At 49.0% G+C, this 71,316-nt stretch overlaps 1 protein-coding gene across 1 annotated transcript; it reads right to left on the reverse strand.

Moving 5' to 3' along the window:
• Window positions 1-13,066: 13,066 nt before the first annotated feature.
• Window positions 13,067-35,452, reverse strand: Ifnlr1 (interferon lambda receptor 1). Its single transcript, XM_032896226.1, has 7 exons — window positions 35,071-35,452; window positions 31,120-31,243; window positions 22,599-22,777; window positions 20,173-20,318; window positions 17,323-17,482; window positions 16,902-17,032; window positions 13,067-16,171 (listed from the first exon to the last, which is right to left on the reverse strand). The coding sequence occupies exons 1-7, from the start codon at window positions 35,126-35,128 to the stop codon at window positions 15,377-15,379; spliced, it is 1,593 nt and encodes a 530-aa protein (XP_032752117.1). The 5' UTR covers window positions 35,129-35,452; the 3' UTR covers window positions 13,067-15,376.
• Window positions 35,453-71,316: the final 35,864 nt, after the last annotated feature.

Genomic DNA, 71,316 nt, shown 5'->3' on the forward strand with positions numbered 1-71,316 from the left:
ATCTTCCCCCAGCATCACCGTGTGAGCCGCCATATGCAATAAATGCTGTTTCCTGAGCCTGGAGAGCACTCCACTAGTTCTGTTCCCTTAGTGCTGACTTGAGCCTGAAACGTGCTGTCCCACACACCTTTGTGTGGGGGCTGACACAGAGCAGATAGATACTCAGTAATATTTGTTGATTGACTGAGTGAGCTGGTCCATGGTTAGTCCTTTACGAAGCAGTAACCCTCGGCTATAGAAAAAAGCTTATCTTAGCTGGATACCAGGTACTCATGGGATTTTGAGTTTGAGACCAGTCTGGCCTATCATTCCAGGGCTATATATTAAAAGACCCTGTCTTGGGGTTGGGGATTTAGCTCAGTGGTAGAGCATTTGCCTAGCAAGCGCAAGGCCCTGGGTTCGGTCCCCAGCTCCGGAAAAAAAAAAAAGACCCTGTCTTAAAAACAAAACACATGGGGTTGGGGATTTAGCTCGGTGGTAGAGCGCTTGCCTAGGAAGCGCAAGGCCCTGGGTTCGGTCCCCAGCTCCAAAAAAAAAACCAAAAAAAAAAAAAAAAAAAAAACCACATAAAAATACATCCTAAAATTACAAATATGAAATCAGAAATATAGTGTGTTCCTATCTCTTTCCTCGGCTCCCAGAGACCTCAGAACCTCCTCTTCTGAATCGAGACATCAGAAAGAGCAGCGCCTTTGTGGGTACAAAGGAGGTACCGCCGAGCCTGAGGTATTCTTAGAAATGAGGTGCAGGCGCAAGCCTTTGGTACCCTTTGTACTTTTACCTGGGGTATCAGATGCCATTGATCAGACTCATAGCAATCTGAGTACAAGTCTGGGCTCCATCAGCCAAGAGCATCTGAATAGACACCCCAGCTTTGAAGCCTGGGGCTAGTTCCTGCACCAGCCTCGAGGTGACGATGTGCTGGCCTCAGTGGCTACATTTGTGAGGAAGGTTTGGAAGGCGTGGAATGGCCCCTTGAGGCTTGAACACCATTGTTTCAGTGTTGCTGTGGATGGTAATATGCATGTGAGTGGGGATGGCGGTGCAGACAGACTGGGTTCAGGCCCTGGCTCTCCCTCTTCTTTTTGTGTGTAGATTGCTTACTCTCTCCCCCTCAGCTTTCTCATTTACAACGTGGAAACGAAGCTCACTACTCCTCGATGGCTACGCTGTTGCCTTGGGGCAGTTTTTGAGGGGGGTGGACTCGGGGAGTGCATATCTCTTCCCCCTGGCTAGCTTTATGCCAACTTGGCACAAGGTAGGATCACCTGGAAGGAAGGAACTTCGGTGGAGGAAATGCTTCCGTAAGATTCAGCTCTAGGGCACTTTCTTAATTAGTGATTGATGGGGGTGGGCCAAGCCCCTTGTGTGTGGAGCCGTCCCTGGACTGGTGATCCTGGATGCTAAAGAAAGCAAGCTGAGCAAGCCTTGAGGAGCAAGTCAGTAAGCAGCACCCTTCCATGGTTTCTGCATCCGCTCCTGCCTTCAGGTGCCTGCTTTGTTTGGGTTCCTGTCCTGACTTCCCTTAGTGATGAACCTGGAAGTGTAAGTGAAATAAACCCTTTCTCCTCAAGTCGCTTTGGTCACGCTGTGTCCTAGTTTGGGTTTTACTGCTGTGAAGAGACACCATGACCTGGGGCTGACTTACAGTTTCAGAGGTTCAGTCCATTATCATCGTGATGGGAAGCATGGCAGCACACAGGCTGATATGGTGCTGAAGAAGGAGCTCAGAGTTCTAGATCTTCATCCAAAGGCAGCCAGAAGGCAGGTCCCTCTTCTGCAATGAGTGGAGCTTGTGCATAGAACCACAAAGCCCACCCACACTTCCTCCAAGAAGGCCACACGTCCTAACAGTGCCACGTCCTGTGGGCCAAGCATATTCAAACCACCACGTAGTGTTTCATCCCAGCAATAGTAACCCTAATGAGGACACCCTTGTTCCAGATGTGGAAGTAGGAGGGACTTTTGTAAAAGCTCTGGTGAAGGGCATAGTGAGGCCGTTCAGCCGGGAGGTCAGGTGGGCAGGTTTGGTTTCTGAGGCTAAGTCCAGGGGTGGGGCATTCTTACTTAGTCCTGTTGTTCAGGTCTCCAGTGGGATCGTTACTTAGAACAGGCCTTCTTAAAACTTCCCATCTGGGGGGTTGGGGATTTAGCTCGGTGGTAGAGCGCTTGCCTAGGAAGCGCAAGGCCCTGGGTTCGGTCCCCAGCTCCGAAAAAAAAAAAAAAAAAAAAAAAAAAAAAAAAACAAAAAAAACCTTCCCATCTATGACCTCAGTCCTCCTGAGAAAATTTTACACAAGGCATGAGTGTGTGTGTGTGTGTGTGTGTGTGTGTGTGTGTGTGTGTGTGTGTAGGAATATAAATATTGAAAGTTTACTGATAGAAAAACCATAGGGACGTTTTTAAAAGCAATTTTCTGTGTATATACCTTTAACATTCATTAATATACAAAGGAAAATTTGCATATTAATGAGACGGACATGCTTGCTTATTTTCATAGACGTAATTAAACCTTGGTCAAGTGTTTGTTACCACAGGGTCCAGAGCACCTTCTGTGTTTGCAAGAATTGATTTGCAATCTTATCATTGTCAACGCTGAGAATGTCACCTTTTATAAGCACCTAGAAGAAAACTAATTCTTTTTTTTTTTTTTTTTTTTTTTTTAGGGCATTTCAGAAAGTCTTGGAAACAGAGTCCCAAAGACAAAATTTCTTTAACATTTTTTTACGAACATTTTTTAAGATGTTCCAATCAGCAACTCAGACATCAGTTTTTAAAACCAAGCAGTGGTGAAGAGCGCTGCCCTCACAGAGGTCCTGAGTTCAGTTCCCAGCCCTCAGGTTGGGTAGCTCTCAACTGCCGGGAACTCTAACTTCAGAGATCCAGTGTGCTCCTCTGCCCCCGTGGACACCTCCACACACAAGCACATACCCACCGCCACAGACTGCATATAAATAAAACCAAGTCAAAGCAAACAAATCTTAATATCAAGTATTCTAACATGGTACAGTCCAAAGATGTGAGAGCTTCATACCTTCTGAGAGACGATGATTGAAAAATACTGTCTGTTTGAAAAAACGTTTTATTCTTTGTGAGTTTCACATCATGCACCCCAATCCCACTCTTCTCCCGGTCCCTTTGTATCCACCCATTGTCCTTGCAACTTCCCCCTAAAATAAAATAAAAAACAAAAATAAAACATTAAACAAAACATAAAAACTATCTCGTCAGGGTTAGGAAGCTGCAGTGAATCACAGAGTGTCCTACAGTACATCCTTTTGTCCACATTTCTTACAAATGTTCATTGCAAGGAGTCATTGGTCAGGTTTGAGGCCTCTGGCTTCTGCTGTCAATACTTGATCCTCACTGGGACTCTTCCCAAATATCCAATTGTTGCCCTGTGTCATGGAGATCCTACAACTTTGGACCTAGAAGACCGGTCCTTTTATACACTCCAGCAGTTCACAGACGAGGCAGCTGTTGGTGTGGGCCAACTCTAAGCTCTAGATCGGGACCTGGGTGGTAGTTGAGTTGGTCAGCCTGCCAGATTTCCTGAGCCCATACTACCAGGGCCAACTCACCAACACAGCCCAGGCTACCTCACCCGGTGCTGCAGCTGGTGAGGGGCAGGGCCAGCTCTCCTGCTCTCAGGCCCTTGGGGCTGCCTCCCCTGGGCCTTCCCCATCAGGACCAGCTCTACGGTGCTGCCCAGGTGAGGTATAGGACCCACTCTCCCGAGGGCTGCAGCAGTGAGAGGTTGCCCCGGCCAGTGGGGTTCAGAGTGGACCTGGGAGGGGGCGAAAGAATGGGGGACAGGAGGCACAAAGAAGGAGAGCAAGCCTGTGTTCTGATCAAACTCTCAAAGTTTATTTTTAAAAAAAAAGCAGCTTATAAAGACAAGCAGGCAGGAAGGTTACCCAAAACAATCCATCACTGCCACCACCCTCCCTATAGCCCTAAACCATAAATTACAGGTATACACTGATAAGAACAGACTACTGGCTAGGTGTCCCAAGGCTGGAGGCTGTAACTGGCTTAATTTTCCTGGAGATAGGGGCCATACAGTGAGCAGAGCATTCCTGAGAAGACAGGGGCCATATAATGAACAGAACATTCCTGAGAATTCCTGAGACTGAGCGTGCTTGGCTCCCGGCAAGAGGTGGGGCCAGCTCTTCATATCCTTTGGACATGAGCATGGTCCCGGGAGGCAGCCTAGTGCAGGGCATTCACATGGTGTTTGGTGGCAATATGAGTCATGGACATCAACACAGACCCTTGGGGCCGCATGGCCACAGATCCACATGTGGCCCTCAGTGGCAGCACAGGCTGGGACTTCACCATGGCCTCAGGTGGCAGGGTAGGCTACTCATATCAGGCTGTTCCTCTCTCCCTTCTTGGCTCCAGTTCTGCCTCTCTTCACAGTGCCCAAGCTGCTCCACTTCTCTTCCTCGTCGACCTCTCTGTCACTTATGTACTGTGGTGGCTCCTGCTGCAGGCAAGCCATGTAGCACATGGGCCTCTGGGTGTCCCTGTAAGTCTTCTTCCTCATAATTAGGCCATTATGTTTCTCTAAGAGTAGAACACTTCGGGACTGGAGAGATGGCTCAGTGGTTAAGAGCAGTGACTGCTCTTCCAGAGGTCCTGAGTTCAATTCCCAGCAACCACATGGTGGCTCACAGCTGTCTGTAATGGGATCTGACGCCCTCTTCTGGTGTGTCTGAGGACAGCTACAGTGTACTCATACATAAAATAAGAGTAGAACATTTCTACTGTATAGAAAAAAAAACCTGTATTATGTGACCAGCGAGATGTCTTAATGGGTAAGGGAACTTGCACTAAGGACGCTTGACAACCTAAGTTTGACTCCTGGGACCCACATGGTGGAAGGCGAGAAGTGACCCCCTTAAATTGTTCTCTGACCCCTACACTTCTGTCGTATGTGGTGGTTTGAATAGGCGTGGCTCCCATAGGTTCATGTATTTGAATGCTTGGCACCATTAGGAGGTGTGGCCTTATTGGAGTAGGTGTGGAAGTGTGTCACTGTGTAGGTGGGCTTTGAGATCTCCTCTGACTAAGATCTGCCCAGTGTGGAATTCCGGTCTCCTTCTGGCTGCCCGAAGAAGACAGTCTGCTCTTGGCTGTCTTTGGAGCAAGATGCAGAACTCTCGGTTCCTCTGACGTCATGTCTGCCTGCGTGCTGTCATAGTTCCCGAAATGATAAGAATGGACTAAACCTCTGAAGCTGTAAGCCAGCCTCAATGAAACGTTTTCCTTTATAAGAGTCGCCTTGGTCACGGTGTCTCTTCACAGCAAGAAAACTCAAACTCAGATGCACAGCTATACAAGTAAATAAATATAATTACGAAATAAGTCCCACAACTAATAACCTGTATCTGACCTGATGTGTTTTAAGCGGCGATTACTGGCATCGTGTGGCACGATGATATACACGGCGCCAGGTGCCAAGGCAGCAGCACACGCAACATCGATCCGATACACGTCGCATGTCAGAGAGTCTACCGTTGCCAATATTTTTACAATTCTCTTCATTCGATTATGCAACCCCTCCATGTGGGATCATAACCACAGTTTAAGATGCTGAAATTTAGAAAAGGGGATACTTTGTTCAAGGTTCAGAGTTGGGAATGTGGGGCTGCAGAGCTCTGTGGGAATCTGGCTTCCCAGAGACACTGGGGCTGGAATATTATCAGATACTCTCTAGGAGGCTGCCCGCGTCTGCTGATGGTTTTGTTTTGTTTTGTTTTGGTTTTGGTTTTGGTTTTTGTTTATTGGTTTTTTTTTTTTTTTTTTCTTGGTTCTTTTTTTTTCGGAGCTGGGGACCGAACCCAGGGCCTTATGCTTCCCTAGGCAAGCGCTCTACCACTGAGCTAAATCCCCAGCCCCAAAACGTGTAGCCCAGGCTGGCCTCGAACTCGTGATCCTCCTGCCTCTGCCTCCTTCAGCAAACCCTCCCGGCGTGCGCCACCACAACCGGCTGCTGATGGTTTTATGCACCAGGACAGGGGCTGGCCCATGCTGCGCTCCTCCTCTCATTCACATAAACAGCAGAGGGTGAAACAAACAACAAACAAACCCACACCTTACTCTGCAAGCTTTGCAAACACGTCCTCTTATACCGAGGAGTCTGCTTCCTGGGCTGGGCTGGGTCCCAGGCTGTCTGAGCAATGACTCATAGGGTTTGACTCATTCAGTTATAGAGAGACGTAGGGTTCGTGTTCTTTAAAGGGAAATGAGATCACGCTGCACACTCGGGAATACAAGCTCCGGGAAGGTGGCAGGCAGCGTGCTGACGTGACGAAGCTGTGGGTCCTACAGGCAATGCTGTTACAGGTCACAGTCTGAGATCTTGAATTGTCTCCTGCTACCCTCACCTGTGCTGTGATTACTGAGCAGCTGATCCCCGGAGCATGTGACAGAGGACACTCACCTATGTGAGACTCGACTTGGGGACCTCAGCCTGTCTGATATGCAAATCAGCCCCAGACAACTGCCCCTCACCCCCAGTGTTCATTGATTCACTTACTTTGGCATGTATATAGGGTGTGTGTGTGTGTGTGTGTGTGTGTGTGTGTGTGTGTGTGTGTGAGAGAGAGAGAGAGAGAGAGAGAGAGAGAGAGAGAGAGAGAGCATGTGCACTTGTATATGTTTACATGCGGAGGCCTGACGTTCACATCAGCTGCCTTCCTCAGTCTCTCTTTATTGAAGTAGAGCCTCTCCTTCATCCTGGAGATAGTGTAGCTGGCCAGCTTGCTCAGAGAATCCTGTCTCTGCCTCCTGAGCGCTGAGATTACAAAGGGCCACCATGTCTGCCTGGCTTTTAATGTGGGTCTTTTGCTGTTTTGTGGGTTCTTCTTTCTTCCACCCTTCTCCACCCCTTTCCTTCCACCCTTTCAACCCCGTAACACTAGATGAGAGAGGAAAGAGGATAGAGAGAAAAGGAGAGGTCCATGAAAAAAGTCAGGGGTCAGAAAGAGGGCGATGTTAGCATTAGAGGGCTTCCTGGTGACATGGGGTGTTGACTTCCTTGGGTCAGGTGTGATCTTTGCTGTCAGGATATCTAATTTCTTGTTTCTTCTTTGCTCACGACAACTTAACAAACCATGGCCAACAACAGCAACGCCCCACCCCTCAGGGGCCCTAGCATTTATATACTCTCTGAAATTCCAAACGTCACACAGTCGCAGAATCTATCTGCAGCTGTCAAAGCCACACCCCTGCTAGAGCATGAGCTGCTGCGGACACTCTGAAGCCACCCCATACCCCATACCTGGGATTAAAGTGAAGACATAGTCTTATAATCTCTCTCTTTTTCAAAGAAACAGACCCTCCAAAATTGTCAATACACTCTGGTCCTCATACTTTTGTGGCATTCTCCATTGAGCCCTCTCTTCAGCTCCTCAGTTTGGAAGAATGTCTGTAGCTCCCGACTTCTTGAGACACCAGTTCTAGGGGATCTGATACTTCTTCTGACCTTGGGCGTGCACACACACACAAACACACACACACACACACACACACACACAGACACACACACAGAGACATCCCCTCAATACACAGATATGCATTCAGATACACACACACACATATATATGCGATAAAATAAATTATTTATGTTCACTAGTCTTGAAGTTGGTCTGCCATTGTGTTTCTTTCTTGTCAACAAAAATGAGTGAGCAAGTGAGCAACATGGAAGAAAAAGTCAGTGAGAAAATTGAGATTTGGGAGAAAAAAATAGGAAATTCGGAAATGAAAAATTTAGTGAAGCAAACAATAATAGACCAGTGGCATGTGTCACCCATACACTGAGTGAAGCAGAAGGGAACCTATCAGGGATGGAGGAGGTGTTGTTGACTTTCCTCTCCGGGCCTGGGAAGGACGCATCTGCTTGGGTTATACCCTTTCAGGTCATTCACAGTTTTTTGCCAGGAAACTTGTGAATCACTCACCTGACATCTGACCTAGTTCAGGGTGTCTGAGTTCAACTGCTGTGGAGCTAGGAGCTCCTGGGTGAGCCGAGCTGTCTGGCTTTTCTGCATTCTTACATTTCTGTGTTGCGCTTTTTGTATCAGGTGCTTTGGATGGACTTGGTTTTGGGGAGGAGCTCATTGAGCAGCCTCCTCTGGGAGGCTCAATCCCCAGTACCACAGGGCAAGAAGAAAACAAACCATTGTAATAGCAGCAATGAGGAATGGAAATACGCTTAAAGTAGGTGACAGCCCACCGATACATTGACAGTGCCCATGGGAAATTGTAGAGTAGTCTTGAGAGGCCAGACCTACTCCATCTTCAGACCGGCCTCCATCTTAAAAGAAAAAAAACCCTGAGACTTGACCTGCAACTGAACCCAAGCTGCACCCACGTACCAGGAAGGACCCCATGGCTTGTCCTTGGTCCATATCCCAGAGATACTCCCTAGCTACTTCCTAGCAACAGTTAATCAAATATTAGTCAGATTGTTTCAGATGTGCTTTCAGACCCTTTGTGATTGTATCCAGTCTTGTTTCAGAGCGCTCACCTGCTGGCTTATAATAGACATTCAATTAGATGCTTGCCAGGCTGGGCACCCCTCACTTGCTCACCATTTCCTATAAAACCTTGTCCCGCTGAAGACTTGGGGCTTCACCCACCCGTCCTGCGACATCAGAGTCACTAGTGAGTGAGTCTGAGCTTGACTTGATTAAAAGAGACCCTAGTGTGATTGCGCTGGAGTCGGCTCCTTGGTGGTCTTTTGGGGCTCGTGAACTAAGCAGGACATTGTGTAGTTAGAGGTTGGTGAGGGCTAGCACAGATGAGATTCACGGAGGAGGCAGGGAAATGGGAGAAAAGGTCAGATAAATGCAAGAAGGGGAAGGTCAAATAAAGACTAAAATTTTAACAAAAGCAGTGAGGTCTGGAAGGATGGCGTTGGGGTGGTCTTTTTGTGTACTGTGTAAAGGTTGTTTTTGTACATTCAAATGTTGATTCCTGTGCCAGCAGAGAGCTGAGTATTCTCACAGCTCATCCCTGGTATCATATCTTGTAAACACTCTTCCTCCCTCACCTTTTGATGACTAATAAAGAGCCAACAACCAATGTCTGAAGGAAGGAGGGGAGGCGGAACTTCTGGGCAGAGATAGAGGCTCAGTCAAGCGAGAAGGGAAGATAGAACTTCCGGGCAGAGACAGGCTCTAGGAGGAAGGTTCGCCAGTGTGCCGCCAGAGGGTCGGCTGAGCTTTTGAACCCTTTCTTTTTATGTTGTTATTCTTTGGCAATTTCATACGTGTAGACAATGTGTCTTGGTCACATGCGTTCCCAAGCCTCTTCTTGTCCCCAGGGCACTTCCAACCACCCCTCTACCTATTTCATGGCACCTCCTTTTCCTGCTAATTACCCACTTAGTGATGCTTGCTGGGGTGGTGACTGGCCTCGCTGGATTCATCTGGTGCAGGGAACCAAAGCTGCCATGAGTTCAAGTCCCATGAAGGCATTACACAGCCGTCCTCCTCCAACTCTCACACTCTTTCTACCTATCTCTGCGGGTCTTCCCGGAGCCTCGGGTGCAGGGTCGGACATGCGTGTCCCATTTAGGGCTGAGTGTTCAATAGACACTGATTCTCAGCAGTTTGACCAGTTGAGTGGACTCTTAGTTTTCTTATGGTTGATGCTGTCGACGAGTGTGACCTGGACAAGAGTCTGATGTCCCTTGGAGCTGTCCTCACTGTTGGGGTAGAAATCTCGACTGGCCTCCGGACAAACCACACCAAGCCAACACAGTTCCACGTGGAGAGGTTTTAATGAGAGAATGAGACAAGGGAGAGGAGAGAGAGAGAGGAGAGGAGAAGAGAGAGAGAGAGAGAGAGAGAAGAGAAGGAGGAGGGAGGGGAGGGAGAGGAGAAGAGAAGAGAAGAGAAGAGAAGAGAAGAGGAGGGAGGGGAGGGGAGGGGAAGGGAGGGGAGGGGAAGGAAGGGGAGGGAAAGGGAGAAGAGGAGAGAAAGAGAAGGGGCAGGAAATGCCTGCCTTTTATTTGGAATATGATGTAACTGCTCCCAGGTGAAGGTGGGAACTAAGCCAAAGGTACGCTGGGAATGTATGGCCGTTGCCATGGCAACAGTGACCAGGTGGCTAGGTGGTGTCGCTGCTGAAGGCGAAAGCAATTTCTGATACCAACACTCACATCAATGTATTTCCTTCTTTGCATCCATGGGGCATGTTCTAGCTGGGTGTGTCTCCTGAGAGAGTTGGGAGTGTGAGACGCTGAGGCTGGCATGGCCAAAGGACCCGTCTTTGTATTTCCAAAGCTTCCTTTTAAAACCATCCAATGCTGCATTGGATATCATGTACACCCCTGAGCTGCAACTTCAGAGTTCTGCCTAGGGGAGGAGCAGACAAACTAACATACCCAGGGTCCAGAATCTGACGCTTCCCCCTGGCCTTCAGATCAGAGCCATCAAACTCTAGGGCAGTGGTTTTAACCTGTGGGTCTCATCCTCTTTCTGGGTCACCTAAGACCGTTGAAAAACGCAGATATTTACATTACGATTCATAAGAGCAGCACAATTATAGCTGTGAAGTAGCAACGAGATATTTTATAGTTGGGACTCACAGCACGAGGAAAGGATCGCAGTGTTAGGAAGGTTGAGAACCAGGGCTCTAGGGTGCTTCTCAGTAGAGAAGATGTGTCCCCAGCTGCAGGGTGAGGCTATCTCTCCTCCCATGTTTCCTAGCCTGAGCCCAGCCTCCTGCTGTTTGAGCCTTGGGGCTTCTCACCAGCTTTCCATAGCTATCTCTTTCTCCCATAGCTCTGGGACCTGTGGATTATCTTACATAGTAAAGACTCCTTTCGGAGTTGGTAGAGAAAAGAGTTGAGATGGATTTCAAGTGAAATACCTCTTAGTAATGCTTTGGGGGGTAACCTGGGAGATTCAACAGTAACCAGAGTGCAGGGCATCCCATAATCTTATAGGCATGGGAGGGGTGTCTCTGAGTTTAGCAGTTTGGTTGATGGTACCAGATAGGAATAAGGTAAAAACACAGGAATGAATCCTGCAGTTCTACCCCACCTTGGCGTTGCTACAGGCTAGGACTTGAGCATCTTAGGGAAGGTACCTGGTAGGACTGACCCCTCTCTGGAGACGCCTTTGTCATCTAACATGGTTAATCCCGGATCTCAGGTCGCTGGAGTAGGCCTGGTGGGTTTGTTTGTTTGTTTTCCTTTTGACACCACAGGTTCTCTCTCAGGATGGTGTGGCGACATAGGATTTCTTTGCAGCTGATTCGTAGGCCATTGGAAATCACCGTCTCCCTGGGCACTGCTAAACTGCCAATCCAGCAGCTGGATTTGGGGCTCGGGAGAGCTGCGAGCTTGTCCTAAGGCAGGGCTGCCCAGCTCTCAGGCAGCATGCTTTAGAAGTGTCTGTTTCCCCGTCTCCCCAATTGGGGGTGGTTCCGCTCACTTCTTCCGGCCACTCTTCTTTTTGGCCCTCCCTTTGTGTCTTTCTGAAGCTCTTCTTCTATTTCTGTTTGGAATAAAATCTGTTTTTTTTCTTATTCTGACTCTCTGTTCCCTTCTAGTCAGCATTTTACCTAGGGGTTTTATTATTTCCTTCATTTATTTATTCAGTGTCAAATGTTCACACTGGGCCAAGTGCCGGAGCCTGGATGTAGCGTCCATTTATCCTTTCTTGTCAGAGCAGTGGTTGAGGCTTCTCTGGCAGTCCCGCCATCCCACCACCGTCCAGCAGGTGGCAGCACACAGCATCTGTCCTGCCTTCACACGGTCTCATTACATGACAGTCAAGTGCGACACAGACTCCTGAGCCTGCCCACAGACTGCGCTGCCCCCTGCCTGTGCCTGTCATTTGGAAAGACATTGGATAAACTAGCACGCAGGGAGACGGCTCAGAGGTGAAGAGCACTGGCTGCTCTTGCAGAAGACCTAGGTTCAGCTTCCTGCATCCACACCACATGGCAGCTCCAGTTTAAGGGAATCTGACGCCCTCTTCTGCCCTCTGTGGTACCAGGCGCATTATGGCCTCTCCCTCCAAGAACTGCATCCCTGCCCTAGGCTGAGAGGTCCCACCTCTCAGAGTAGGAAGCACACACTCGAGGGAAGACATTGTGGCACCTGTCACCAGCCTCACTGAATTGCAGAGACTTGGATCTGCTCAACCTGTGTCTGGGGTCTGGCCGGCAGCAGTCTACATGTGACAACTGTAGGCGCAGTACCACATAATCACGACATGTCCCCAGGAGTGTCACCGGAGGCTGGACACCCTCCCTAGTGGAGAGCTGCTGCTGCTGTTGCAAGGCTGGCCACGCCAAGACATCTGAACCGCTGTCTCCATCGAGTGAGCTCCCAGGGTGAGCAAATTCCAGCCTCACCGCAGCAGGTGGCACCAAAGACCCGGACCCACGGACCCACGGACCCATGGACCCACGGCGCTCACTCTTCTCACACTGCCTATGTGGATCCCAACAGCATGTGTATAAGAGACAGCCTGGTGGTCCAGGCTTGTCACTTCAACAACTCGGGAAGTGAGGCAGGAAAGTACAAGTTCAAGATTGGCCCCAGGCAGTACCGTGAGTTCAAAGCCAGCACAGCCAACTTAATGAGACCCTGTCTCAAAAATAAGAAGTGGAGGCCAAAGGCAAACCCACGGGCCTGAGTTCAGTCCCTGAAGGCCACATGGCAGCTCCCCACCCCAAGCTGGGGATACAGCTCAGTGGTACAGAACTTACATAGCACAGGTAAGACCCCAGGTTCAAAACCAAACCAAAGGCAACGTTCACATAGCATGAGTCACCCCAGCTCCTGTCCTTGCAGAGGATCAAATCTGACGGGCCAGACACGGACATCAGAAGACTCCCCAGGGATGTGGAGGCCCCATCTCCAGGATCAGGGACCTGATCGTTATGTTGAATGGCTGGCCTCCTTCCCCCTGCCCTGATCTTCCCACTTCCTTATGGTGTCCTCTGGAAACTGTATGCCCCAGACCCCTTTCTCCGTGTCTCCTTTTGGGGGCACAATTTTAGATCCCTGTATTCCAAACAAATGAGTGGACATTAGTTTTCTCTAAAAATAGATCTCTTTATTTAAGGTTTTGGGTATTATATACCAGCTGATATTATTGTTTAAATAGGGTATAAAATACAGTGCAAAATTCAACAAAAATACAAATATGCAAGAAAGGTAATATAAACAAGTAAGAAAGATGTATAGCCTCAGTGTGCCGATGCTGCCCACCACTGCGAATCCAGTCAGTCACTTTGACCTTGTTATCCTTGAGGTGCCCAGAGACTGTCGCCCAGGGCTGCTTACATATAAGTTAAGTGCTGAGCACACATTAGGAACTTCTGGGTTGTTCCTGCTGCCCTTTCCATGGGCTTCCCACAGTCTTTTGTCAATGACCTAATGGCTGAAAGGAGCTGGGATTTAGAATGACAAGAAGGCTCCATCAGAAAGTAAACTTTGGGAAACATTGTAAACAGTAAGGTGGACTATCGGAGAGTAAGCTCGGAAGGCGAGGCCAAGGCTGTCACAGTTGGAAGGATTTCTGACAGAGCCTCTGTGGCGCAGCTCAGCTGGGTCTCAGGAAGGCCACTGGCTGGGCTGGGACATTTCCAGGAGCTGCTCCAGTGCTATGACTGTCCTCAAGCATGCGCGTTTGGTCTGCTTCTGGGCTCAGGGATGTGGTCAAGCATCGTTGCAGGGAAACCCCAGTGAGGTAGGAGGTAGGTGTGTGTGTGTGTGTGTGTGTGTGTGTGTGTGTGTGTGTGTGTGTGTCACAAAGATCTCCTGTCAGTTTGATGACTCTGGGAACTCTTGGGGACACACATATTAAGTCACTAGGGCTGCCTTGCCAGGTGACTTAAAGGTTTGTTTGAAATGATACAGGTATGTATTGAGGACAGTGCTTTAGGGTTTTGTTACCTGTGAACCCCACTCAAGACACCATCTGTGCAAAGCCATTGTCTGTGTATTAACTCAGTGAGGCCACTCCCACTGAAGGGGGAAGATCCTGGAGCCCCAAAGGCCTTTGAGAATGAGCTAGAGAACCCTCGAATCAGATGCCCTTAAGATGGTGTTTCTCAACCTCCGTGTGGGTCATGACCCCTTTAGGGGTCCAATGATCTTTTCACAGTGGTCACCTAAGACCACTGGAAAACACAGATATTTACATTGTGATTCATAACAGTAGCAAAACTACAGGTATGAAGTAGTAATGAAATAATTTTATGACTGGGGGGGGGGTCACCATACCATGAAGAACTGTTTATGGCTGGCAGTGTTAGGAAGGTTGAAAACGTCTGCCTTATGGGGTACCCTCACACGAGTTCTGTAAGGTTGTGCCTCAGAGCCGCACAGCTCCGTGAGTAAAGCGGTTGTGAGCTCTCTTCTGCATCATGGACTGTTGAGGTCCTCAGCCACAAACACATTGGTTCTGAGTGACACCTGCAGACCGAGGACACACATCGCACCCCCAAAAGGACAGTCGTCTGTTTCTAAAAGACACTAGCTTCTCAGATACTAGGACCTCATCATGACCAAAACAGATAAAAACAAATAAATAAACAAACAATCAAACACCCAAAAAACTTAAACCCTGTTACAATGGCATTCGAAAAGGACACCGGGCCAGGAGTGCAATTTCTGCCCTGACCAATGTCGACCCTGGAAGGTGAACTATGTTTGAGAAAGAAGCAAAGTTGGTCAGGCTGTGGTTTCAGGGAGCCCCTGACTAGAAGGTGACAAGGAAGAAATGGGGTGACCTAGAGGGTAGACAGGTTGGAGGGTAGGTATTTTGTTACTCCTGGCTTAGGGGTTGCTGGTGAGAGGTGCCTGGGGTCTCTCAGGAGTCTGGACTGATGAGTTTTAGTGCATAGTCAGTACATGTGACATTGGTGGTCCCTTGTCACCCATTACCTGAAAACTCCTCGAACCCTCACCATATCCACGTGACAGCTGCAGAAGGGGAAACTGAGGCGCAGAGGTTAAGAGTCACTTGCTCAGTGACTGCCAGAAACGGCAGAGCAGTGATTTGGACCAAGGCCTGTTTTGTGCAATGCTGTGTGTGACTTATGGACTAGGGCGTGTCAGTCCTTGGTGTCCACAGCCACCCGGCTTCACCTGCTTCATTTGGTCCGAGGGTGATTTTCCATTAGACCTGTCATCCCAGGGACAGTGGGCAGACTGGAACTCAACTAGTCTCTGACCACAGCTCCATCCCGCTCACAGGTCACCTACAGCAGGTGGCATCTTACAAAATGACAAGGTGCCATAAAGATCCATAAAGAAGGGCCAGGACCTTGGCTACCATTCAAAGGGACACGGCTTTTGGAGGTGCCTCTGGTCCATGGATGGACTACTGGGGCCATCTCACCTGACCATGTAATCTCCCAGCATCCCACCCCTGACCTCTGTCCTCTGCGGGCTTGAAGCATCCCAACAGCTGGTGTTGCTGTCCTTAAGGTCTGATTCCCAGTCTTCTTCCTCCTCCTCTTCCTCCTCCTCTTCCTCCTCCTTTTCTTCCTCCTGTTCCTCTGGATTGCTGTCCCAGCAGAAAGTCAGTGTCTGAAGAGAAACTGGGGGCTCCACAGGAGCCAGATCTCTCTTTGGGGATAAGGTACCCCATATTCTCCAACCAGAGAGGTCGTCTTTCAGAAGCTCTTCCACAGTGCCCAAGTCCTCAGAAAATTCCAGGCATGGGAGAGGCCCCTGGTGCCCATCCCCATGAGGCTCCTGGTCTGGCTTCTTCTGGTCCAAACAGCTGGAAGACCCAGCTTCATCTTTATAAGAGGAGTCCCCTGAGGAGACCCCTGTGCTGGACCAGCTCCCACCTGAAGAGTCCCATGCAGACGAGCCTTCGCTCCCAACTGAATCCACCCCAGATTCATCTGCCTCTGAATGCTCCGTAACCTGGAGCTTCTCCCTCACGAAGAGGGGCCGTTCCAGGTAGGGCTGGATGCTGTCACCGTCGTCGTCTGTGTCCTCGTCTTCATCCTCAGTACTGTCTTTTTCTGATCCTGCCTGCAGTGTGGCTGGGCCTGTGACCCGAGGGACTGGTCTGGTCCTTATGGTCAGTTCCTTCTGGGGACAGAGGATCAAGTCACCTGAGAACTCAGGTCCACTGGGCTGAAAGGTCGCCACTGGGTGTCTGTTTTCAGAAAAGTCCTGATGTAAGAAAGAGAGGGGAGAGAAAGGTGAGTCCGGCTTCTTGAAGCATGACTGGTTGAAAATCTGGGGTACCCCCTAGCAATAATAGTCCACATGGGTTCAAGTGGAAGTTGGTTCTTTGGGAGGTGTTTCCAGGAAACACCAGGGCCAAGCGCAGCAGGGGTAGGGGTGGGGGCTGGGAGGTAGGGGGCTGTACAGCCTTTGAAACTACTCCCTGCTGTGGTGCTGTGGTCCAGGGACAGCCCCCTGTAGTCCAGCCTCTCTCTGACTTCTCTAGGCCTCTCCCCTCCCCCAGCTAGCTCATGGATCTGAAAGAGGATTTAGCCTGGAGACGCTCCGCTTTGATCAAGTTGTAAACCAAGCATTCGCAGCCTTAAATGATGCTCCTGTCTGTACCACCTCCCAGCCCACACGCTCTGGTCCTCTCTGCTGGGACTCAGGGCCCTGTGTTCCTCTTTCCACCTGACAAAGCCTTAGCAGAAGGTGAAGTGATTCCACGGAAGGGGACTTAGGTACTTCTCCTTGGGAGGCAGGTTTGCCTGTTGGATTTGGCTAAAGGCATCCACCCCCAGAGGTGGGGATCGAGACACCAAGGCAAGATGGCCGATGATGCTACAGTCTGGGCCAGTTCGTTATTCTGTCTGAAGCACTGGAAACTCAGCCCTACTTCCTGCTATTCAACACCTCACTTCTATATACCACGTCATGCTCTCCGGATATGCCATACCAGTGCCTGGGGCATCGTCACCCACTGAAACCAGGGGTTCCCATCCATTTTCTTCCATGCCGTACCCGCTGCAGCCGCTGCTATCAGTAGAAGCAAGAGTAAGGGCACCGCCAGGACAGCCCTGTTGGCCCCTAGAGAGGAGAGAACACAGAAACTGCAGACGGAACAATGGCCCGGTCCCTCAGTGTACCAAGAGCTTCCGGTGACCGTCCTGTTCACTCTTAGGAGAATAAGATCATTCTAGTGGAAGCCAAGGCGCAAAGAGGTTATATAAACTACCCCAAAACATACAGTGGTAGGGCTGGGATTTCCATCTGTAAACCTGTCTCTCAGTTTATCCTTTCAACCATTCGATCATGAAACTTCTGATGTCCCTGGATGGCGGGGGTCAGTCCTCACCCTAGTGCTACTTTGCACCCACCTGGGGCCGCTAGGAAGATGCAGCTGGGCTCAGAGAACAGGCTGTACTTCGTGTGGGTTAAGGTATAGACGGTTCTGGCGCTGAAGCAGTGGCGTCCACGAGCATCTTGCTGGAGAGGAATCTTGACTGGCTGGCCATATGGAGTGTCTGGAAACACGGTCTGTTTGGAGAAGCAAGAGGCAGTGAGCATGCGCAGAGCTGATGGCTGAGCATGCGCAGAGCTAATAGATACCCACGGCGGGTTGGCCGGGCGAGGTAGGGGCGAGGTAGGGTAGGGACCACGCAGCTTTCATTTCTTTTACATTGTAGTGCAAGCTCTAAGGGCATTTGCTACAACCTGGTTTCTTCTCAGCTGAATCTCCTTGTGCAGACCGTTTGGGGTTCAAAAGTAGCCTGCTACTTTGGGTCACTCCAGTGAAGCTCATCAAGACCTCGGGGCGGGGGGAGGGATCCCCACTTCAGAGGGGGCTTCTACAGGTTTCTAGCCCTCTGGCCTCCCAGTCCACTGGGAATGAGGGTCATTCAATCACTTAAGGCTCAGCGCTGCCCCAGCTAGCCAGTGCAGTACAAGGCATGGGTAGATGGCTAGTGCGAATGGAGCTATGTCCCAAGTACAAAATGCTTGTCAGTTTCCAAAGATGGTGGAGGAGAAGGCAAAACAGCTCAGAGGTTGTATTATTTCCGGGGTTGACACGACAGCGTGCTATGGGATAAAAGGCAGAAGGATCTCTAGTTCCAGACAAAATACTAAAGTCGAGCTATGTGTTTCATGCCTATAATAGCAACACTTAGGAGGTGGAGGCAGGAGGATGAGGGGTTCAAGGTCATTCTTGGCTACATAACAAGTTCGAGGCCAGCTTGGGCTTTAGGAAATCCTATCTCAACTTGACCTCTCTTCCCCGCAAACAGCCAGCCTGAACTTAGTGGGGAACATTTAAAATGACTTAGGGGTGGATTAGTCCCCAGAGAGATGACTTAGTGAAGTCATGAGGCCAAGCCGGATGACCTAAGTCAACCCCTAAGACCAGGAAGTGGAGGAGAGAACCAATTTCACAAAGTTGTCCTCTGACCTCCAGAGGCGGGCATGTATGTCACAGCTTCCACAGTCACACATTAAAATAAATTTAAAAGAAACGAAACGGCACAGCTGGCCCTTGTTTCTGCTGGACAGTGCTAGTTAGGGTATTGACTTGTGACTGACTTACAAAGATTATGTGTATTTAGTCCGAGGATGATAGCATATTGCCTGTAATCCCAACATTCGTTAGGAGGCTGAGGCATGGAGATTGAGCCTGGGCTAACCTGGACTACATAATGAGTCCCAGACCTGAACAAATTGTTTGTGTTGATGGGGCACGGTGTGATGTTTTAATATTCTCAAGATTCTGGAAGGCAGAAAGCACTTTGCGTTCCCATCCCTAGGGTCAGAGTTGAGAATGTAAATGAGTAACAGCTACTGCTAGGCCAATTCTACCCCACGGCCTGATTTCATAACGGGAAGAACCCTGCAAGACGCGCTTTCGTCCAGATCGTCCACGAGTGGCTACTTTTGAGTTACAGCCTCAGACCCTGGAGCCACAGTGGTAAACACACCGATGGTGCTCTAATCTGCCATGAGTGAGTATTCAGGCCTGTTCCTGCTGGACGCCTGACGCGGGCGAAGCTGGGTGTGCAGAGAGAAAAGCTGGGTGCTTTTTCTTTGCTTGGAGCTCATTTGGGTTTTCAGGGCTTTCCGTAATGAATCTGGTGACTCAACTTCCTGCAGTCCAAAATATTCCAGTCAAACTTTTACTGGAAGTGTGGGGGAGGATGAGCCGGGGAGAGGGTCAGTGAAGCAGTGAAGTGCTTCTTTCTTTTCTTTTCTTTTCTTTTTTTTTAGTGAAGTGCTTTCTGTGCAAGCATGAGGACCTGAATTTGATCCCTGGCACCCACATAAAAAAAGATGGGCATACCTGTCATCTCATCACTAAGGAGGTAGGGGTAGGATCATAATCTCTGGGCTTGCTGGACAGCTAGACTGGCTTGATCTAGAGCGCCTGGTTCACTAAGAGACCCTGTCTCAAAAAGTAAGGTGGAGCATCAATCCTAGCACAGATCTCTTTCGAGTTTGAAGCCAACCTGGTCTACATAACAAGTTCTGGGCCAGCCAGGACTACCTGGTGAGACTCTGTCAAAAGAAGAAGTGGAAGCATCTGATAAAGGAACCTTGCAGCTGCCATATAAAGACACACACACAGACACACATACACACACACATACACACACATACATATTATACACACACATACACATATACACACACACATACACACACATACACACATACACACATACACATACACACATACACACACACACACACACACATACACACACAATACACACACACATACATATACACACACATACACATACACACATACATACACATACACACATACATACACATACACACATACATACACACATACATATACACACATACACACACACACACACACACACACACACACACACACACACACACACACACACACACACACACACACGTATATTCACTGGCACACTCCCATGCGCACATCCTCCAGCTTGTGTCTTGCCCTGGGAGGTAAGGCTCATAATTTTCAAAATGAGGTTGAAAACAATGTTGCAGTCCAGGCCTGTTCCTTGGAGGGCAAAGCCTGATGCTTCCTCTCTGCCTGCATGGGATGTTGTGGGGCCGTGGGTGTTGCACACCATCAAGGGCTGACTGGAGTCAGAAAACTGTGGAAGGCCTCTGGGAGGAAAGTCCAGGAGGCAGTGTCTGAAGCGGGGAGGAGACCCAGCGCGGGACCGCACAGGCGTTCCTACCTTGCTTCTCAGGTCCTCCTTCCAGAACTCCACCTGGTACTTCAGTTCCAGTGACCGCGGCATGCAGGGTGGCAGCTGGTAGGTAGCGTTGACACTTAGGATCTTCTCCATCTGGGTGAGCACCAGGGTGGGTGGGGCTAGCTCCACTGCCAGAAACAGAATCAAACCAGTCAGACTGCCCTGAGGGCCCAGTCCCTATTCTTCTGCCTCTGTCCGGTTCAGAGAGCACCCCATTAGCATTTTTTAAATATCGTCTGTGCTGAAGGTCCTCATAGCCCTTTTATCTGCCTTTCACTAACCCCGGGAGGGAAGCATCACAGTCCCACTAAGTGTGTGCATGTGTATGTGTGGGTGAGCATGCCTGTGAGTCCCTGTGCAGAGGTCAAAGGTGAGAGGTCAGCGTATGCTTGTCATCTTCCATTGAACTCCGCCATATGTTTTGAGTCAGGGTCTCTCACTGAGCCTGGGGCTCACTGAAGCATTTGATTTCTGAGCTCTCTCTCAAGCCTTCACCAACTCCATTTTTAAAAAATAAAACAAGACCCTAGACCAGTGATTCTCAGCCTTCCTAATGCTGTGACCCTCATGACCTTCCTAATACAGTTCCTCATGCTGTGGTGACCCATGTAAAATTATTTTTGTTGCCACTGTCATGAATAGTAATATAAATATCTGATATATAGGATATCTGATACGCGACCCCGTAGGGGGTCATGGTTCACCGGTTGAGAACTACTAGAGGCCTAGTCTGTTGCCAGGATATATTGTTAGTAGTGGGTGGATGTTGGAGGGGAGTCTGGGTTCTTCTGACTGTGTCAAGTGTAGGTGGGGAAGGGTGGTCATAAGGGACTGTGAATACCAAACGGTAACCTCTCAAAACTTCGTTCTGTCTCTTGCTGTCCCAGAGAGATGAAAGATGGGGGTGGGGAGATGGGTTAGTCAAAGATGCCCAGGGAAATCCACCCAGCACAATGTACGTAGATATAACACCACGTGTCTGTCCCCCAGGGGTGGCTCTCCAAGCAGTCACAGGAGAGCCATCACTTTTGAGGGCTCGTAGATCTACAGAAACATTGACATCTGGTCGTTTGTGTGTGAAATCAAAGAGAGCTGTCGACTTCATTCCTGCTGACAGGGGAGAGGCTGGCAAAACTCCTTGGCGGCAGGTGCTTGTGGCCCATGGTGGAGAAGGAAGCCTGCCTTGGAAGTGGGAACTCCTAGAAGCGGGATCTCAAAGGTCTTTGCTGGGAGTCAAGGAGAACTGTCCTAGAAAGTCAGCGTGAGTGGCATTTGTTTGTTCGGCTGGATTTACAGCCGCTTTGGACCAAAACCCTGGTCTTCTCTTAGTGTTACCTTCCACTCCCGCATCTTATACAGGGAACAGAGATGGCTTCCCTCAGCCTCACCAGCTCATAGGTGGGGAGGAACTGTACCCAGAAGCCAGACTGAGTGTACTACACCAAAGCTACCTGACACTCTGTTTCAGATACTGCCAGGGAGATTTTGGAACTTGAGTTGATGTTGCAATAACAGGCAACTTTGGGGGACCTTGACATGGGGTCCTTTAATTAATTCTGTGCTTGCAAAAGCTGTGAATTTGGGGCTGAGAAGAAAGCCCACGGTAGACTTCTGTCCCTATCCCTGGATGGGGCCAGCCTGCTGTTGTCATGGTTGAATGGATAAAGAATTTTTGGTTAAGGTTTAGAGCCATAAAATGGTGCATTTACCCTTGGACATGTGGATGGGCCAGAGCCTTTGAGAGCAGAGGACAGGGTGATGAGATGCTAGATGTGACCAGGATTCATTTGTGTCACTTCCAGTTTGAGGAAGGGTGGTGGGGTCATGAGGAGAAACAGATATTCTCAGCAGCTTGGAGAGGCTCCTAGCTGATAAGAAATGAGGGATCAGGGTCCTCAGCCTGGCACTCTGACTGAGCTCATAAATCCATTCTGCCCTGGACGTCTATGGTGAGACCCGGGCGGAGGGGCAGTTGGACTCCCTGGATCTCTTGTCTGGAAAAGCCAGTCTGGCCTATCTGGCAAGTTCCAGGTCAGTGAGAGATCCTATCTGGGAAAAAAAAGTGGGACGTGCCTGAGGAATGACCCCTGAAAGCTCACAGGCATGCATGTGCACACACACTAACACGTATTCGCACATATTAACACACACATGGTTGTTTTGCTGTCCAATGTTCTCACTCAGCCTCTTTATAAAAAAGGACCTGCTTTCAATATTTATTTTGTGTGTATATATATATATATATATATATAATGTATGTATATGTGTGTGTGTATATATAGTGCCAGTAGCAAAGGAGGCCAGAAGAAGGTGTCAAATCCCCTAGAACTGGAGTAATAGTCAACCGCCTGACATGGGTACCGGGAACCAAGGGTTTGTCTTCTGCAAGAGTAACAAGTACTCCTTACCGTCAAAAATGTATTCCAGGTACCTGGACTCCACCCATGGGGACTTTACATGGGCAGAAGCTGCCTGTACTCGTCCTTTGAACTTGATGTACAGGTCCTGTTTCTTCAGGCACATCATGGGACACACCAGAGTACTGATGCCCGCGCAATGCTCCACTCTTCGCCAATGGTTGTTATAGCTGAGGTGGGGAGACAGAGAGAATGGGTCATGGTTAGAGGACCTCCCAAATATATACCCTAACCTTCAGTCAGATGCCACTGGTCCATCTGCTCAGCCACGCAGCCATTGGCAGACAAGTGTGGAGGGGAATCCTGCCTCTCCCCTCGCTATCTCTGGATCCTTCCGTGGGGTACTTCCCCTCAAACCCAGTTTCCTATCTGCAGTTCTCCTCACAAGGCTTTCATGGAACCACTGTCACTAATCTAAGTGGATATTTTCTGTTGATTTCCTCAGGCATTGGTAGACCGCCTGTTGTATGCTAGAGGCCATGCTGGGTACTGAATGGGATATCAGAGGGGAACCTATAGGGCTTCATTGGACTGCAACACCTACAGAACACGGAGGTCAAAGAAGTGATCTATATCCAGGCATCTGTCCCAGACTGACAAATGAGTTCTTGCCTCCTCAAGTTACTCATAGCTGATGGGAGGGAACAAGGGACAGTCATCACGCCCAACAAGACAAACTCAGCAGCTAGTAGATGCAGTGATAAAATGATAAAAAAAAAATGGAGTCACTGCTTCTAAAGGGAGGCTCAAAAAAGGCCAGAGAAATGGAACTCCCCAGTAATGAAGAAGAGGAAACTGGGTGATGGAGATGGAGTGGGAGAGCAAGAGAATGAAGGTCTGGGATGGCGTGCTGGGTAGTTTTTGTCTACTTTGTACAAGCCAGGATCACCTAGGAAGAGGGAACTTCAATGGAGAAAATGCCTTCATCAGATTGGCCCATAGAGAAGGGCATTTTCTTGACCAATGATTGATATGGGAGAGAAAAGCCCACTGTGGGTGGCGCCACTCCTCAGCAAGTGGCCCTGGGTTGTATAAGAAAGCAGGCTGAGCAAGCAATGAAGTGTGATCCAGTAAGCAGCACCCGTCCATGGTCTCAGCTTCTGTTCCTGCTTCCAGGTTTCTGTCCTGCTTTGATTTCCTGTCCCAACTTCCCTTAATGACCAACTGTGATTGGGATACATAAGCCAAAAATATCCTTTCCTTCTCAAGTTGCTTTTGGTCATGATGTTTATCACAGCAGTGGAAAGAAAGCACACTGGGACAGATGGGAAGGAGTTGGGCATATCCAGAGAAATGCGAGAAGGCCAGAGAGCCAAAACCCAGTAGGTAAGGGAGGAGGAGGACCAAGTGGATAGGGGATGAGGGGGACTGGGAAGTGCTGTTGTGTCAGGTCTTGGCTAGGATGTGAATTTATCCAAAGTGTGATGGGAAGTCACTGGACACTTGATGGAAACCACTACGGTTTGAAAGCATGTGTTCCTCCAAACAAATGTTGGCACCGAAACCCAACTTCCTGGTAATTAAGTCATGAGGACAACATAGTTCATAAGGATGGCTTTGTAAATATGGCTTCAGAGAGCTGCTCGATGTTCAGTCTCTTTCTCACGTGAGGTCATAGGTTGGCCTCTCTGCCATGTGGGGACACAGTGAGAAGGCATAATCTTAGGAGTCTTTCTCCCTAGCCCCCAGAAATATGAGAAATAAATAATTATCACCTCTCAATCACCCAGGCTAAGGCACTCTGTTAGAGCATCAGGAACAGGCTGAGGTCCACTGATGTGATTTAACTTGTGGTTTTAAGAGGTCATCCTTGGAGTTGTCAAGTTGGTTCCACAGGTAAAGGTACTTATCATACAACCCTGGCCACCTACGTGCGATCCCTAGAACTCATGTAAATTTGGAAGTAGAGGCTGGGTATGGGCTACATGACTTTAATTGCAGCGCACACGCGGGCTGATGACCTCTGTGACTTGGAGGCCAACCTGGTCTACAGAGAAAGTCTCAGGCCAGCCAAGGCTAAAACAGTAAGACTCTATCTCTAAGACAAAAACCAAAACGGGCAGTTGGGAGGCAATAGTGCACTCCTTTAATCTTAAGGAAGGAGCCCTGTGTCAACAGATAAAATTAATGTAGGCCTTTGACCTCAAAAAAAAAAAAGGGAGGGGGGAGGGGAAGGCAGGAGACGGGGAAGGAGCCCAGTCTCAATGGGTAATAATAAATGTTTAAGAGTACTTTAATTGTTTTCAGTTGTGCTAATCATCAAAATACAGGTGATATGGGGTTGGGGATTTAGCTCAGTGGTAGAGCGCTTGCCTAGCAAGCGCAAGGCCCTGGGTTCGGTCCCCAGCTCCGAAAAAAAGAAAAAAGAAAAAAAAATACAGGTGATATTGCAAATCACCTGTGCGAGAGGTCAAAATAAACCAGGTCTAAAGAAAGAGGAGGCTGTCGAGTTGAATCAATCTATATTTTTGGCGATTTGGGGTTGCCGGACCCAGGACATGCTATTTTGGGAGAGAGGCTCTGTATTTGTGGTAACAGGCAAGAAGAAAAGGCTTTGGATCCCTTCCAGAGTAATGTGGATGAGATACGATAGGGGAAGACCCACTAAGGGTCTTGATTACAGACAGGAAAGAAAAACTCAAGAAGACCAAACGGGACAGGTGACATGCTATGCTGATCCCACCACAGGGGACCAGCCCTGAAACTGGCTCAGACATAAAGTAGCCAAAACTTCAGCTAAAATCAGCCAAGAGATCTGGTTGGTCATGGAATCCTTAAGATTCATCATATTGGGGCTGGGGATTTAGCTCAGTGGTAGAGCGCTTACCTAGGAAGCACAAGGCCCTGGGTTCGGTCCCCAGCTCCGAAAAAAAGAACCAAAAAAAAAAAAAAAGATTCATCATATTACACGGCATGCATGAAGATTTATTACAATCGGTCATTGACCAAATGAACTCATAAAAAAGACAGCTGCTCAAACAAGGAGTGAAAATGTATCTTTAAGTGATCTATGCACCTTGTGCAATTCATACAAATATTCTCTATGATACTAAAAATTTGGTGACAGGATTCATATGTTGCAGAATGAAACACCAAGACTCAGCTCTGACAAGATTCGTCCTTGGGGATGCTGACATGACCCGCTCGCCCAGCTCCCTTATCCCTGCAGCCATTTCCAGAGACTTGCTTCCAGAACAGCTCCAGGATCAGCTACTGGTTCCCAATGACCTCGGTTCATCCAGCCTTTCAGACGGATCCAGTCAGAACTTCAATCAAGCCCTGAACTTTCTAAGAATGCAAAGACTAGATAACAAATGCTAAAGCTAGCTTTCTTAAGTCTAACCAACTTGTCCAATTTTTCTAACCCTTCCTACACCTTAAAAAGTTTATATATATATACACATACATACATACACACACACACACACACACACACACATATATATATATATATATATATATATATGAAAACACACACACATACATACACATTATCCCTATTTAGCAGGAAGAAGCCATGGAGAGTCATCACCCCTATTCTTTAGTTTTGGGTGTCTTATAAATTTATGGTTTATGTTTATGCTTATTTTATAAATTATAGATAGATTGTCATTTTAAGGGATAATCTGGAAATGGTTATAATTTTGGAGAGGGAGGAAACTCAATAGAGAGCTTAGATGTCGAGATTTCTGTCCTCTCCTCTTCTCTATCCTTTCTTTCTTAGGTAAAGGGAAGGAGGTTGAAAAGGGAAAGGGGGATAGAGTAATAGTATAAGAAATTAAATATATGGGATGGATTACTAAATTTACTCTTTCACAAAACATTTTATAGCTATAATCTTACATTGGTAGAAATCTCTAAATTTTGATGCAGAATTGAGGTTATATTTTCTTACATTGGTACGGAATTTATATATTGATACAGGTTTAAAGTTTTCATTGATATAAATCGTTGAGTGTTGATACACATTTAAAATTAATTGTGACTCTTAGATAGGCATTATGCCTATGCAACTCATTCAAGAATAAAAGACTCAGACCCAGTCCTTCTATAGCTGCCATCACAAACTGTTTAGGGGGATTAAGTAACGCAAGGTAAGAGCCAGATAGCAAACTCACGGTCATATTAGACTCTGACTTAATTATGATAGATAATTAAGATAATTAGATAGCTAAGAGTAGTCAGGGTTTAACAGTTCAGATATACTATATATAGCTAGATAGTCTTCAAAAGCATCAGAGAGCCATAGAATAGGACATTTAAAATCGTTTCATTTATTAACAGATCTTTTGATTAGGAAACATGTCTGCTCCTGACAGTACCCCCTTCACAGCTCAAAGAAGACATTGAGCATCATAACCTCCACCTGTTGTTGCTCCAGTTGTCACAAGGTAGCCACTGGGCAAGAACATCCCTGATTCATCTACAGACAAAACATACTGTTCAGGAAAGGACACAAGAGGCATCCCGCAACAGCTCAGCTCTGCCAAGACAGGGTCACTGGTCCTTCATAGTTCCTGCTTCACTTAAGGTCTGTCAGAGGAGTCTGGGCCAGAAGGCTGAAGAAACATGCTACAATGTTATGAAGAATATAGGGGACTGACCAGGCAGTCAACTGTCTTTACAATTTGTTTAAATTTTGGAAACTATATGTTTTTGTGCTGCCTATATATTCAGGTAATATTTAATTCATTCTCAGATCTCTGATGAGGTTGAAGACTATAGTCTCATAATCAAACTTAAGCTGTTTAATATTAGGGAAGAGGCAGATTTGAAAGGATGCTTTTCAGATGGCGACACAAGTTAAAATCAAAACACAATTCAAGTATAGAATTGTAAACTCTTTAAGTTAGGATAGAGTAATTTATCTAAATTGACAAAATTGATAGACTGGACACTATAAGTGTATATCAATTTTATAGTTTACATAACTGCTATAATCTTGTTCAATGTATATCTGAGAGGAAAGAGCCTTTTTAACTGGTCAAAATGGATAAATGTAGTGGGTTTGGTCTACGGCTGCTTGAATTATGCTAATTTGAGTCCCCAGAATTGCACTTGAATCCACACATCCACATGTAAGACACTGAGGGAACCCTGCCCCGAGTTGGTTTTGATTGGTAAATAAAGTTGTCAGCAGTTAATGGCTCAGTAGGGTAGACAGAGGTGGGACTTTTAGGATTTCTGGGCAAGGGACCAAGGAAAGAGAAGGGCATCTGTCATTCAGGGAGAAGGAGAGGAAAGACGCCATGCCTGAGAAGGTGTGAGACAGAGCAGAGCCACCGTGTAGGAGCTGGAGCGGCCTCAAGACGGCTGCCTGACTGGGTCCGGGGCAGCAAAGATGGAATATAGGTTTAGTAAGTAATGACTTGGGAATATCAGAGGGAGGTGGATTAGTCAGGTGGAGGTTAGGAAGTGGCCCAGTCATTGAGCTGTTTTAGGTATATCAAAATATAAAGCCGTGTGTATTTCATCCAGGAACCGGAACACTGGGGTGGGTAGAATGGAGCACTGCAGCTGCCGGAATCAATTTGAGTAGCTTAAGTGGGTACTCCTTCCCCCCTCCTCCTTCCCCTTCTAATCCCCCTCCTCCTCCTCTTCCTCCTCCTCCTCCTACTACTACTACTTCTCCTTCTCTTCTTCCTCCTCTTCCTCCCCCTCCTCCTTCCTTCCTCCTCCTCCTCCCCACACACACACACACACACACACAAAATCTTTTTTGTTGTTGTTTTGCTTTTGTGTTTTGTTTCCCTTTGACAGGGTTTATCTGTGTAGCCCTGGCTGTCATGAACTCACTCTGTAGACCAGGCTGGCCTGGAACTCACAGAGATCCGCCTGTCTCTACCTCCTGAGTGCTGGGATTAAAGCTGTGCTGCCACTGCTTGGTTTTTGGTGGTGGTGGTGGTTTGGTTTTCTTTTTGGTTGCTTTTTTTTTTTTAGATGGAGCTAACTATGTAGACCAGGCTGGCCTTGAACTCACAATGATCTACCTGCCTGTGCCTCCTAAGTGCTGGGGTTAACAGCATTTGTCATCAACCTCAAGCCATAAATCTTTAAAAAGAAAGTCTGTAAAATAAAATATCTTACTGGAGGCTGCCTCACCAGGATTGCCTGGCATCTGTCACTCTCCTGATTTTATCTCTGGGAATGGGGCATGTCTCTCTCACCCCTGTGCTGCCATTTCAGTGTAGAAGCACATGATGTCCTCTGGTTTCTGAGGTCCACCAAGGGAGAGTAATTCTCTCTCAGCAGCGTGAGTCACGGTCTTAGTCACACCCCTGATTCAGATAATAGATGGAACTTTGGACTTTCAGCGAATGCTGGAGTAAGGAAAGTCCTTTGGGGTTATTGAGACACCAGTGGATGCCTTTTGTCTATGAGAACATGAGTTTTAGGGAATAGTGACAAAAACATGTAACATCCATTACAAACTGATACACATCTCAAACCTGGAAACAGCCCAAAAAATCCACTGAGGAGAAAATGGAGAAACACATTAAAGTCCAGTCACGACTGAAATGAACGCACACTTGATGTGGGTGGATTCCAGAGAGGTGGTAAGTAAAACCAGCCATGGGTACAAAAAGCCCCATTTCCTGTTTGGGGAACAGGGCCTTATGAAATTACTAAGAAAACTTTTCTGAAATTAAAAGACTTTATTTTGAAGAATAAAGCTTTTTACTTGCGACTTTGAGCACCCAAAGATGTCAGCTCAGAATCAGTGGCAGACGTCAGCCCAGCCCTGCAAAATTAGCAGAGTCTAGCGCAGTGGTTCTCAACCTGTGGGTCTCGACCCTTTTGGGGGGAGGGGCATATCAAAAGACCTTTTCACAGGGTCGCCTAAGATGCAAATATTTACATTACGATTTGTAACAGTAGCAAAATTGCAGTTATGAAGTAGCAACGGAGATAATTTTACGGTTGGGAGTCACCGCAACGTGAAGAATGGTGTTAAAGGACTGCAGCATTAGGAAGGTTGAGAACCACTGTTCTAGAGTAAAGCGAACGTGTATTGGAGACTGCCCTGCAGACTTTAGGATGAAGGGAGTGGGTGATGAATAAGTATAGGTCCTTTGAAAGCGATCTATCCTCTCCCACGGCCGCGACAACCAAGACTGTAGCATAAGGAAACATCATCAATGGGAGGAATTTAGCACAAATCCCAAGTCAAGTGGGATTCCCAAGTGGGAAGTGTCAGGTCGAATGAATGCATCAGTCATTCTATCTGGACAATTACACACCTGTGTGTGTGTGTGTGTGTGTGTGTGTGTGTGTGTGTGTGTGTGTCCGTCCAAGATCGATATCGCCATTCGACACAAAAGCCTAAAACAACTGCTTGGTAGAGACCAGAGCGGCTACAACACAGGATCTGGTGTTTAAAACCTTCCTCTGGGTGGTTGTGTAGCTCAGTGGTTCCGAGCTTACCTAACACGCGTGAGGCTCCTGGGTTTGAATCCCACCACTGGAAAGAAGGAAGGAAGGAAGGAAGGAGGGAGGAAGGGAGGGAGGGAGGGACGGACGGACGGACGGAAGGAGAGAAGAAAGAAGGATTTAAGTTGGGTATAGCCGGGGTTGGGGATTTGGCTCAGTAGTAGAGCACTTGCCTAGCAACGCAAGGCCCCTGCGTTGGTCCCCAGCTCAAAAAAAAAAAAAAAAAAAAAAAAAAAAAAAAAAAAAAAAAAAAGGGTAAGTTGGGTATAGCCAATCATGACTAAAAGATGGCAGATGGGCTTTCCTTTTCTGATTCCTTCAGACCAGTAAAGTAGTGGTAGCCTGGGCTTCCAAGAACATAAGAACCCTGTAGCTCTGTCTAGCTCAATGACCAGGCTCTACAAGGAGCAGGACCAGACCCTTGGCCACTCCTTCGCCCTCACCCATTGGCTACAACAATCTTTTGGTGGGGCTGAGTGAAAATGCCCCTCATCGGCTCAGGCGTTAGCACACTTGGTCCCCAGTTGGTGGCGGTGTTTGGGGAGGTGGTGCTGCCTTGCTGGCCGAAGGACATCACTGGGGTGGCTTTGAAAGTTTCTAGCCTCTCTTCACGTTCTCTTGGAGATGTTGTCTTACAGCTTCCTATTCCAGCCCTCACTGCCATGCTTCCTCTACTGTGGGCTCTGGACCTATATGCGGAAACAAACTCTTTCTTCCATACGTTTTCTTGGTTGTGGTGTTTTATCATAGCAACAGAAAAGTGACTAATACAGACCCCAAGTATTTGTATCCCCTGGTATCTCGGCCCTCACGGCTCCACTTGGGTTCTACTCCAGCTTTCCACAGAGACTCGCTCAACCTCCAGCAAGCCTGTCACCTGTGGCTCTCCATCAAGTCCCTCTCCCACCACCTCTAGCCCCTATCAAAAGCCCCTCCTCAAGGACTCGCCACAAGCCCTTCCGGTGACCCAGAGACCTTCTGAATGCTGACTCCACGGAATGCAGCTAGCCCAGGGAAACCCCTCCATTCCTCATCCACTGTCCCATCTCCCCACCCACCAGCACAAAGGCTCCTCCTGTACCTTTTGTAGGTCACAAAGTAGGTCACGTTCGGGGGGCTACCTAGCCCTGGGAGCCATGTCAGGTAAACAGTGAAATTCTGGGAGAGCAGTGTCACGTTTCTGGGTGGGGCTAGACGGGGCCTTCCTGTGGGAGAGAAAGAGGTCATAAAGCTTGGAGCTCTTGGCCAACCTTGGCAAAGGTGCAAACAGCTGAAGAATGAGAAGCATGACAGGTGTTCACTTCCTTGGCACCACTGAGGAAACAGCATCTGCCAGTTGCTGCATTGCAGATCCTTCCCGTCCCCAGCTCACAGTGCCATCAGAGCGGAGTTCTATGAACTTTGGCACCTGAGGGTGGGCTCCACTTGATTGCCATGGGGCAGGAGCCAATGAATGGCCCCATTCTGTTCCTGGATTCCAGAAGATTCTTGGAGCAAGCTTTCTGTTTTCCTTGTTAGGTTTTTAAACTTTGAATTTATCACTAGTGTACGTGCCTGTGCATGTGTGACATGTATGTGTGTATCACTAGTGTACGTGTTTGTGCATGTGTGACATGTATGCGTGTGTGTGTGCATGCCATGGCACAGGGGTAGAGGTGACTCCAATGCCCGTCAGTCAGACGAGAGCCACGGAAGACTTGCCAGGATAAACAGATCTCTTCTGTAAGGGGCACCTGGTTGTCCTGTGTGTCCTGGTTTCAACTGGAAATGCCTCCCACAGGCTAGTGTTTTGAATGATCAGTCCGCAGCTCCGAGCGCCATTTTGAAAGCCTCGGAGCCCGTAGGAGGTCGGAGCTGATTGGTAGAAAAGGGGTGAGCCTTTGAGCATTCTATCCAAGCCCTTGTTCCAATCCATTCTTTCTGCTTTTGGGCCCAGGCGAGCAACCTTCACCACATACTTCAGCTTCTGTAGAATAAAACCACTCTATCTGGCCTTCCTCAGTGCACTGGCCCTAGACCCTCTGAAACACTGTCCCAACCGGTCTTTCCTCCTTTAGGTTGCTTCTACAGGAATACTGGCACATCAATGAAGAGGGAATTAATTCACCATGAAAACCACATTAAAAACCCCAAGGTCAGCTCCCTTGCATCACCTGCCGAGGTCCGACATAGTATGTTGACATACTAACATTCCTAGGCTTAGAGAGGTGGCCCAGTAGTTAAGGACACTTGCCACTCTTTTTTTTTTTTTTTTTTGGTTCTTTTTTTTGGGGGCTGGGGACTGGACCCAGGGCCTTGCGCTTCCTAGGCAAGTGTTCTACCACTGAGCTAAATCCCCAACCCCCTAACATTCCTTCCTGCTGGAATCCTAGGTTCCCTGTGAGTTCTTCGTCCACCCTCTGCACAAAGGCAAGGGTTAAAGAGACAATTACACCATGTCTGCCTCCTGCTTGACCCTTTTGCGGTTTCCATCTTTCATACTCCAAGAAAACTTCATAGCCTTTATCGGAACCTCCAAGAGGCCTTCCCAGTAAGGCCCGTATCTCTTGCTTGTTTCTCCTCCTTTCCAGACATGCTGGCCGGTGGCTCTTTGGGGAGCATCGTGGTTTGCCCCTTACTCTGAGCCTTCGCACATGGTGTTCCCAACATCTGTCCCTCCTCTTGGCTTCCCTCACATTCCTTTGATGGCATTCTCTCTCTGTGACACGTTCCCTGGCTATCTCTGGTCTCTGTTTATTGTTATTGTTATCTTATTATTCTCACAGATAACTAGCTATACAACTATTTACCTCCATGCCCAGGCTTCCTGCCCTCTCTTGTCTTAAGAATAAAGTTCATACTCTCATCCAGGGGTCTAATGTCTGGGTGGCCTGACCACCTGTGTGACATCTCCAGCAGCTCCCGTAGGCTCGCAAAGCTGCCGGTACCATCGTTTAGATGTCTTTGAACCTGGGTGTCTTAGGTTGCCTGGAGTTCAGATTCTACTCAAATGCCACTTCCTCCAGGTAGCCCGCCTTGCTACCTCTAAGAGGGGCCACTCATGATGGCAACAAAGTAATACCAGACCCTTTGTATCGGGTTGTAACTTCTGGTTAGCTGAGCTGAGCACTTCGTGAGTGTTCTAGGAGCTTCCTGAGACAGATGGGGAAACCAAGGCCCTCTTAGATACTCAAAAGCCGATTCTCAGGTCTGCCCTCTGAGTTTACTTCCTCTTCCAGTTTCTCCTGGGACTCAGCCTTATTCTATTTTTTAAAAGTTTTTTTTTGTTTTGTTTTTTGTTTTTTGTCTCTGTGTATCTGCGTAGTTCGGGCCTCGAACTCAGAGATCCACCTGCCACTGCCTCCCTAGTGCTGGATTAAAGGCGTGTGCCACCACCACCTGGCTTGATCACCTTTTCCATTTATTTACTGTGTGTGCGACACATGCTATGGTGTACATGTGGAGGTAAAAGGTCAATTTGCAGACATTGAATCTTTCCTTCCGATGTGTAGATTCTGTCAAATGAGTGCCAGTAACGCTTACCCTCGGAGACATCTTGCCAGTCCCCTTTTGACTATAGTAGAGACAAGAGCTCACTCTGTTCTAGGCTAGCTCAAATGTGCAGTGATCGTCTTGTCTCAACCTCTTGGGTACTAGGATTACAAACACCTAAGCAGTTTTAACCTACGCTTCCTGTGCTCCTTTGTGTACCAGAGAACAGAAGGAAATGATTCCATCTCCTGCCCCACGGGAGCTCGTGGTCACAGGGAGAATTTAGTCACATGAGTCACCATGGAGACCCATACATTTTAGGCACCAGGCAAGATAAGTCCAGGTCTACATGATGTCTCTCAGTTCAAGCCCACACTAGGACTGCCTCCTTACCTCAAGGATTTTCAACCCAGCTGTGGGAGTCTATTTCTAGCCTGTCCTGTGCCCTGAAGGTTCATGACCAAGACACTGTCTTTAAACCCGGCTTTGCTAAACCCAGTTTGCCTAGCAAGAGGCCACACTCTGTGGGTAAAAGCCCCTTAGTTTTAAGCCATCCATGAGCAGAACAGGACCAAAGTTCGAGCTTGGCCACATGGGAAAAGACACCTCACAGAGTCTTCAAGGGTTCCAGGGACTGGTGTAGCACTGTATAAAAATGTCATTCAGGTCTCAGGACAGATTACCCCCCCGGGGCAGGTGTTACCCACACCTATGTTCCTGAACCAGTTTGTGTTGGGGATGCAACATACCCTCCCACCCTACCCCCAAGACCCTCATTAACTCAAAAATACTGTTACAGAGCTGTGAGGTTGCCCAGGTCAGGGACAGCACTGGTCGTGGGCAAACCCAAGGCTCAACCTTACTCCTCTGCCCTGTGTGTGCCCCTCTGGGGTACCTTTAAGGCAGCCTCTGAAGTGCTCTGAGCCTCAGTTTCCTTCACCTAAAAATGATGACTATCTGCCTCTTAGGGTGACTGGGATGAAAACCTTGACGAAAACAGAGTGCCCAGGACAAAGAAGCAACCAGAAATAATATGGGCTTTTTATGATTATTTATTCGGTCTAAGAACCCTTCCAGCCTTTTGACCGCATCTAAAGTATGCCCATGGGTTCTCCTCCCTGGGCAGCTGATCAGTGGAAAACTGGGGTTTTGTCCTTGGGTCCTGGCCTCGGGTATTTTGTGCCTCGCTGTCTTATTTCTCTCTGTGAGAGACACAGAGAGAAAACGCACCGTTAAAGAGTCTCATAGCGGGGACCAGATCAACCAGAGCTGGGTCCCCGGGAGCAGGAGGGCAATTCCTGTATGTCCCCAACTTATAAAGGCCAATCAGGTATACACTCTAGGATTCCGTCAACAAATACAGCAACCGCTTCCCGGTGTCTGTGCCTCGGTCTCCCGGCCCTGCCTGGAATAAGGAAACCCACTTCCTTCCGGCCAGGAAAGGCCGTCCAAGGACCAAGCAAACCCGCGGCGAAAGCAAAGGGTCCTTGAGGCCCAGCACCAAGTCCCCTCTCCGGACCACGGGTGACACATCTTCGCTGTCCCCGCGGAACGTGCTTACCTAGGGCGCTTTGCATCAGGAACAGGAGTAGGGGCGCCCACCGGCCAGCCCGCCACATTTCGGTCCCGAGGGTCCCCGCCGCCCGCTGCCAGGCCCCTGGGCGGCAGGTGACAAGGGCGGCGGCCGAGGGAGGAGGAGCCTCCGGCGGTGCCAACGGCGGGGATTCACCTAGGGCCGCCTCGCGTTGCCGCCGTGGGTGGGGGCGGGGCTCTCAGTAACATTTTCTGTAAATCAGACAAGAAATCCAGCTCTGGGGTTCCGATGAGGAGTAAGTAATCAGCACCCAGGGTAGAGTTCGAGGTCACCGGCAGGTCTCCTGTTTTGGAGATGGAGGACGGCACCCAGCCTGTCTTGCGAGTTTCTTACCAGAGTTTCTGCTGGAATTCCGGGCAGGCTTGTTACTGCCCGCCTACTTCGCGGTAGAGGCTTGGAGGAGGCTGTCCTAAGCCACAACGCACGCTGTGCTGCCACGAACCAGAAAGGACTTCGCTTCAGACTTTGTTATCTATCCTCCTCGGAACAGGGGACACTTCATTCTACCACACAAAATATTCTAACTCCCACGGAAAGGAAAACTGGTTCTTTCCAAGTTAACTCTTCCTATAGGAAGTGTCGGGGCAAGGCTAGGACAACAACGTGTGTGTGTGTGTGTGTGTGTGTGTGTGTGTGTGTGTGTGTGTGTGTGTGTGTGTGGTATGCATGTGTGTGTGTGTGTGTGTGTGTGTGTGTGTGTGTGTGTGTCCTTTTGTGTGTAAGGATTAAGGGTCGTGAACTTCGTTTTCTGCCTTTCGCTGGCAGGGAGTGGGAATGGTGAGTTGGCGGATGCCACACAGATACATTGATATCTATATGGAATTGTTGCAGAATGCATACGAGATAGAAAAAGAACAAAAGCTGGCCTTTGGGAAGGCGGGTCACTAGCTCAGGTTTCTCTTGATTTCCTAGGAGGTCAATAGACAGCTGCGTTTCTGTCTGGGGACCAATATTTAACATGACTGGATCTGTTTGTTTGTTTGTTTGTACTCTGCTCTGTTCAGGCCCAGCACAATAAGGGGCGTCTGGGATTTTTATTTAACTATAATGGAGAAGCAGAAAGACACACCCTAAAATCATTAGCCTTTTAAGATGCACATCTGCAATCCCAGCAGTGGGAAGATACAGGTAGGGGGACCAGGAGTTCAAGGTCAACCTTCGATAGGTAAGAAATCAACCATCATGGTCCATTTTCAGTATGAGGTGTGTTTAGGGCTCATCAGAGACGGAGGGAGGTGGGGCTCTAGGCCCCTGTTTCCTCTGCCCGGCAGCTGGTGTCTGCTTTCTTAGGTATCCCCAGTGTGTTCTAGGGTTGAAAAGTTACAGGTAGCCTGCCCGCCTGACTGAGATCGCATATCAGAAAAGGAGGGGTTTGTGTCCTGTACCATTTAGAGAAAGAATTCGGGAAGGGGACAATCAGTACTAGACAACAGAAAGACTGTTAACTCCCTGAAGAATTCAGCCAATGAGAACTAAAGCGGGCTGAGAAATGCTATTAGGGATATAAAAAACCAGTTTTGTGTCACATTTGGTGTGCCAAACATCTTTGCCTTTTCTCTAGGCTGACTTCTACCTTGCAAGTTCATAAAACGGTCTGGGTTGGGTCTCTAGGACTCTTATTCTGGAGTGAAGACCTAATGAGTGCTGCGTCTCCAGGACTCTTATTTTGAAGTGAAGACCATTGCCTCTCTCACCTTTATATGGAGTTGAGGCTAGCCTGATCTACTCAAGACTGTGTTTCAATTAAACGAAAACAAACAAAAGCTGGATAAAGTTTTGTCTTCATAGACAACATAGAAATATCTAGACATCTAACTTTAAAGTAATGGCCATTATTTTGAAGTAAAGAGGATTCCTTCTTTACCTTTCCCCCCAATAATGACTTTAATATGAACAGGTTAAAGGTGAGGTAAACAAAGGGCTAATTATAGAGGCAAGAAGCCCAGCTAATTCCTTCCTCACTCTACAGCGCTATGCGCTATGCGCTATGCTCGGGCTCATGGCCGTATTCAACTTACAAACCACTGTCACGTGTTCCCTTGCTTCTCAGAAAAGCAAGTTTGGCTTTTTGCTTGCTCTTCCCCAGAAACTCAAACAATATCCCAGAGATGAGAAATCTAAAGACGCTAGTTAACGATTTCACTCTAGAGGCAATGCTAATTTATTGATTTCTAATTTCCAATTCTCTCATACGTTACATCCCTCACCAAAGTTTCCACCTCCCTGCTCTCTGCCCAGTCTCTCCCTCCCTCCCACCTCCCCTCTCCCCCAGATCCACTCCTCCTCCATTTCCCTTCAGAAAAGAGTAGGCCAGCCAGGGACATCAGCCAAGCATGGTACATCAACTTGTGATAAGATTAGGCTGGATAAGGGTCCCCCAAAGTAGGCAAAAGAGTCAGAGATAGCCTCTGCTCCCACTGTTAGAAGTTCCCCAAGAACACCAAGTTATATAACATGTGTGCAAAGGACCTAGGTCAGACCCATACATGCTTCCTGACTGCCACCTCGGTTTCTGTGAGCTCCTATGGTTATTGATTCTGTGTTCTCCTGGGGTCCTTCACCCCTCTGGCTCCTACAGTGCTCCCTTCCACCATCCCGTAGGATTCCCTGAGCTCTGCCTAATGCTGGGCTGTGAATCTGCATCTGCTCCTACCAGTTGCTAGAGCGTCTCGGATGGCGATCACGCCAGACCCCAGTCTACAAGTATAGCAGAGTATCATTAGGAGCCATTTCCTTGACTTTTCCCTTCTGTCCCAGGTCTCTGGGCTATCCAGTCTCTGGTTCCTAGACTCCAGATAGTGTCAGGCGTGGGCTCCCTCTTGTGGCTTGGGTCTTAAGTTGGACAAGTCACTAGTTGGTTAATCCCACAATTTCTTCAACACCTTTATCCCAGCACATCTTGCAGGAAGAGTAAATTGTAGATCAAAGCTTTTGTGATTGGGTTGGTGTCTTAATTCTTCCATTGGCTCCACAGCCCCCATTACTAGGAATTCTCACCCTTGGAGATTCCTGGAAGTTTCCAGTGCACTAGGTTTCTCCTCACCCCAAAGGCCCCCCCAATCCCAGCATCTCTCCCAGTTCTCCCCCCACTCCCATCCCTTCTCCTCCCATTCCCACCCACTCTCCAGTCCACCTGAAAATCTATTTCCCCTTCCCAGGGAGATTAATGCGTCCCAGTTGAGCCCTTCTTTTTACTTAGCCTCTCTGGGTGCAGACTGATGTCTATATACAGTTGAGGGCTGGCACCAGTTAGGTCAAGGCCATGATTGGACAATAAAAAATAAGGTGGGGACAAAGCTTTTGTGAGGCAAGGGAGAAGGGGAAAGAAGGAGAATCAAGATGGAGACGGAGAAGGATGACCCAGATCCGGGTGGTCTTGAATGGCCAAGGCAGCTGGGATGGATTTCTGTAGACAAATTTATCTTATCTAGGTGGGCAGTTTATATCCTTATCAATTGGTTTTAAGTTTATCGTGTGGAGGTATTGTGGATTGAGAATTTAACACATAAATCTGACTGTTGGGTTACAGTTTGTTGAGTCTTGATTTTAACGGGTTGCTGGGAGTTTATACCATAACTATTAGGGGGTGGATATTGTAAACAGAGCAGCAGTAGGGAGGAGACAGCCGCTGGGACCAGGGCGTGGATGTTGGGAATGTGAGCAGAGTCCACAGTAAGAGAGCGGAGAGATAGGCGGTCTCTGTATGAAACTGGCGTGGCAGCGACTCACCTGGGTCAGAGAGTACTTGGGGGCAGCGTGGAGCCGCTGAGATAAAGTAGCACTAGTTCCCATGGTCCGCGGGAGCCGGAACTAGGGAGGGCGCAACCGCAAGGGTACGCTTGAGAATCGGCCACGCCTCTTTTTAATTTTTACCGCAACATCTGGGTCTGTGGTTGGAAGCACGATCACCCTTTACAGCTAATGTCCATAAGTGAGTGCTTATCACGTTTATCTTTCTGGGTCTGGGTTACCTCGCTCAGGATGATTTTTTTTTTCTGTGTTCCATCCGTTTGCCTGCAAATTTCATGACGTCATTTTTAAAAAATAGCTGGGTAAGGTTCCATTGTGTAAACACACCACATTTTCTTCATCCATTCTTCTGTTGAGGAACAGTTAGGTCGTTTCCAGTTTCTGGCTATTATGAATAAAGCTGTTACGATTATAGTTGAGTAAGTGTCCTTGTGGTAGGATGGAGCATCCTTTGGGTATATGCCCAGGAGTGATATAACTGGTTCTTGAGGTAGATCAATTCCTAGCTTTCTGATGGACCATTATATTATTTCCATAGTAACTGCATATGTTTTTAATTCTACCAACAATGGATAAGTGTCCCCTAATTCCACATCCTCAACAGCATGAGCTGTCACTTGTGTTTTTTTTTATCTTAGCCATTCCGACAGGTATAAGGAGGACCTCAGAATCATTTTGACTTGAATTTCTCTAATGGTTAAGGATGCTGTACATCTCTTTAAGTGTTTCTTGGCCATTAGACAGTCCTTTGTTGAGAATTCTCTGATTAGATCCGTGTCCCATTTTTTTAGTAGGTTTATCAGTGTCTAGCTTTTTGAGTTCTTTATGTATTTTAGATACTAGTCCTCTGTTCGATGTGGAGTTGATGAAAACCTCTTCCCATTTCTATGGGCTGCCATTTTGTCCTGTTGACAGTGTGCCTTGCCTCACAGAAGCTTTTCGGTTTCGTGAGGTCCCTTGTAAAAATGTATTTTGTTTGTCTGATGTCACTGTCGTCTCGGAGGCTTACTGCCTCCAGCGGTTATCCTCGGCCTACTCCTGGAAGCTTTTAGACTCCCTGCAATCTTATCTAGACCTACATTGTCTTCAACCTCTGAGATTCGCTGCTGAATAAGCTCACCCCGTCTAACTCTTCTGAACTGTGGTTGGTCAACTCAGCTCTCCTGACTCAAAACTCCTCTCCCACACTGACTGATTCAAACTGGCTTCTGACTGAATTGCTCTGCTTGGCCTCATCCTAATTTTGGTCATATGTCCTCATCTTCTGGCTCCTTCTCATTCTCTGGTTAGTTCTGTCTTCACCTGTGTCTAGCTCATGCTCTCTCTGCGGGTTCTCCCTACACAACTGTCCCTGTAAAACTGCCCTCTCTCCTTTCTCTCTCCCGGAGCTTCTCTCTTAGGTAGCCTCTCCTTTCCCTCCGTTCTCCTGAGAATTGGGCGCATCGTATCTTGTCCAATCTTCCTCTGATTTGTCATTTTGTCTGCCTCTCAATTAGATGCGACTTTCGAACATGTCGTGCTTCCTTCTTCGAGCTAACTTTACCTTCCTTGTTTGGGATTAAAGGTGTGCACTGAAGGTCGGTATTCCACGGCCACGGCAACCGTGTTGCTGTGTTAAAATCTCTCTTCAGGCCGACTTATTATTTTTTTTTATTAATTTTTATTTATATGAGTACAGTGTAGCTGTTTTGAGATGCACCAGAAGAGGGCACCAGATCCCATTACAGATGGCTGTGAGCCACCATGTGGTTGCTGGGGTTTGAACTCAGGACCTCTGGAAGAGCAGCCAGTGCTCTTAACCTCTGAGCCATCTCTCCAGCCCCTCAGGCCGACTTATTAATTGTTGATCTTGGTGCTTGAGGTAGTGGTGTTCTCTCCAGGAAGTTGTCTCCTGTGCCAGTGTATTTCAGGCTTTTCCCCACTTCCTTTTTTTTTTTTTCAACCAGGTTCAGTGTATCTGGTTTTATGTGGAGGTCTTTGATCCACTTGGACTCGAATTGTGTGTATGTGCTCTGTTTGTGTATATGCCTCAGTACCACATGCCTGTAGCACCTACAGACTCCAGAAGGAGGTATCAGGTCCCCCTGGAAACTGGAGTTACAGATGGTTGTGAGCCGCCAAGTGGATAAACCCAAGTCCTCTATGAAAGCACCCAGTGTTCTTAACCCCTGAGCCATCTCTCCAGCCCCAACAGGATCTTTTAAAAAATTTATTTGACCTTGCTGAGGATTGAATCAAAAGCCTAAGGCATAGTATAGGCAAGCACACTGACACCGAGCTGTACTTCCAGGCCCCCTGGAGGTCATGGTTCATTAAGTAGCCCAGGTTAGCCCTGAACTTACACTGTCACTCAGACAGACACTTTCACTTGCCTTGTTGGCCTGCATCAACACCCCACTCAGCATTTTCCTTCAAAAGCGTCTGCTCTCTTAATCTGTTTTTAAATTTTAATTAAAAAAATTAAATCTGTATACAAAGTAACAGGTCCTGCTTTTCAACAAGAAAGGTCACTCTTATTCTAAAATTAATTGTAGCTGTGTAGACCTAAAACCCTTAAGGTGGAGAAGTTTCTGAAGTAAAATGTTTTATTTCCTGAGCCTGACTGTGGAGCTGGCCCAGCAGAAGCACATGCTGCTAGGGTGGTGTACTGGCTGGTTTTGTGTGTCAACTTGACACAAGCTGGAGTCATTACAGAGAAAGGAGCCTCCCTTGAGGAAATGCCTCCATGACGCCCAGCTGTAAGGCATTTTGTCAACTAGTGACCAAGGGGGGAGGACCCAGCCCATTGTCTGTGGTGCCATCCCTGGGCTGGGGGTCTTGGGTTCTATAAGAGAGCAAGCTGAGCAAGCCAGGGGAAGCAAGTCAGTAAGAAACATCCCTCCATGGCCTCTGCATCAGCTCCTGCTTCCTGACCTGCTTGAGTTCCAGTCCTGACTTCCTTTGCTGATGAACAGCAATGTGGAAGTGTAAGCTGAATAAACCCTTTCCTCCCCAACTTGCTTCTTGGTCATGATGTTTGTGCAGGAATAGAAACCCTGACTAAGACAGGAGGAGAGGGCAGGAAGCTTTGGGGATGGGGTAGTCAATGGGAGGAATGTGGCTTCTGAAGTTCCTAAGAGAACAATCTTGGTTCTCCTCACAGAGGGCGAAACCAGACAGCTCTGTTTGGTTCTGTCTGAAGCTATTCTTGTTCATTTCCTTCTCTTTCCAATTCATCTCATGGCCCTTGTCATGATGTAGGAATCATGTTTTCTATACTGCACTCTCTCCCCTCACCTCCCCCTCCCCTCCCTCTCCCCTCCCCCTCCTCCTGTACACTCTTTTCCTTCCCTCTTTCTTGACCCCCTTCCTTTCTCCCTTCCCCCCTCTTCTTCTCTCCCCTTTATTCTTTCCCTTCTACAGATGTGGAAACTTCCTTCTGAGTGTTTCATAAGTTGATGCAGCTGGAAGGCACAAGACTCAGACTCCGTCCCATTCAGAACCTGACCTGTCTGACTCCGTGGTCACACTGCCCCTGGGGTCACTACTCTGTTCCCTGCCTGGGTATTGGTGACAGCTGGTCGGGTGGGACAGAAGCTACAAAAGAGGACCAGGCAGAACAGAGGAACCACTCCTGAGCTTCGATCCTGACACAGAACTGGCTCAGGCTGGATCCCACCTAGCTCTCGGTTCAGGTCTCACCAGCTCCTGGGAAAGATGCCTTTTCACAGGATTTGCTGGATCCAAAAGTTGCCCTGAGTTTGGCCCCGGGTGGCAGACATTTGGAACGTCCAAAGTGTAGAATTTCTGCCTTCAGTTCCAGCAGCCCTGCTTCACGGGGCCTCATGGATGACAGTGGGAAGAGTTCAGAGTCTTTACCCCTCCTTAGATGATCTGACTTCCACCCTGAACCTGCAAACCTTTCAGATCTGGAAGCCAACCAAACTGGGAGACTGTGGTAGAGGGACAGAAGTATCTTTCTCTATTAGTTTGAATGCCCTGTCCCTGCTACAAATCTGAGTTCTCCCATGCTCCCCTGCTCACAAAACCATCATTTCAATTAGGAAACTGTGTCTAAATGCCTTGGTCTTTGAAGGGACATTTTGTGACCACAGTTTGGATATGTTAGAGTGCTCCAACAGATTTTGCCTGATGGTGATCTTGAACTTCCAATCCTCCTGCCTCCGCCTCTAGAAAGCTGGAGTTACCAGCATGTGCTTGCTTGAGAGGTGTCAGGGGCCCATGTGGCTCTGTTAACTGAGCCACATTCCCAGCACCTCTATACTGATGTCACCTTATTGATAAACATTAGTGGCACTTTTTTTTATTGGTTCTTATTGCCCCGAGGCACTCCAGAAAGCCCCAGGACAGATGTTTTAGCGTTTGTTCCCGTAACCTCATGCACTGAGTAGTGCTAATATTTTCCTTTCACTGGTGAAACTCATGGGCTATATGTCACAGAGCTAAGCACAATGATAGCTGAATTTGGACCTTGTCTGTCTGCCCTCAAAACCTGCGGTTTTTAGACTTCTGCTATTCACCTTCTAGACGGCTAAGGGCAATCCAGAAGGAAAGCCCCAAGTATTAACCTCTTCCTGATTTGCAAAGATCACAGCCCCTGGCCCCATGGGTGCCAACACCAGCCCTGTGATAAGGTAGGTCTATAAGTGGAAGCAGGGGGCAGGGAAACTGGCAAGCTTGTGTGGCTGGGCCAGCCAACCTCAGGGTGTGAACAGCCAGTATCAGGGTATGAACGGGCAGTCTGTGGCTTCTTTGAAGCATTAGGTCGGGAGGCACAAGCCAGTCCAGGGCTTATGGGAGCCACCCCTGCACACTGCTGGGCCACAAGAATGAACGCCTCCCATCTGTAGTGCCATCTCGGCTTATCCCTTTAGAACACACTGTATCCTGAGCCTAGAAGTCTTTGGGGGCTTACATGGAAACTGTCGAATCCATAAAGAGATTCAAGGTCACTTCCCAATAGCCAAAAGGCTTCAGCCTACCCCGACAAGTTCCCCGCTGTTCCAGCCTGAGTCACAAAGGCCTCCTTTCTCTCTCATGTCTTTTTTTTTTTTTAAAGTTTTTATTTAAAAGTTCATTTTGTTTATGAGTACACTGTGGCTGTCTTCTGACACATCAGAAGAGGGCATCAGATCCCATTACAGATGGTTGTGAGCCACCATGTGGTTGCTGGGATTTGAACTCAGGACCTCTGGAAGAGCAGACGGTGCTCTTAACCACTGAGCCATCCCTCCAGCCCTCTCTCATGTCTTTAGTCTTGTTCAATACTATTATCTGTGCCCAGAATCTCCACCTCTCCACTCCCCCAATGCCCCCACCTTTTGTCTCGTAGTCATCGATTATTCTTGCTTCTTCCTCAGGGAACCTTCCCTGGCCTTGGCTTTAGTTTGCTCTCTGTTGTCGTCTTCTGCTTTGTATCCTGAGAGAAGAATCCCACAAACTAGTTGGGTCGTTTCTCTAATCTCTGTGACAAAATACCTTGCAGAAGCCACTTGAAGAAAGGAGTGTTTATTTGGGCTCGGGGTCTCTGAGACCCATGTCAGTTCAGCCTAGGAGGGAAGGCAGGACAGCCCCGTCTGTGGGGGCAAGAGTGTGGCGAGGTGTCTGTCCATGGTGGTGAGGGCATGCGCTGTGGGCAAGGGGCCACTCACACATTGGCATCCCAGGAAATAAAGAGAATGCGTCGGAAGCAGGGGCCCATCCTCCGTGAACTATTTCTTCCAGCCAGCTCTCACAGCCAGAGGCTCTACAGCCTCCAGAACAGAACCAAAAACTGGGAGCTGAACATTCAAAGCATAAACCTGAAGCCTGGGATTGGGGTTCAGGCAGTAGAGTGCATGCCTACCATGCACGAAGCCAAGTGCTGGGTTAGATTTCCCAGAATGCCATGAAACAAGCACAGGGGCTCGTGGCTGTAACCCCAGATATCAGGAGGTGAAGAAGATCGGGTTATCTGTGGCTACATGGTGAGTTACAGGGCAGCCTGGGCTACATCTGTTGTGATAGAATCGCAGCTCATGTCCAGAGAGACCACACCAGGCCGATGCAGTTCCAGGGGAGAGAGATTCATTGTGGGGAGAAGGAGACAAAAGGGGGGAAGAGAGAGAAGAAGAAGGGGTGAAGGTCAGGAAGGGTCTGTCTTTTATTTGGGCTGTGATGTAACCGCGGGTCCCTGTCGCCTATGGGTGACGTCATGGCTGGATTCTGAGGTGGAAACTGGTCCCTGATACCAACAGTATGGAATCTGTGCCTTAACAATAGCTAAACTACCATCCCAGATCTAACCAAACCAAGCTAAAAAATCGTGAAGCCAGGGGCATATTAGATTCAAATTGTAATACCAGGTGACTTCTGATGTGTTTATAAAAGGATGGGGGGGGGATATGTTCTATGGAGGTGTAGCCAGGTGTAGGGGAAGGAGGCGCCTTGGCGGGCCCATTCTGATGAGGTATCCCTTCCCCCTGAGGGACCAGCCACACGACGAAGGTACAGTATAGAATAGAGTTTATTTATGGCATGGGGAGGGGAGTCAGGGGGTAGAGGAAAGGAAGAGAGAGAGAGAGAGAGAGAGAGAGAGAGAGAGAGAGAGAGAGAGAGTGTGTGTAGAGGGGTAGAGGCTGGCCATGGGCAAGAGAAGATAATGGGGGGGGAGGGAATGGGAAGTGGTGGGGGGGGAGGGAAGACAAGAACAAGAGCAAGGGAGTGAGGAGGGGGAAGCAGCCCCTTTTACAGTGAGTCGGGCACGCTTGGCTGTTTCCAGGTAACTGTGGGGCGGAGCTTAGACGAAATGCTAACTTCTAAATAACAGAAATTTGTTTCTCAGTTCTGGAGGCCCGGAAGGCCAAGGTCAGAATGCCAGCATCTTGCTTTAAGGCACTCTCTGCCCTCCAGTGGAGAAGAGCAGAGAAGAATCCTCCTCACAAAAGCCATTTTTATGGTGACTTGAAACCTGTCCACGAGGCCTGAGCCCACAAAACCTCAAGACCCCCATTTAGCCTGAGTTTCCAAAGCTGTCACATTCAGGGCTATGTGGATTCGGGGGATAAATTGTAACAGAACAAAAAGTACTTTTGTGTGTGCTTTTAATAACTTCCTTCTTTAACGTGGCTTCAATGACACGGCCAGGCACATAGCAACAGTCCATTGAGCAGTGAACAAGAAAACTTTTATTGTCTGGGGCTTGGTCGGGAACATTCCATACACCTCAAATGTCGTCCTCCTGGCTCCTAGCTGCTTCATGCACCACTCAGTATTTACTGAGCTGAACTTGGCTCGTGATTCATTCTTATTAAACCTCAGAGTCTGAAAGTACGACTTTGAGGTCACACTTCTTCCAAGGTGTTTGATATCAGGTAGGTAAGGAGTTATACACGAGAGATCCAGGAAACTGTGGTCAGGTCAGAAGCCCTATAGTGGGTCAATATCCTTGAAGCTGCAGTTTGGTTGTCCCTGCTACATCAGACATTACGGCACTAGGGCGGGTTTTATTTTTGGTTTGGTTTTGCATGTGCATGCCAATGCGGGGTCAGCACCCTTCCTTTCTTTTCCTCTTCCCCAAGTGCTGCAACATCCTGACAAAAGCAGCTTAAAGGAGAAAGGGTCTGTGGTCTCATGGTCTGCCTCTCCTCTGGCCGGATCTGGAGGCCATGGATACACTACACTGGCTTGGGGAGGACAGGGCAAAGTCTGAGAAGGGAGTCCACAGTTGAGCCTCCTACCAGGGTGTCAGAGCGCCTGCGCCTGCCTGTGTACTGAGAAGAGGAGATGGGGCTCCAGGACAAGTAAGATCCCAGTCTGGTTAGGAGTGAGCGCCAAGAGGAATGGCAGAAGAGAGGCTTTCTTTGGGAGGCTTAGTGCTTGTGCTAGCTTAGGTGAAGGCCTTCCCAGTGGTGATCTTTAACGAAGCAGCTGTCTGAGACAATCTTAGCTTGTTCATATTTCTTGGTTGGGGGTGGATGAATGCATAAGCTTTATTTGGAGTGAATCGGGGATTATCTAATTTTGGGGAAGGGTGTGAGAATATCCAGGAAGGGGAGGTCGTTCGATGAACGCTAAAGCTATTGAGATGCCTCATTGGCATGAGAAGGTGTTCCAGGTGCTGTGGTATTGGACTGACTGGGGTCGCCTCAGTTGAGGGTGGTGGTTCCGTGCTCCAGAGCAGGCATAGAGGCGGAGAGGGAGCAGCCCTACTCTGGCCATTTTAAATCTCTGAGATTCCTGGGGTTTGAGCATGCTCCACCTCACCAATCCAATGGCGTGATCGACGTGCCCTATAAAGGTTTATTTCGGCTCACAGCTACAGGTAAGTCGGTTCTGCCAGGAAAATCAGAGCTTACAGCAGCGGGTCACTGCATTGGCAGGCGGGAAGCAGAGAGGGATAGAAACACTCACACTAGCACCGTACTCACTTTCTCCATGTTCTACAGTCCAGGATCCCCTGACCCCCAAGCCATCCCACACACAATAAGGTAGGCCTTCCCACACCAATTACTGTAACCAGAGGCACTAAAATCTCCCAGGTGACTTTGTATTCTGTCATGTTGACAGCCCCAACCATGACCTTCCCTGTCCTCCATGATACATTGTTGTTTTGCCCCTTCCCACCTGTGCACTTTCCCAGGGGATCATGAGAAGACATAGTGTAAGTGAAGATCTGGACCACTATGATTTGGGAGGGAAAGGGGGTCACTTTATCCCACGGTTATATCCCCTACCTCATAGTCAACCATAAAAACTTCTTTACTTAAATTGTCCCCGTCTCTTGGCCAGTCTAGCGAATCAGTCCAGGCTAGCCAGTCAGTGAGCTCCAGGTTCAGTGAGAGGCTCTCGACTCAGAACACGAAGTGGAGAACGACTGATGACGACATTGGACCCCGACATTTGGCTTCCATAGGCACTCGCATAAGCACATACGCCAGTACATACACGAACACATATTTACCGAACACACTCCACATATAAAGGGCTTTGGCGAAGAGCAAGTTCTTCAGCTAGCGAGGTACATGAAAAAGGGTGTACCCCAAACCAGCTCAGGAAAAGCATAAATTCTACAGTGCACCACACTGGGGATTTCAAAGATGGATGGGGCTAAGGTAGGGGTCGTGGAGGGTGTTAATGCAGAGAAAGATTCTGATTGGCTGAATTGGGTCACGTGCCCCGACCCACCTGTGTGGCCAGAAGGATGGGCTGCTTTCATTGGTCAGTCTGGGAAGGAGATATAGTGGGCTGGAAGATGCTGTGTCCACAAACAATGGTTACCTTAGAGGAGACCTCCTGTGACTGTCCACACCAACCTTGTCCGAAAAAGTCTCCTCCGGTGACCTGATGCCACCACATTTGGGGAATTGCCAATTCCTCTGGGAATGTTCGTCAGGAGCCCCGCCCTTGGCAGCCTGAGGCTAAACCAGTCCTCACTCTTTGAGAACACTTAGTATTTGATTCTGATTCCTGCTGTCAAGTACCATGTGTGATGGTGCAGCTTGTGTGTGTGTGTGTGTGTGTGTGTGCTGTGTGTGTGTGTGTGCGCTGTGTGTGTGTGTGTGTGTGCTGTGTGTGTGTGTGCTCTGTGTGTTGTGTGTGTGTGGTGTGTGTGTGTGCTGTGCTCGTGTGGTGTGTGTGTGTGTGTATGTGTGTGTGTGTGTGGTGTGTGTGTGTGCTGCGTGTTGTGTGTGTGTGTGTGTGCACTGTGTGTGTGCTGTGTGTGTGTGTGGTGTGTGTGTGTGTGTGTTGTGTGGGTGTGTGCGGGATGGGTGGTGGCGGTGTGTGCGGGGGGGGTGTGTAGGGTGGTTCGCTGTGTGTGGTGTGTGTGTGTGCTGTGTGTGGGTGGTGGTGGGGTGTGTGTGGGTGTTCTGTGTGTTGTGTGTGTGTGTGTGTTGTGTGTGTGTTTTTGTTTGCTGTGTGTGTGCTGTGCTTGTGTGTGTGTGTGTGTGTGTGCTTGTGTGTGTGTGTGTGTGTGTGCTGTGTGTGTGTGTGTGTGTGCTTGTGTGGTGTGTGTGTGTGTGTGGTGTGTGTGTGTGTGTGTGTGGTGTGTGTGTGTGTGTGGTGTGTGTGTGTGTGTGTGTGTGTGTGTGTGTGTGTGTGTGTGTGTGTGCTGTGTGTGTGTGTGTGTGTGTGTGTGTGTGCTGTGCTGTGTGTGTGTGTGTGTGTGTGCTGTGTGTGTGGTGTGTGTGGTATGTGTGTGGTGTGTGTGTGTGTGTGTGTGTGTGTGTGCTGTGTGGTGTGTGTGTGTGTCCAGGTGGCTGGAATTTTGTTCCAAAAGTAACATCTAGAGAAGTTCAAGTTTAAGAGAGTAGGTGAGACACATATAGAGTAGGTTCTGGTTCTGTTAGAGTGAGAATGAGTGGACAGGAAGAGGCCCGGTGTCCTATAGAGTCCATGATTCTTACTTCCACCCCCCACTTCCGGAGCAGTTCCTAAGTATACGCTTCTTTCTCTGCGTCCTTTGTTTGCTGTGCACAGCCAGGCTTAAGGTAAATCTCCACACTGAGGCTTAGCCAGGGGCAGCGGAGGCTCAGAGGGATGTGAGGTGTGCAGATTCAGCAGACAGCATTTTATCCATGCCTCTGAAAACGGAACCGAATTACTAAGAAAGTCATTAGCTGTTGCTAGGGGCTGGGGTGAGTGGGGAGGGGGTGGGCAGGGAAGGGACTGTGTCTATGGCTGTTCCTGGGTACACAGTTTGCCTCCTGAGTGAGGAAAGTGGATTAGATGGTGGTGATGGTTTAATATACACAGCAATGTGGATGCATTGAAACTGTGCATGTAAAAAGAATAACTTATGGAGCTGGAGAGACAGCTCAGTGGTTAGAGCACTGGCTGTGCTTGCAGAGGACCCAGGTTCAATTCCCACCACCCACATGGCGGCTCATAACCACCTGTAACTTCAGTTCCGGGGGATCAGACACCCTCTTCTGACTCCTCAGGCACCAGGAACACATGTGGAACATATAGATAGATACATAGAGGCTGGACACGCCTACCCATATAAGTACATACAAGTTTAAGGGTGACTAGAGTGTGAATTCTCTCAGTTAAGGAGGGGTCCTGTGGGTACAGAGTTTGAGAATGGCGGAAGTACAATTTGAACTTCAGGGCTGCTTGAGAACAAGCCTGGGACTTCTGACCTTGTCTCGGATCTGACGTTGGGCCAGCATCTGGCCTCAGCCTGCTAACAGTGAGGTGGGATGGGACATTGTGGGCCATGGGGTATGGAGGACTCTGATATTCATACAGAGATGGTGGGAGAGGAAGAGGAAAGTCATTCCCATTGGAAATCCCCTGTCCCTCTCTCTCCTGAAAGAGTATCCGGGCTTTTCCAATCCTTATCTGTCCCTTCCAGGCTCGTGACAGAGCTCCCGGGTGTGCAGGCCACAGAACAGGCATGCAGGGGCAGATACCGAATGCCAGGACTCAGTTTGAAGGTCTGCCAGAACCTTCTGGAAAATCAGAGTCTGTTCCAGAATCTTCTTCCCTCCAACTTCCTTAAAAAGGCCCGTGTTTCCCCTTGGCTGACGTTTTGGACCTACTATGTGTGGCAGCCCCCCGAGGACATTCTCTCTGCTCCCTGTCATTCTTTCTTACTTTCTTTTCCTCTTACCTGTACTTTTTCCAAAATGAAAATTAAATTGCACGGGATGTGTAGCAATACAATTTCTTTTAGACTCCTTTTCAGTAGCTCTGACTCAACATTTTTCTCCCTTTGAAGCAGGAGGGTGCTCTCTTGCATACAGTCCTCCCTGGGTCCTGCGTGCCAGAGTTGACCCATCCCCAGTTTTTCACCATGGCCAGCACCGCTGTGATCTTTCTGTTCCCAGCCCTCATGTACCCGGGCTCATGTTTCTCCAGGACAGATAACGCCCTGGTATGGATCTGCTAGGTCACAGGGTGTGGACATTTAACATTTCAACAAACACAGCCATCTGCTCTCCGCTGTAGCTAAAGCAACTTAATTCCCACCAGTAGAATGCTCAAGACCCTTTCCCAACTTCTGTGCCAAGTTTGGAACTCATCAGATCTAAAATGTCTTGTCAGGGTTGGGGATTTAGCTCAGTGGTAGAGCGCTTACCTAGCAAGTGCAAGGCCCTGGGCTCCGTCCTTAGCTCTGGAAAAAAAGGACCAAAAAAATGTCATCAGGTAGATTTCAAGGCTTTGTTAATTTATTTTCCCACAGGTGTTGTTTGGAAGCTCTAGGTTGCTGGAATCAGAGGAGAACTCAGAAATTGGGATTTGATGATACAAACCCAATTGTATTATCTGCTGTGTGACCTGGGGCACAATCAGTGACCTCTCTGGTCCCGGACATGCTCTAATAGAGGACAGTGCAGGAGCAACAACAAGTTTAGAACTGATGGAATGTGACCCGCTGGCTGGTACAAGCATAGTCGGTGTGCCTCAGAGAGGCAGAACCCTGAGGACTACGCGTCCTGGGGACTTCATGCTGCCGTGGGGTTTTGTTCTGCCTAATCTGAGTTGTATGAAAACTCTGAAGGGGTTTCCAGCCCCGCACTGGGCAGAATCATTGGTTCTCAAATGACAGTACCTGACCTTTTGCAAGCTTTGCTGGGGGAGCTAATTCACAATTCCTCTACCGCCCTCAGAGAGAACTTAGAGAAGAGAACAGAGAGAAGTAGATCCTTAGCAACGATCGCCAGCTTTAGGAGAATTTGGAGATTGTTGGTAAAGCTAGGATAAGATGCTTTTGCTGTGATGTAGAAAAGTCTTAGGGGGCTGGAGAGATGGCTCAGCGGTTAAGAGCACTGACTGCTCTTCCAGAGGTCCTGAGTTCAATTCCCAGCAACCACATGGTGGCTCACAACCATCTGTAATGGGATCTGATGCCCTCTTCTGGTGTGTCTGAAGATGGCTACAGTGTACTTACATACATAAAACAAATAACTTTTTTTTTTTTTTTTTTTTTTTTTCCGGAGCTGGGGACCGAACCTAGGCCTTGCGCTTGCTAGGCAAGCGCCTACCACTGAGCTAAATCCTCAACTACAAATAACTTTTTTAAAAAGAAAATATTAGGGAACAATTTGAAGCTCAGAAGGGCACGTTCTCAACAGTTGAGCTAAGGGCTTTTTAAGGTCAGAGAACAAGAACAATGGCAGTAAAGGTTGACTCCTGCTAAGGCTGGACTGGTGATCAAGATAATAAATATTTTGTGCCGCACATTTTTACCCTCAGCTTCCTGATACAATTTAATAAAAATTATTAATGAGTAGATGTACACCCCGAGGATTTAAAATAGAAATGACTGATTTTTTTAAATATAAAAATGTAGATTTGTGGTTCTTTCAAGATTTTTTTTAGAAGATTGCTTTTTAAGACACATAATAAAATGACTGATACTTTCTTTGTGACTACAAATTGTAGCCTGTCAGTCAGAAGAAGTCGCTGAGAAAATTACCTCACTCGCTCGCACTTTGCTAACCTGTAACAGGCCGCTTAGTTACGGACGTCCATGGGTTCTTGGGGATAATTTGTTTTCTTTACCTGTGCTATGTAATGTTTTTTCTTGCAAAGGTATTGGGGAACATACTGTTTTTTTCATAGTCGTTACTAGAAGAAAACTGGAATGCAATTACGCTGTAACTCTATGCTGCCTAAAAGGTTTTGCTGAAATATATAAGCTACGGGAGGAAAAATAAAGTTGTTGGAACTTGCTTGTTGGAGTTTGCTCCATCTGCCAAAATTGTGTGTATGTGTGTATATGAATATAATGTGTATGTATATGTGTTATACATGTGTATGTGTATATATATGTGTGTATGATATATATGTATATGTGTGTATGTGTATATATGTATATGCATGTATGTGTATATATGTGTATGTGTATATATAAGCGGTTGGAGCTTTGTGTGAATGTGTATCTGTCTGTCTATCTGTCTGTGGAAGCTATTAGAGCTTTGATCTATCCATCAAATGAGTATGTACGGAGATAAAGTGGTTGCAGCTTGCTTTATCTGCCAAGTGTGTGTGGTGTGTGTGTGTGTGTCTGTGTGTGTGTGTGAGTGTGAGTGTGTGGTGTGTGTGAGTGTGTGTGTGGTATGTGTGAGTGTATGTGGTGTATGTGTGTGTGTTGTGTGGTGTGTGTGTGTGTTGGGTGTGTGTGTTTGTTTGTGTGTGGTTTGTGGTATGTGTGTGGTGTGTGTGGTGTGTGTGTGTGTGTGTGTGTGTGTGGTATGTGTGTGGTATGTGTGTGGTGTGTGTGTGGTGTGTGTGTATGTGTGTGTGTGTGGTGTGTGTATGTGTGTGGTGTGTGTGTATGTGTGATGTGTATAGTGTGTGTGTATGTGTATGTGAGTGTATGTGTATGTGGGTGTGTGGTGGTATGTGTGGTGTGTGTGGTGTGTGTATGGTATGTGTGGTGTGTGTGGTGTTTTGTGTTGTGTGTGTGTGTGTGTGTGTGTGTGTGTATGTGTGAGTGTGTGTGTGTGATGTGTGTGTGTGTATGTGTGTGAGTGTGTGGTGTGTGTGTGTGTGTGAGTGTGTGGTATGTATGAGTGTGTGTGAATGTGTGTGGTTTGTGTAAGTGTGTGTGGTGTGTGTGAGTGTGTGTAAGTGTGTCTGGTGTGTGTGAGTGTGTGTAAGTGTGTATGGTGTGTATGGTGTGTGTGAGTGTGTGCCTGCTTTATATCGTCGATGACCCCACATCCCCTCCTTGGATCTCTGAACACATTGGCAGAGCTGGTCTCCGACACTGTTTATCTCCTGTATATATGTCTAAGAAACTTGGTCACGGACATTCTTTTGGCTTGTATTTAGTTCCATTGTCTTTTTCCTCCTGCTCCCTGTGATTACAGAATGCCTGGGTAAAGCGGGGTGCTTAGAAACTCCCCTCTTGCAGCACACACACACACGCAAAGGCACACGCACACACACACCTTGGGGCACACACATCCCTTTTCCCACACAAAGATAATAAAATCTAAAAACGGCTACAACTAAAATGTACTGGAACCTTGGGCACAGCCTGCCATGCTAGCCCTTGCAAGGCTGAGCAAACGTAGTCATAAAGCTAGTCTTCGGAGACTTCTGCTGCCATGTGTTTTTCAAAGACATGCAACATGGATGGCACTTAGATTTTGTATGAAAATTTCACTGAGCTTAAAGGATCGGGATACAACTCAAACCTTCAAAATAAAAACAAAACAAAACAACCTTCCAACTTCTAAAGACTGCCTTCATAGTTGTTTCTAATAGAAGGAGTAAGGGTCCAGTAAGGAAGGAGCGACCTGGAAATGATTAATTAGACTAGGTTCCCACCAGCCTCCAAACCCCATTTCTTGCCCTGAAGCATCTTAGATAATTGCATGTACTTCCTAATATGAACACCAGGGGGCACCATACACCAAAGGAAAATGGCTCATGCTACACGCCTTATAGGATCACCAGGTCAGTTTTGGAGGAGCAGGGGTGAAGGGTAATACCAACATCCTTGACACCCTTCCTACCTGACCCGAAACTTTTGGATGTACCCATAGGAAGTCTCTGGAAAGCAGAGGGGCACACCGGGAAGGCGATGGCAGGTTACAGCACTGAAGCAAGCCCAGCTTGCTGGTTTCACTGCTGTGTATATATTCTTGGAGCCAACAATACTATTATTCTGGGCTTCGATTCTTTCTTATCCATCAGATAAGAAGCAGGATTCCCTTATCTTTCCTCTCCTCTCTGCATCCCCACCACCTGTGTTTATTTTATGCAAACGAACCCTGAGAACACCAGGGGGCCTTGGAGCTGGTGGGGCAGTCTGGTTGTAACCAGCTCCAGGAAGTAGCAGCTCTGGAGGTGGGAAGAAGTAGTCGCGTTCAGGATCTTACTTCAGATGTAGAGCCCGTGGGAGCGACTATGAGTTTAGATGTGGAGCCCGAGAAGAGAGCATCGGGGGCGATACTGATTTGTCTTCTGTGGACGGAGACGTTCTATTGAGAGGGCGAGATGGGTTTAGGGGTGCAGATCAAGAGTTCATACTTAAAGGCGTTAAATCGGAAGTGCCATGAAGAAAGGCAAGCAGTGAGAGGATCCCTTTCTCAGGGTCTCCTGTAGATAAGAAGGTTCTGACAGTTGGACCACAGGAGGCCTTGATACCAATTTGTGACTCCTTCCCTTGTGGCACTCCTGGAAGATGTTACCAATTCATTGTCACACTCAGGATCTTCCTCAACTCAGAGCTTGAGGCAGCTGCTACCAAGATCTGAGGCAAGGACTAAGTTTTCAGTCTTCCTTGGGCTTGACAGAGTCTATGAATATAGTTTAAAACGGGCTTCTGGGCTAAGAGGATGCCGGCTGAAGGCTAATATTGCTATCAAATTAACTGTGACCATCCAAGGAAATCGCTCAGTTCAATGATGATGTCATTGCGAGCGCCTAATCAGTAAAAGAAAAAGCATCAGCAAAGATGTTGAATTGTTATGTCAGCCAGCATGGTCTAGAATTAATCTCCATGGCTTGCTGTTTCGGATTTTTCCAACGTAGTTGGGACAGTGTAATTTCCGGAGTGTCCAGAAGGGGGCGATCTTAACACTTCTTTGCCCACAGAGATCCAGGAAGTGGGCCGTGACTTTTCCCTGGAGAAAGAGCTGCTGATGGTCCTGTTGATGGTCCTTCAGGATCCCCACAATGGACCTGGTCCTCTCTTGGTCCCTTTTTGCTAATAGGTTCAGGCCAAGCTGTTGAATTGTCCCGAAGGCGTCCATCCCACCTGGACTTCCCAGCCTCCCAAACCCAGTGATCGGGCACTGCCGTGGGCCACCTTCCTGTGCACTCTGGTTTCTCCTTCCAGACTTGGCGCAGCAGCGGCCTTCCTTCCTTGCATCCTCCTGTATGTGCCCAAGCTTGGGATACAGGCAGGCTGAGAGGAACCTAGCAGTTGGGGCCCTAAGCTGTCAATCTTCTGATAGCTACAGACACTGACATTCACCAGTCACCCCCGATTGTCAGTGCCGTGCCCAGTGCTGGGCTGGATGCTAATGAGGGCGGTGAGATGCTGGGCCTCATAGCTCTTGAGTTTATCCTGACGCAGAGGGCAGCCAGCCGGCCCACTGGTGGTAGCTTGACTTCTGCATGCCTTGTTGATTCTTGAGACCACAGCCTCGACAAATAGCAAGTCTACTGTTCATTTACTTATTTTTGAAACAGTGTCTGGCTATGCAGCCCACACTAGCTTTGAACTTTCCAACTCTCTGCTTTAGCCCTACCCCCAAGTGCCAGGCTCACAGATGTGCACCAGGAAGGTACTAGCACATGTGTTTATCTGTGTGCATTCCCTCACTCCCTATCATATTCCTTAGAGACAAGGTCTCTCACTGAACCGGCAGCTAGACTGGTGGCCAGTAAGCTTCAGTCACCCTCATGTTTGCATCTTCCACGGTGCTGGGAAGTTAAAGGCACATGTGTGGCCATGCCAGGCCTTTTAGTGTGGTCGTTGGGATCCAATCTCAGGCCCTCATGTTTGCACAGCAAGTGTTAAGCACTGAGCCATCTCCTTGGCTCTAGCCCCTTTTAACGGGGGCCATCTTGAACTAAGCATTCTCCACCAGTCAGCTTCCCTGTGGCCTCCCCCGATGTCTGCTGACCTTCAACATGATGTTCTTAGCCAAATACCTTATTTCCTGCATCCTGCATCAGACACACGCATGCGCACACACACTCGCACATACATACACATGCCCCTGATACTTGGGATGTGACCTCATGGGAAAGCCCTGGCAGAGGACCAGTCACCTGGGACACAGCTCTGATGACTTTTTCTGTCCCAACCACCTTCCCTATACCCCACCCTCAAGACACCCTCTTAGTTTGGTGCCCAAAGCCTGGTGTATCTTCGCTCTCAGCCTTGACTGAAATGCTGTACTCCTCACTCGGGTTGTATAGACTCCCAGAAGGTTGTACTCCACCTCCACCCCGCCCCGCCCTCCCTCCCGTGGCCTCTTGGGGGTGGGAGCTGCTCTCTCTGGCATGTGCTTCTGACACAGGGCAATGCCAGCAGTAGGCTGTCTGCTGCTAGCGTGAACAAAGAAGAAAATGAAAAACCACAGAAACACACCTGGTGGTTTGAGTGAGCGAAGGAGGCCTGGCGTCAGCTCCCGCGATGGCCTGGAGACGTCACATGAGTCAGCCGAGGTGGGTAGTGGCTCCCATTGATGTTGATACGAATGTCTCTTTTCCCTGAGAGGAGCACACAGTTCGCTACAGAGTGATCAGAGCAAGAAGTACCGTGTGTCTCTGTCACCCACCACCTGGAAACCATCGCTGGGGACCTTGGAGGGGCACATAGACCAACCACGTAGCCCTATAAGAGTATATACATGTGCAACATGGGCTTTAATGTGCGCATTGTTTCATAACCCGTCACACCCATTTTTGTGGTGCTGAGGATCAAACCTCAACCCTGAAGCATGCTGGGTAAATGCTCAGCTGCCGAGCCAGCCACATCCCAGCTCCTACAACCTGCCTTTAAAATTTTAAATTAACCTCACTCTATCTTCTATCCCTCTGTTCATATTTTAAGATGGGGTGCCACTATGTAGTTGAGGCTAGACTCAAACTTAGGGATCCTCCTGCCTCAAACTCCCAACTGTTAAGTTTATGAGTGTGTATCATGACAAACACCTTTTCCTTTTCCTCTCCCTCTCCCTCTCCCTCTCTCTCTCCCTCTCCCTCTCCCCCTCCCTCCCTCCCTCCCTCCTCTCTCTCTCTCTCTCTCTCTCTCTCTCTGCCTTTGTCTTTCTCTGTCTGTCTGTCTGTCTGTTTCTCTCCAGGGTCTTATGTACTCTGTGCTGGCCTCAAACTCACTACGTAGCCAAGGATAACCTTGAACTCCTGATCCTCTGTCTCTGTCTCCCACGAGATGTGTTTATAGTCGCAAATCACCACAGCTGGTTTCTATGGTGCTGGGGACAGAATCCAGACTTGGTGCATGCTAGGCAAACACTTTACCAACAGAACCGTGCCTCATCTCAAAGGAAACAAAACAGTACAAACCCAAATCAATCAATCATCAATCAATCATCAATCAATCCAACAGCAGAAGTCCAAGAAACCCCCACATTTTTGCAAGGTGCTTTCCAATACATTTTTCTCCAGGTGATTAAAAAAAAGTTCCAGAAGCTGGAGAGAAGACTCAGTGGTTAAGAGCACTGGCTGTTTTTGCAGAGGACTTGAGTTCAAATCCCAGCACCCACACGGCATCTCAAAACTGCCTGGCAGTCAATTTCCAGTGTTTCTGGTGCCATCTTCTGGCCTATTTTGGCACCAAGCACACACATAGTACATATACATACATCCAGACATTCACACATACACACATACACATACACAAACATACACATATGTATATACAAGCACACATACACATACACACATAGACACATACACAAACATACATGCACACACACACATACACAAACATATACACAATACATAAACACACATACAAACCCATACACATAAAATAAATAAGTCTTTAAAATAAAATCAAACAATTCCGGCTGGGAGACGGCTTAGTTGTAAAGCCCTTGCCCAGCAACTGCAAGGACATGAGATTGGCTTCCCAGGATTCAGGTAAAATGCCGATACGGTGTTTGCACGCGCATGCTCAGTGAAATGCCTCAGCAGCTAATAGCATTTGCCGTGCAAGCCTGACAGGCTATGTTTGAGCCTCAGAAACCATGTAAAGAAGGAAGGAGAGAGCTGACTCCTGACAGCATCCTCTGACTCCCCCAACCTGCATGTGCGCACGTGCGCGCGCATACACACACACACACACACACACACACACACACACAACCACACACACACGTATAGCAGCAGTGATGTAGTCCCGTGACAGTAATCCGTGAGGAGAGGCAGAGGCAGAGGCAGAGGCAGAGGCAGAGGCAGAGGCAGAGGCAGAGGCAGAGGCAGAGGCAGAGGCAGAGGCAGAGGCAGAGGCAGAGGCAGAGGCAGAGGCAGAGGCAGAGGCAGAGGCAGAGGCAGAGGCAGATGGGTCCACAGAAGGTTGAGGGCCGGCTAGCCTGGCCTGTGTTGTGGAGTCCCAGGTCAATGAGAGACACACAATCTCAAAAGGTAGAAGGCCCCTGAGAACGGATGCCCAAGACTGTCCTCTGACCCCTACACTCACTGTATGAATGAATGCACTCTCCACCAATAGTCACAAAGAAAAGAGTATTCTGGCTGTAGCGACCACTTGGCTTTTAGCGCTGGGGGTGCGGCTCAATAGCGGGCCTAGTACAATAAGGTCCTTGGTTCCATTCCTAACACTGGATGTGAGGAGGTGGGGTGGGAAAGGTTCGTGATGGTTTGAAAAACAAACAGTCAGTGTCCCAGCCCCCAGAACTTTGAAAAACAAGCAATAAATCCATGTCCACGGTCCACTTTGCCCCAGTGACTCTGCCCATCTTTCTGTTGGTGCTGGTGATTAAACCCAGGCATGCAAAATACGTGTTTGACCACAGATCTTTGCCCCAGCCTTGAGTCGGGGACCTTTGTAATGGGTCCAAGGTCTGTTTTATTTGCTTCTAGACATTCGCAGGTTCTGGAGCTGGGAACCCCTTTGATGGGGGTGGGGGTGGGTTGGGGATTGGTGGGGGGAGGTGGGGGTGAGGACAAGGTGGAGTTGGGTTAGCCAAGCACACGGAGACTGGCATGTGAAGCAAGCTGAAAGGTCCCTACGTAGGAACTTCGTAGAGCAGCTGCTGCCACTTGTGGAACTGTGACAACCATACACCTGCTTCTTGTCAGGTGTCCTATCCCTTCTGCCAAGGCTTAGTCAGCTTATCCTTAAAGAACCAGGTGGCAGAGAGAAAGGAGCCTTCTGTCACAGCGGAGAGAGACCTCTGAGGTTCACAGGGACACAGGGACTTACCCAAGGCACCACCCTTTAAGAAGACAAATCTAGCCCAGGTCTCGGCTGTAAGTCTAGCATCAGGCTGAGACACTCAAAGTGAAAAGGGTTCCCTGGTGGTCCTCATGGCTTCCCTCTCCCTCTGTCATTGCGTCGTGAGGGGGGTATTGGGATATTGGTCCATTTTCTGGAGGCTGAGTCCTGGGTGGGGCAGGCTCCAGGGCTGCTGGAAGCTATCTGGCGTCACCCGCCTGGGCGAGGGTCCCTGGTGAACACGCTGCTGAGTTTCGGTCCCAGGTCCCTGCATGCTCTCTAGCCCTGCCCTGTCAGCTGAGAGGGAGGGAAGGAGGCTCCCTGCCGCTCCCAGCTCTGGGCTGGGCGGTGGAGCTGGCCAGCATCTGCGGGGCCTCTCCCACCTCTGTGGTAGCACCCACTTCCTCCCCACACCTTACCCCTCTGATTGGCCAAGGGGATCTCTAGAGGAACCCGAGAAAGCCTGAGTCAGGTTCCTGCCCTGGGGGTTCCCTCCCTGTTCCTGTGTTCTTGGTTGGCTGTCTTTTCCTTCGGGGAAGTGGCTGTAGGCTCACAGTCCTTAGTAGACACATTGTGCTGACTGTATGTTGTCTCCCACACTCCTGTCCCTACTCCAGAGAAGGGCCCTGCAGCCTCACGATGGCCCTGGTCCCTAAGCAGGAAAGGGCCTGACCCCTCCCCAACTGGAACCCAGAGCTGACTCAGGAAAGGGTTGTAGACTTTGAAGCCAGGGCAGAGAGCCAACAGCTGGCTTTGACAGCGTGCAAAGAGCCAAGTGTCCCAAGGGTGTGCCACGCTCGCCTCTGCCCTCCTCCCTGACAAAGGGTGCCCTTCCTCTTCAGCTAGCTCCACACTCCTTCCAGGAAGCCCTCTCAGCTTGACCCTACTACCCCGCTTGCCCCATCCTCCGTGAAGCAAGAGGGAGAGAGGTCCCTGAGAAAACATGCGTAATAGAGATGGACTTCTAGATGTTAATGCAGTGCAGAAGGGTTCTCAAGTCCTTCCTCACGGCATTGGGCTCCTCTTTGTGGGTAACCAACCCCCACACATGCATGAAGTCACACACACACACATTACATGTACACGCATGCACACAGAGATGCGTGCACACACATACATAGGCATGCACACACATACATGTATACTCATGAACACACATACATGCACACACATGCACACACACTCATGTGCACACAGAGACATGTGTGCACACACATACACACATACATAGTCATGCACACACACATATGCACACACACACACACACACAAGCATGCACGCACACAGATGCTTCTATTGTTACCTCTTAGATTGAGCAGGTATTTCCAAAGTACACTTTGGAGGTTCCCCATTAACAGTTACCCAGATCCATAACAACCCAGCAGGGCCCAGAGACTCCTGTGGTCACACAGATTTGGTGGCCTAGGAGCTTGGGCTCAATGGATGCAAATCCAAACCTTATACTGCAGGCCTTCTCAGAACTTCGAATAGTAAATAAACTTGCGACCCTCCCAGCACCCTCAGTTTCCCAAAGGTACTGGGTCTTAGAATCGTCTCTTTAATTTTTTTGAGATGATCTTGTTATGTAGCTCAGGCTAGCCTCAACCTCAGGCTCCTCCACCCCCAACTTCCCTAGTGCTGGCATTACAGATGTTCACCACAACACCTGGCACTCTCGATTTCTTTTTGATAATAAGATGTCTCGTGGCGGGCCTAGCGTGTACCTGAGCAAGCTCTGAGAAATGCTGGCATGCAGAATACTCTAGAAAGGGCCGGGCCAGCTCAGGGTTGACTTTAGAACAACATAATACCTCTGTGGAATGAGAGCTTACGCTGTGTCAGATCTCAGAGTCTCAGAACAACTGGTGAGATAACGTACTATCCCGAAAGGAGGGGAGAGCATCTAGCTCATTGAGTGAGTAAGGCTGACATAATCCGAGCTGTGATCCCACCGAGCTGTGATCCCACCGAGCTGATCCTACCGAGCTGTGATCCCACCGAGCTGTGATCCCACCGAGCTGTGATCCCACCGAGCTGATCCTACCGAGCTGTGATCCCACCGAGCTGTGATCCCACCGAGCTGTGATCCCACCGAGCTGTGATCCTACCGAGCTGTGATCCCACCCCGCTGTGGATCCCACCCCGCTGTGGATCCCACAGTTACAGGATTTGGGTGGGGTGGGTCCTCTGGCTTCTTGTATTCTCAGAGGACAGGATTCAGTCACCAGATGGAGAACACTTAAGCAGAGTTTATTTGGCGAAGCAAGACAAGCAGTCCCAAGATTGGAGTGGGCTGTTCCCAACGGCCAGGATGGCCTAGTGGCTCTGGCCTTTGGATTTCAAACAAATTCTTACAAATATTTATGAGATAGATGGCGTGTTCGTGGGTAAGGTGGTTTATACACTCCCCAGTCATGGAGGCCTAGATGCCATCTTTTAAGGTGTTACTGCCCCCCCGGCCCCGCCCATCCTCTATAAAGTCCCAAAGAGTACCCTCTGTGTCAAAGCCACAGTGCAAATGTATTGCAACGAGCCCCGTGTTGCTAATGTGCCTGGGGTCTTAGTTTCTGATGAACGGGGACAACCCAAGTGGTTTAATCAAAGGACAGCTCTGGCCATCAGCAGATGCAGCTACCAATACCCAGCTGCAGCTTTCTTAGGTTGCCTCCTACGTACCCCAACTTGCAAACCGCAAATGAACTTTACCTGGACAAGATCCTCAGCCTCGGTTTGAGGACAACACAGAGTGATGCTCAAATTCTCATTGGCTCTCATGGCACAGGCGGTGCTGATTGACAGGTACTCATGGTCTGGGGTCCTCCACTGGGCTGGCCATGCGTAGGATAAGGGGGGGAACCCACGTCTGCTCCACCACAGGGCTCAGCCACTTGGGGAGGTTGGACGCAGGAAGTTTGACCGCACTTACCCCATGCTGCTGGACTGTGGGAAGCTACAGGACACCGCTCCAAGGTGGAGAAGCGCAGTCTGAAGTGAGACACAGTGGGAGCTGGGTTGAGGGTCTCCAGGCCTGTAAGGAGGTCAGAGCTGTCTGGTTTTCAGGCTCTTGGGCATTCAGGCGCTGCTGGGATGCCGCGGAAGAGCTGAGAACAGAGTGGAGGCCCTCCGGCGGACTAGATCTAGCCCAGAGCCAGGGGAGAAAAAGGGGGGATGCTCTGGCTGGTCCCATTGGGGAGTCTTTTGCTGGACTGCGGTGGGCATAAGCTGGGTGCTGCCTCTGGAAGCACAAGGAGGCCTTCTGCAGATCAGACCGCAGCTCTGTAGGCAAAGGTTTTCTCAGCGGTCACAAATCTTCATGGCAGATCCTAAAGAAAGAGGCAGACCATGGTTTCAAGACATTTATTGTCATGGTGGAAAGTAGATAAGTAGGACTGTACCCCACTTCTCAAGGTGGGCCTGGGATTAAATACCTTTTGCAGGGAGGAGTGTCTGGGAAGGGAAATTCATTGGCTAAGCCTCCAGGCCTTTGGGTATCTCACTATAATGGAGATCTGTCTTGAGCCTACATGACCTGTGGTCACGTCCTCTGCCTGTGAAAGGGCCTGGGGCATTGCACTTCTGTGACTGATGGTCACAAATCTATGGAGGGCTGTGGGCTAGTGACTGGCCTGGTTTCCAAGGAGTCAGGTGAAACGCCTATGTCCCTTTGCAGGTTACCAGGGTTTCAAACCCCCTCAACCGGGAACTAGGGTGCCTCACTGACCCTCAGCCATGGGCTCTTTACCCTGAGGGAAGGCTGGAGGTTGGACCACTGGGGACGGGACACCAGGGGTGTGAAGGAGGCTGACACATGATCCTCAGAAGGATTTGCTGGGCTATCAGGTGTAGAGTGTCAGCCAGATGGGGCTGCAGAGGCCTCCATGCTGCCTACAGAAAGAAGTAGGGTGTGGTTACAGCCCAGAGGATGCCATGAGTTTCAAAGTAAAGATCAGAACACAGACTAGGGAATCAGGCAGATCTCAGTGCAGCTCAGGTCAACTCAGGCGCTGTCTTGCATCCAGGCAAGGCTCTGAGAACGACACAGCCTTGTTGCCCGCCAAGGCCATTTTCTAGATACTGTCTGACACTCAGTGTCACACTGAAACTAGATCATAGGGTGAGAACTGAACCAGGAGCAGCTTCGACAGGCTGTCACATCAGTTTCTGCCCCCAGGCCGCTGGGCTGGCTCTCACTTGTACGGAAGAACAGTCAGCCAGTCCGAATTTAGCAGTGGACTTTTCCCAAGTGGTCATCTAGGGAAAGTTGGACAATCTAATCTGCTCATCAACCAATCAGAACTGGTGATTTCCTAATTCCCCAGCTATTATTCGATCCGAAGTGGTCACTCAGAGCCTAACTGTTGTTCAACGGGGATTCTGCAGTGTTCTGACAGATTGCAAGCCGTCCCGTAAGAATTGGGATTTGTCTCCACTGGCCAGTCAGAGGTTGCTTGCAGAAAGGCCTGTTTGTGATGTGTTAGAAAGAATCTGTGTGTATTTACATGCATGAGTGTGTGTGTGTGTGTGTGTGTGTGTGTGTGTGTGTGTGCACCCATCCATGCATGCACACATGCTTGTGCATATGGACCCCTGAAGACAACTTCAGGTATCATCTTCAGAAATGCTGCCCCACCTCCTTTGAGACAGAATCTTCTCTCATTGGCCGAGAGCTTGTCGATTAGGCTAACCTGGTTGGCCAGCAAGCCACAAAGATCTTCCACCTCCCCAGCACTGGGTTTGCAAGCATGCACCACCACACCTGCCCTTTCTCATGTGCCTTCTGGGGACTGAACTTACATCCATGCAGCTGTCTTCCCAAGGCCTAAGAGAGATCGTCACAGGAGGGGCCACCCAGGCCACCTGAGTGCGTCATTACTAAATTCAGAGCCAACACTAAGTGGGATGATGTAGCACTTGCTTATACTCCTGGGTCTTGAGAAGCTGAGGCAGGAGGATTATGGGTCCAAAGCTAACCTAGGATACATCAAATGAGTAATCAAAATATTTGTGATGTTTATTACAAACACAATTTTAAGATGCCATTAGCAAAAATCCCATTTTATTTTTATAATAACTTTCCTTACTTTTTTTTTTTTACACTTTATTTGTGTGCATCTATGGGGGTGGGGTGCGTGTGTGGAGGTCAAAGGACAACTGCAGGGGTTTGTTCTTTCCTCCTACCATGAGGGTCTGCAGGATCAGCAGCAGGTGCCTTTACCCAGTGAGCCGTCTTGCAGGCCCTGAGCTCTTCGTTTGAATAGTTGACACTCTACAAGGGAAAGATCGTGAGTGAATTCAATAATTTCAGGATGGGAGCACTGTGGGGAAACAGCTTTGCTCTGCTTAGAAGAGGGAAGTAGGGGAGGCCTGCTGCTCCTCAGGGAAAGCCTTCTTGGGTTGATATTTGAGCTGAGACAGGGATGATGGCAGGATGGGAGTTGTGGAATGTTCTGGAGGGAGGGCATTCCAGAGAGAGGACAGGACTCACACAGAAGGCCCAGGGAATGGGGATAACGTAGGCGATGGTGTTGGGGGAGCAGACAGGAGGCCAAGACACTTTACAGAAAGCCAGCAGAAACTCTTTTTTTTTTTTTTTTTCAGAGCTGGGGACCGAACCCAGAGCCTTGCGCGCGCTCTACCACTGAGCTAAATCCCCAACCCCAGCAGAAACTCTTGAGGACAGTCCTAAGATCTGGTCTGACTTACAATGTCTTACAACACCACTGGGCCGTGTGCAGAAGGACCGCACCGGGCAGGGGGTGAGGGGGTAAAGGGGGAACAGTCCAGCAGATGTGACCAGTGCCATGAATGGAAGGGAGAGGTGTTCAAATCCAGGGAATGTGATAGGTATCCACCGAGATGGCTGATGGGTAGAACGCTGTGGGGGCGGAGCAGAGTGGGGGCAGGGCAAATGCTGAGGGGAGGAAAATGACCGGGGAACCATTTTGGGTTTCATCACATCGTCTGGGTGCCCGTAGGTGAAGCTACCTTGACGGGGCTGGGAAGGTTAGGGGGGACCAGCAGGCGCCCTGGCGCCATGATCAGCGTCTTGGTGACTGATGTTGGTTGAGGACCTTGGGGAGATGTCTAAGCTGCCGCAGAGTGGGCAGGAAGGCAGGGAACGCCAGTCTGGAGCAGGTGGATCCCAGCAGGTGTACAGAACGGAGTCACAAGGTTGGGAACGGCCCTAGGCTCTTCCTCTGCACTGCAATTCCTGGAATGATCATCTGGGAACAGGCGGCTGAGGGGAAGAGGGGAACTCCAGGCAGTGTTGTAGAGAGAGCCCTGCACCAACCTCCCAGCATGCCTAGCTCAGCTTTTGCAGACAGCTAACAGGTAGACAGGGGGCGGGGTAGGCTTGGCAACCCTGGCAAAGTAGCACCCACCACAGATGCTCACAGATGGCCTCGGGCCAAGAATGTGTCCTCCATTTTCCTCCTTTGTACCAACGTGCCACCCCATCCTTGGAGTCTGAGATTTCCCTGGATATATTTCCCAGCCACACTGGGAAACCTGTGAGGGGGCTGTGAGGTCAGCTGGCTTGGTGGACTCTGTCTCCCACAATGCACTGGGCTTCCCACCACTGGCTCACTCTAGGTTTTGGAACAGCACTGCTAAGATCTGACTCCCAGTGACCACTGCTTGCCGTGTGACCTCAGGCCCACTCTGTGCCTCCTAATATTAGAATGGGGTGAGGTGGTACAGGCTGGCAGGTTTGCTGTGCAGAATAAATGATAATTGAGAACACTGCCTGGCAAGCAGTACTCGGTAAAGGACTACAATTCTGGGATTTCCCTAGACTTGGTCCACACCAGGAACACACAGGTCCAAGTGAGATGCTTTGTGGCTCTGAGGACCAGTTACACTTCTCGGTGCTCAATTCCCCAGGATCTCTGGTTTCTCCTCTACAGCAGAACCCACCCTTAGCAGGTTTATGGGGGCTGCTGGGGGGCTGGGGGGGAATCTAGTCTATTGTCATTTCTCCACCAAGGTAAAGTTGTCATTAGCTGACGAGTATGCCTTGGCATCCTGCCCCTTCCCAGGGCTCTAGGCTCAGACTCCCCCACCCCCAGACTCCTGTTGCACCGCTTGTGAGAGGTGTCCAGGTTCCTCATTCCGCCAGCTTTCCCTGGCTCCCAGCCCATGCCTGACAGCACACGCTCCATTGACTCTCCTAGGCAGCCCAGCCTTTGTCTTCATGTCAACGACTAGGCTTTCTGCCTCCGGTAGCTCTGTATGTCCCCCTTCTGCCTTCTCCAACAGCTTCACCCCATGTCACCGTCAGACACCACACTGCAGCCTCCTAGCTGGTGTCGGGTCCCCCTCCCTCAGCCCACTCTCTACCCACTGCCAGACGGATCTGAGGCCAGCAGCCCCTCACACACTACTTAGCCAGACCTCTACTCACTCTGGCCCAGCAGGCATCATCCGCTGGCCTCGCTCCTCGACAGGGCACTAACCACTGGCACCTCCCAACCTCTGTACTTGGCTACACTTCTGTCTTTACTCGTCCTTTCTTCTCTTCAGGGGCCTGGCTGACTCTCCACCTTCAACGCCTTCCACGGCTCTCAGTTCCTTTCTCTCACAGTATTTTCCTGGAACCTCAGGAATTCTGGCCTTTGTGTGGCCCCTGCACCGCGCATCACTAACCTTCCCTGATCAGCAGGAGCTCTCGAACCCTGTCCAGTCCACTGCTGCATGTCAAGCCAATGACAGTGCCTGGCACCCAAGGAGCAGCCATTGAAGACAGTCAATGGTGGCTGTGAACTTTGTCCCTCTTTTCAGTGTAGTTAGATATGTCACCTCCTGTTCCTCTCAGGACCAGCTCGTAAAGACCAGGGTCTATATCTCCCCAGGGCCCTGGGGACTCTAGCGCAGCAGAGAAGGGTCCTGCTCACCGTCCCCCAGAGCTTGATCCAAAGAAAGTTCCTACTGAAGAGCCCGAGGATACGGTGTGGCTGTTAGAATGGTTGCTGGGCACACAGCCCGGTGCTACATGAACCTGTACACATCACGTCTTACATCTATCTCAGCTTCCGCACGCCTGTGATCCCAGCACTGGGGAAGAGGAGGGAAGTGGAGGTAAGAGAATCAGAAGGTCGATGTCCGTTATGCAGTGGGTTTGAAGCCAGCCTAGGATATATGAGACTCTGCCTCAAATGTTCTGACTAGAAGCTGGAGAGGGTTCAGGGAGCACTGGCTGCATACCTGGGCGACCAGAGTTTGCATCCTGGTACCCATTTGGGGGGCTCACAACTTGCTGTAACTCTAGTTCCGGGAGTTATGATGACTTTTTCCAGCCCCTGAGGGCACCCAATATGCTAGTGGTGCACAGACATACAGGCAGGCCAAACACTCACACGTCTAAATAAAATAAAATCCAGGTGGGTTGTGGTGTCTGGGCACCCACTTTGCCTTGGCATGGATTGAGCATGTGACTGCTTTGACCACGAATCTAAGACAGAAAGGTCCCAGCCACCTCTGGCTCCGCTGCAGATGGAAATCCCAATGTTTATCCCTTGAACCATCAGCTGCTATGGGAGAAAATGACTCTTAGCTGGTGAATATCATAGATGGAGAGGGATCGCAGGGAAATCTGCCTCACAACCCCCACCAAACTGCCAGGAGTGTGTGCCAATCAACCCTCCAGACGAGCCTGCTGCCAGCCAATGCCACTCAGTAACCACTGCCACTACCCCATGCCAGGGAGAGTCAAAGGTCTCCTCAACTGACCTGTTCTGAATTCCTGACCTGTAAAACCAAGAGATGCGATAAAATGCTTGTTTTCTTGTCATGGGTTATTGGAACACACGTCAACCCTGATCTACTGGAGGTAGCTGCCTGGAACCGTACCTTGGGCAGGTCTCTGAAGCTGAGTGGTTCGGTGGGGGAAGGATTCTGTGATCGTTTAGAAATGTCTGCCCTGGGCACAGCCAGAGTTGGAAGGTCATCTGTGTTTTCCATCTTGTGGGAAACTGTGTGTGGAGAAGGTAGGGAGTGGTTCTGCATCATCTCTTCAGGTGGGGCTTGTCACACTGTCTTAGAAACTAGAAAGGTGGGGGCAGAGACCTGAGGTCCTGAGGTCCTGAGGTCCACTTTTCCCATGAAAGCTAACAAGAACCCATGTGTGTGTGTGTCTAGAGGCAAAGCGGCCCATCTATCACAGGCCTCCAGGTCTTGACTGCTTGTCACCACCTCTCTTCCCCTTCCACCTCTGACAGCTCAGCCCTCATGATCGGGCTGTGCTACTCTGGGACCAGGGACAGCTGGCACCAGGCCAGAGTCACCAGAGCCCTGGAACAGCCAGGCTTCCCCTTCTGTCATGGGAGGCTGGCACTTTGGTATCTCTCAAGGGTGGAGCCACACGGACTTGCCGAGAGCTTAGTGAAATACATCTCGGCTTCCAGAGCCTGTCTATGTGAGCACCGGCCTAGTACGGGGTTCTTAAAGAGCTATCAGAGGCTTCTGCGGGAGGTGTGGTGTGGGGGTAGGGAAGGAGTCAGAAGCCTGGGAGGTAGGGTGGGGGGCAAGGGCTCAGACCCCACACCCCCACTTCCTGAAGGTGTGACCTTGAACAAGTGACTTCGCCCTTCTGACTCTCTGCTTTGTCATCTGTGGAGCGAGCAGAAATGAACCAGCCTTATTGGTGGTTGTGAGGAGAGAGTGCTGGTCTTGGTGGGGGAGGGGTGTCTCAGAACAGCGCTCAGCAAACACTCATTAAATACTCATTAGCTGGGGCTGATGGTACAGGCCTAGAATCCCATCCACTGAGAAGGTAGAGACAAGGTGCGACTGTATTTTAAACAAAACCAAAACCAAAACTGAAACAAAAAGGGTCGAGGCTGGGATGCAACTTGTTCAGTGATCCCCTTGCATATATAAGGCGCTGGGGTTCCATGCTCGGCACATCCCACTCCCACAATCTTGCTGAATGAGTGAATGATTGGATAACCATGTACCACGCTGAATGAACGCTCCCAGCTAATCCCAAGGGACTTGATCAACCTCCTGTGCCCACAATGCCTGTCACGAACCGGTCGGTCTCCTACTGTGTATTTATTTTAAATTCTTTTAAATCAAATTCTGCAAGAAGTTATTATTAGGCTCGATAAAAAACTGGTCATAGGATACATTCCAGAGCAGACCTTGGGGAGATTGGTCAGCAGCTCAGCACACAGGGTCAAGTGGCCTCATCTTTGAACCAGGAAGTGGGTCAAAGAGACCCCTGCACACAGGGAACAGCACACAAAGGTCCCTGGCTGATGGCTACAGCTGTTTTCCTAGAAGTTCCCTCTGACCCTCATTTTTAACATAGTCACTTTTGGTTTATAAACGAGGGCAGCAGGCCTCGCATGCCGGCGCTCGGACCCACAGATGGAGATCTGGAAGCAGCAAGCGGGACACAAAGCCCTCAGAGATAGAGGAGCACCCTGTCTTGTCGTCCTTTCCTTCCTTCCTTCCTCCCTCCCTCCCTCCCTCCCTCCCTCCCTCCCTCCCTTTCTTTCTTTCTTTCTTTCTTCCTTTCTTCCTTTCTTCCTTTCTCCCTTCCTTTCTTTTAAACATAGGGTATCTATCTATCTATCTATCTATCTATCTATCTATCTATCTATCTATCTATCTGTATCCCAGGCTAGCTTAAACTTGGAATTCTCCTGCCTCAGTCTCCCATGTCCTAGGATAAGAGGTATATGCCATCACACCTTTCTCTGGAGACAGGTCAGGCAGAAACACTACTGTTAGAAGAAGGTTGGGTTTTCCATCCATAGGCAGGAATGTTTTCTTGTTGTTGTTGTTGTTATTGTTGTTGTTGTTGCTGCTGCTGCTGCTGCTGCTGCTGTTAGATTCACTCACTTTGTTTTTTTGTGTATGGCTGTCTTTCACCTGCATATCTGTACACCACATGGAGCATCTACCATGGAGATCGGAAGAAGGTATCAAGTCCCCTGGTACCAGAGTTTGGGTGCGAGCTACCACACAGGAAGAGGCATCTCGCCAGATCATGAGGGTCCAGATTCTCACAGGCTGCCGTTAGCCGTCGGCTCTGGTCTCCTGAGTGACAGGTTGCGAGTGATGTATTTTGCAACCACACAAGCTTGCAATCTGGTGGAGCCCGTGGCTCTCAGTGTCCACATGGGGTTTCGTCTCAGCAATGGCTCCCTCCCTGCCTACGGAGGGCTCGCTATAAACCAGGCATCCCCCACACTCTTCTTTATGACATATGCACACCAGCAGCTGCCAGGGAGGCTCTGCCATCCCCTTGTTAGGGAGTGGGGTTCCTATGTGATGTAGGGCAGTGAGCGGCACCACGTAGCAGATGCCCCTCAACCTCCACCTACCAATATTTCAAGACGGTGTCTAGGCGCTGACAAATGTCTCCAGGTAGAAGTGCCTGGGACCGCTAAGAACCTCCAGTAGGAACATAAATAACACTTAAGGTCACACCTAAATCACTCCCCAGAGACGGCTGGGTGCCCAGTGGTACGATACACACAAGTGACCAGGCTGAGTATCAGTGACTGAACTGGGTCCACAGGGTGACCTTTGTGTTTGGGGACATGATCATTCATATACACACTGCCACCTGGATC

This window comes from Rattus rattus, chromosome 1 (genome assembly GCF_011064425.1).
Source record: "Rattus rattus isolate New Zealand chromosome 1, Rrattus_CSIRO_v1, whole genome shotgun sequence".
In the NCBI taxonomy this organism is placed as follows: Eukaryota; Metazoa; Chordata; class Mammalia; order Rodentia; family Muridae; genus Rattus; species Rattus rattus.

Bases quoted from the DNA above. Each gene is read 5' to 3' on its own strand.
- Ifnlr1 (XM_032896226.1), bottom strand. From the start codon at position 35,128: ATGTGGCGGGCTGGCCGGTGGGCGCCCCTACTCCTGTTCCTGATGCAA. The intron at 17,483-20,172 runs GTAGGAACGCCT...TTCTCCAAACAG, and splicing joins AGGAGGACCTGAGAAGCAAG to ACCGTGTTTCCAGACACTCC. The intron at 16,172-16,901 runs GTATGGCATATC...TTCTTACATCAG, and splicing joins TGACGATGCCCCAGGCACTG to GACTTTTCTGAAAACAGACA.